Source organism: Eupeodes corollae, chromosome 2 (genome assembly GCF_945859685.1).
Source record: "Eupeodes corollae chromosome 2, idEupCoro1.1, whole genome shotgun sequence".
Lineage (NCBI taxonomy): Eukaryota > Metazoa > Arthropoda > Insecta > Diptera > Syrphidae > Eupeodes > Eupeodes corollae.
In genome coordinates, this window is record NC_079148.1 from 39694559 (window position 1) to 39765152 (window position 70594).

At 34.4% G+C, this 70594-nt stretch overlaps 8 protein-coding genes across 9 annotated transcripts; 4 read left to right on the forward strand and 4 right to left on the reverse strand.

Annotated features, from left to right (window-relative positions):
- Positions 1-3546: 3546 nt before the first annotated feature.
- On the reverse strand, positions 3547-4940 carry LOC129947682 (probable RNA 3'-terminal phosphate cyclase-like protein). Its single transcript, XM_056058343.1, has 3 exons — positions 4045-4940; positions 3829-3985; positions 3547-3757 (listed from the first exon to the last, which is right to left on the reverse strand). The coding sequence occupies exons 1-3, from the start codon at positions 4849-4851 to the stop codon at positions 3579-3581; spliced, it is 1143 nt and encodes a 380-aa protein (XP_055914318.1). The 5' UTR covers positions 4852-4940; the 3' UTR covers positions 3547-3578.
- Positions 4941-6306: 1366 nt separating this feature from the next.
- On the forward strand, positions 6307-7710 carry LOC129944871 (uncharacterized). Its single transcript, XM_056054533.1, has one exon. The coding sequence runs from the start codon at positions 6307-6309 to the stop codon at positions 7708-7710; it is 1404 nt and encodes a 467-aa protein (XP_055910508.1).
- A 1285-nt stretch (positions 7711-8995) lies between these two features.
- On the forward strand, positions 8996-9817 carry LOC129947685 (gametocyte-specific factor 1 homolog). Its single transcript, XM_056058346.1, has 2 exons — positions 8996-9340; positions 9393-9817. Exons 1-2 carry the CDS (start codon positions 9161-9163, stop codon positions 9666-9668), a joined length of 456 nt encoding a protein of 151 aa, XP_055914321.1. The 5' UTR covers positions 8996-9160; the 3' UTR covers positions 9669-9817.
- Positions 9818-13210: 3393 nt separating this feature from the next.
- On the reverse strand, positions 13211-14392 carry LOC129947683 (pre-mRNA-splicing factor 38B-like). The gene is made up of 2 exons (XM_056058344.1): positions 14114-14392; positions 13211-14053 (listed from the first exon to the last, which is right to left on the reverse strand). The coding sequence occupies exons 1-2, from the start codon at positions 14288-14290 to the stop codon at positions 13295-13297; spliced, it is 936 nt and encodes a 311-aa protein (XP_055914319.1). The 5' UTR covers positions 14291-14392; the 3' UTR covers positions 13211-13294.
- A 2613-nt stretch (positions 14393-17005) lies between these two features.
- Positions 17006-17996, reverse strand: LOC129947686 (60S ribosomal protein L30-like). Of its 2 annotated transcripts, none has more exons than XM_056058348.1 (4): positions 17935-17991; positions 17793-17846; positions 17580-17725; positions 17006-17223 (listed from the first exon to the last, which is right to left on the reverse strand). In XM_056058348.1, exons 2-4 carry the CDS (start codon positions 17811-17813, stop codon positions 17058-17060), a joined length of 333 nt encoding a protein of 110 aa, XP_055914323.1. In that variant the 5' UTR covers positions 17814-17846; positions 17935-17991; the 3' UTR covers positions 17006-17057. The 2 variants fall into 2 exon arrangements, with proteins under 2 accessions (XP_055914323.1, XP_055914322.1); XM_056058347.1 differs by having other exon boundaries at positions 17010-17223; positions 17793-17859; positions 17935-17996.
- Positions 17997-19268: 1272 nt separating this feature from the next.
- LOC129947684 (UPF0488 protein CG14286) lies at positions 19269-20316 on the forward strand. Its single transcript, XM_056058345.1, has 3 exons — positions 19269-19557; positions 19630-19764; positions 19921-20316. Exons 1-3 carry the CDS (start codon positions 19395-19397, stop codon positions 20223-20225), a joined length of 603 nt encoding a protein of 200 aa, XP_055914320.1. The 5' UTR covers positions 19269-19394; the 3' UTR covers positions 20226-20316.
- Positions 20317-24469: 4153 nt separating this feature from the next.
- Positions 24470-29259, forward strand: LOC129946260 (dual specificity mitogen-activated protein kinase kinase 3). Its single transcript, XM_056056385.1, has 6 exons — positions 24470-24619; positions 24711-24909; positions 24984-25175; positions 25248-25380; positions 28135-28337; positions 28404-29259. Exons 1-6 carry the CDS (start codon positions 24561-24563, stop codon positions 28605-28607), a joined length of 990 nt encoding a protein of 329 aa, XP_055912360.1. The 5' UTR covers positions 24470-24560; the 3' UTR covers positions 28608-29259.
- A 2399-nt stretch (positions 29260-31658) lies between these two features.
- Positions 31659-32716, reverse strand: LOC129946261 (soma ferritin). Its single transcript, XM_056056387.1, has 3 exons — positions 32450-32716; positions 32132-32353; positions 31659-32067 (listed from the first exon to the last, which is right to left on the reverse strand). Exons 1-3 carry the CDS (start codon positions 32585-32587, stop codon positions 31876-31878), a joined length of 552 nt encoding a protein of 183 aa, XP_055912362.1. The 5' UTR covers positions 32588-32716; the 3' UTR covers positions 31659-31875.
- Between the last annotated feature and the right edge of the window lie 37878 nt (positions 32717-70594).

Sequence of the window (70594 nt, forward strand, 5' to 3'; positions counted from 1 at the left end):
TACTTCGAATCAAATTATTCGAAATCTAGTTCAGATCCATTAAGAAAAGCCGAATTATCTAATCATAGTTATAAGGTGGAGATAGGACAATTAGAAATCAATATTTCGGAAATCGAAGAAGGTTTTTTGAATTTAAATAACCATTACAAGCAAGGACCTGATGAAATTCCACCAATTATTTTATTTCATTTTCAATGCCTCTCTTGGGAAATTTGAATTTCTTTCAGTGTGGAAAAAATCATTTCTTACTCCAATTCATAAAAATGGTCCTAAACAGGAAGAAAATAACTACCGTCCTATTTGTAAATTATCAAGTATAGCGAAACTCTTGGAGAAAATTATACGTGAAAAGTTGACATTTCTCCTTAAGGAGCATATTTCACCTTTTCAACATGGCTTTATTGCAGGAAGATCCACTTCCAATAATCTTTCTATCTTTTCCAATTTCGTTTTAAATAAACTCAAAGAAGGCTACCAAATTGATGTTATCTATACTGATTTTGCGAAGGCTTTTAATAGAGTTAGTCATACTATTTTGATTGAAAAACTGAAACAATTTGGTTTTCACTCAAATATGTTGAAATGGTTGGAGTCATATCTAAGGGGTGGTGTACAATTCGTTTGTATTGATCAAGTGCTGTCTAGTCCAATTATTGTTACCTCAGGTGTCCCGCAAGGAAGCCATCTTGGTCCCCTTCTTTTTTTTAATATTCATCAAAGACCTGGCTGCTATCTTCTTAAATTCTAGTACACTTTTATTTGCAGATGATTTAAAGTTTTTCAGATGCATACATTCTTTAAATGATTGTATTCTTTTGCAAAATGATCTCCAAAAGTTAACAGAATGGTGTACAACTAACCAATTATTCTTGAACGTTAAAAAATGTCAAATTTGTTCCTTTTGTCGCAAATTTTCGAAAATTTCTTTTTTGATTACAAAGTTAATAAATTTGTTCTTGAAAGAGTTTTGGAAAAAAAGGACCTTGGTGTAGTGTTTGATTCAAAACTAAACTTTAGCAAGCATATAGAATATATTGTAGCAAAATCCAATTCAATGCTAGGTTTTATTAAACGTAATTCAAAAGACTTCAAGGATCCTTTTGTTGTTAAATCTCTATTTAACTCCTATGTTAGATCAAACTTAGAATACTGTTGTGTGATTTGGAATCCTTTCCTTCAGGCTTCAAATAAGAGAAAAATAATATGCTTTTGTTCTTATCGAATTAATTAATCAAACCATGTTTATAAAATTGTTATTTTAAGCACTTAATATTATGTATTATTACGCCTATTTTTTTTTGTTATAAATGATTATTTATTTCTTGACGTTTTGTAATCTAATTGTAGATGTCATGATCTCTAATTGATGTGAACAAATAAATAAATAAATAAATAATGTTCTTACTTTACTATTCTCGAAAACATCACAATTTGGTGGAACATTATGAAAAATAATTCCAAAACAAAAGAAATAATGTATTCAAAAATTATGACCAAATGTTTCCTTTTCATCTTGTTAATTTATCCTACAATGTATTTATAATAATTAACAGATACGAAAATATAACTTTAAGTTTTAGAAATAAATGTGCAACATCAAATTGTAATGGCCATAGTCTTAAAGCTCTTGATATAAATAAATGAGAGCTTAACTAGTAACAAACATTTTGTCTGCTACAAATGATGAATTGTGTTAACACTACCGAAGAATTTTCTTAAATCAAGGCGCACAAAGTGCCTTTGGAAACATTGTTAACTTACTCCACCTACAAAAATCATCCAGGCCATTTTGGAAGAGCAGGCCTTGACACAAGAGATAGCAGCAAAAATAGAATTTCAGAATCTTAGACACATCAGGCGTTACTACTGAAATTTTTCACTCTTATAAGAAAATTCCAGAAGACAATAACTGATAGCTCTTTCAATGGAACACAAAGTATATCAGCACAATGACTCAAAACTATGATAATAAAGCCTAAAATATCAGGCTTACACTGGGTTCTAAGTAAATAGTTTATGTATATTAGCAGTTTTAGTATATCAGCAAAATCAGCTTAAAGCTTAAAATATCAGGCTTAGACTGAGCTCTAAGGAAATACTAGTAGTTTATGTATATTAGCAATTTTAGTAGTAGTAGTAGTAGTAAAAATGTAATTTTATTTATCATATTAATTATTTATTGTTTTTGTTTTAACTTCACAGTTATAGCATTGACTTTTGCCGTCAGCCAGAAGAAAGAGTAAAATCTAAACAAGTGCAATATAAATAGAATTGTTAATATTTTTAAGTTATATTAAGTTAATGGACTAAACAAATTTGTATTAAGATTCATAATGTTCGTTTTGTAGGGTGGATTTCAGGTGCGTTCAGAAAGCTTCGTTCAGGTTTTGGTATCGGTATTTTAGCGCTGTTTTGACGTATCTGCTCAACATGTTACACTCCTATCCATTTAGGATTCCTTTGGCTTCATCTAAAGTTAAGACGCTCTTTCCCCAGTGTCCTCTTCTGATTGCAGCAAGAATAGGGCACATAGATAGGAAGTGCAGTACGTTTTATCCACACACAAAATGGTCGTAATTGAGATGTAGTAACTCTCCTCTCATTTTAAAGATATAGTAGAGATTGTCTCCAACGTGTAGCGGTCCTCAAAATAGGTTTTGCTAGATCCTTACACAGACATTTTCTTCTTCAATCCTTGCGAGCAGTGTATAGAAGCTACAGATCCAAGTATCGGTCCCACTTTCTAGCAATTCAATATTATATGACTGCTCTAAGAGCATCCACTCTCTAAATAACTGCTATCTTCGGTTGTAGGATGTAGTTAGGGGTTTTTTCTGGAAGCCAGAATATTTTTTTGATGAAGTATCTCAAAAGCTTTTCTACTTGGACATATTGAAGAAATACCCACACCTGAGCAGCGTAGCACATTATCGATCTCATCACCGCTTCAAAGAGCTTATATTTGGGGCTCGGGGCTACAATTCAATTCGTTTGAACAATTTTAGATTCAAATTGTCAACATTCATTGTTGCCTTGGTGAAATTATACATTGATTCCTATGAAATATCTGAATAAAAGTATCAAATTGGCTGTGTTTGAATAACATTCTTACTTTTCTTGTTTTTTTCGAATGTCGTAAGCTTTTTCCTTCACAGGAATGTGTTATTTTTAACGAAAAAAGCGAACTAAGAAAATGTTCCAGTCGTTTGTGTAAGCGTCTAGTAGCTTTTTTCGGAATAACATATTTGTTTGAAAATGACTATCACATTTTTTTGTGAAAACTTTTTAGGGATCAATTTGAATTTTGATTGTCCTTTATCAACAATCACCTTAGCCGACTCCACCCCTGGATTTCATTTCTTTGTTTTATTATTTCTTAACACATTTTACCGATGCAAAAATTTACTAATGTAGACAGTGATGATCTGAGAAAATTTAAAAAGATCTGGGAAAAAACCAAGAAAATATGCATTCTATAAATAGTCAAGTCTCTTGAAAACATTTACCATCCGAAATACAAAAGAAGATTTAAAGAAAACAAGAAAGTAAGTTCTTAAAAAAATCTACAATTTATTTCTCTAATTAGCACGTTTGCTTATATTCGTGTAGCCAATGCCTACACATGTCATTAAAACTTGTTGAGCTCCTGCAGGTCTTTCATCTTCATCTTCCTCTTCTGGATTTTCCAACTTAAAAGTGATGGCAAAGAAGTCTCTCAAGTGTTGCAAAAAGTGCACTGTATATTGTGAAAGTGGTCCTGAAAATTAAAAAGAAAACAACATTAATTTAATTTTTGATTTTGTTTTCATAATCCTTCCCACAAATTACCTATCAAAAATTTGGAAACGTTTTTCTGTCCTAGAGCCATAAATAGTGCGGCCATCCACTGGAAAGAAGAATCAACACAACCTCCTCTATAGATTTCATCGAGAAGCTTGTGTGCGGCTTCTTTGCCTAAGTCTTCTGGTACTGATGGTTCGCCGCCCTAAAAACCAACGATAACTATAAACAAATGAGAAATTAAATGAAACTGAAATAAACTACCTGCTCTTTAACATTTGACACGCACTCCGCTGAGAAAATCACTCCCTCTGTTGTCTCTGCCACTAGATTTATCCCAAATCCAGGAGAATTTCCAGAAAGCTTGCCTTTATTTTGGTCAGTGTAGATGTAAACATCGGTAAGGAAGTTCAACATGACACCTTTCGCCGATTCTACAGTCCGATTCGCCATAGCTGGAGACACTTTACACGCGTATACAGTTCCTCGGATACGCTTCACCATTCCTTGCTTTACACATTGTATAGAACGGAAATTTTTCCTAAGCGGACATCGGAATATAACTTCACCACCTCCATCTGGCATGACACCTCTTTTGGTGACTTTTAATTCCAAACCCTCGTCGACAATAAGAAAACGTTTCAGTAATGATAAAGCCGAAGTCTTTATTTTATCCACCGAAGGTGATTCTTTACTATTTGTCACACCTCGAAGTGTAGCATGAATTGAATTTTTACAAAAAGGTCCCAGAGCAATGAGTGCATCCAAATAATAGCCAATACCACGTTGAAGACAACAATCATGATGAATCGTTCCACCGTGCAGCAAACCCGGACTAAAAACTACCGATGTTCCCGACGGATTTAATTCGATTTTTGTACCGTTTGTGATTTTGTCCAGCAAACGAATAAGGCCCACTTCGAATTCTCTTAATCCTGGCATATGGTCATTGCTTCGAATATCGATGATTTTCACAGGTTTGCCACTTAAAATTGAAAGTATGAGACGTTGTTTAAGGAAATTACTTCCTTTAAAAACAAAAAGATTATTTTCTTGGGCGAAAATAGGCATTATTATTTATTTTATTCCTTTTATTAATTTTAAAGGTTCGAAATTTCTTGTCGACTTACAACCAAAACAAAAAAAGCATGCGTTTGTTGACAGTATATTTGACATTTGTCAGGTTGCTTGAAGGGGAATAAGTTGCACTTTGCAGGTTATTGCAGAATGGAGGGAGAAAATCATTATGAAGTGATGCCAAGTATCTCCTTATATTATACGTTTTATTTTAAGTTATTGACATTTTTAGGTCTATAATACATTTATGAAAGTTAATATTTTTCGTTTAACATGGAAAATAATTAGATTTGTTTTGTTTTTTTTTTTGTCATTGTGTTAGTGTAACTTCGTGTGCGTGTTAACTATAAAGTTGTCAAATTTCTAGCTAAACATAGTTTAAAAATTGTATTATCACTAGTGTAAGGATTTGCACATCTGCTGAAAAATCCAGATCTTCGGTTTTGATCTTAAATCAAGAAAAAATCAATTTATTTTGCAACATGGAATGCAAAAACAGGTTAAATTTGTGTTTAGACAGATTTAGATAAAAAATAAATTGATCTATTTTATCCATGTAAGGACCCATAACTAATAACATGTTTATAGTTTATGGGATAGATAATATCCGGAACATTATTTTAAAATACTAATTTTGACAGCTTGCAAAATAAACACAACCAACTGTTTTCACCGAGTATTTAAAAATGAAAAAAAAATTAATTTTTCTGTGAAATACGAACATTTTGTATAGATGTCCCCTACCTTTATGTATGGGGTTTCGATTTGTTTTAACATTCAACTTCAAAAAAGTGCAAAAGTAAAAAAATCTTCTGACTTTTACCAGCACACTGGAAATTTCTATCTATTATCTCTATAAAATAAAAGTGAAAAGTAAAACGGCCTTAGCTTTTAGTTTTTCAAAGTTTGAAACAATTGAATGGAAGATTTCTCTCAGATTTATTATTTTAAGTGAAAACTCTTTTTTTGACAGGTAATGATATATAATTTAAAAGAACAGATGTCACTTTTTGTATATACTTTTTGAATGTAGTTAAGGTTTGAAATTAGTTTTACCTCTATTTGTAATACGTCAATTTAAAGTCAGAGAACTTACTTTTATGAGTTTCCACATTGAATTCGTGAGACAGGAGCCAGTAATACCTGTCATTGAAACAAATCAGGAAAAATGTTTGAATGGATATTTAACTCTATTTAATTTTGATTAGAAAATAATATTTTTGACTGTTTGATTTGAGATCAAACAAACAAACTTAAAAAAAATCGTTCCCCTGAAGTCCAAATGGCTATATAAAGCCTGCCAGCGGTCACAAATGAAACGCGAAGGTCAAAATCGCAATTGACACCATACACAAAGTATTCAACGTCAATGAATATAAGTTACGTGTTTCCAACCCAACAGTTCCGTTAATGTATGGTTTACCCAAAGTGCACAAAAATGGAGATAAAATGAGGAAAATTGTCTCAAATGTAAGCTCCCCTTTTACAAACATAACCAAATGGCTTGTTAATGAATTACAAAAATTCGGAAATTTTGACGGTTTTTCAGTCAAGAACACATTTGACTTCGTTGACAAAGTAAAAAACATAGAAATTGAAGATGATGAAATTATGATTTCATTCGATGTAACGGCCCTTTTTCCATCGATCCCTATTAATGAAGCAGTCGAAGCAATCAGAAATCATTTACTTAAATTTGATCTACCACCAGAAAAAACAAAAACTTACATTGATTGCATCAACATTTGCATGAAACACAATTGTTTTCAATTTCGGGACTCATTTTATTCAAACGACTTCGGATGTAGTATGGGAAACGGCCTCTCGCCATATGTCGCAGAAGCTTACATGTGTAAATTTGAATCTGATTTAAAAAAAGAAGGTAAACTACCAAGTATTTGGCACAGATATGTTGATGATACCTTTGCTGTAGTGAAGAAATCAGAAGCTGACAAAATACTCGCAACAATCAACAACAGATTCCATAGCATTAAATTCACTTTCGAGAAAGAGGATGACACCCTTCACACTTTGCCCTTTCTCGACCTTGAAATCAAGAGAAAAGGGAAAAACGTTGAGTTCAGTGTCTACAGAAAACCCACATCCACAGATCGATACATAACAAATGATTCATATTGCGCCTATAATCAAAAAATTGCAGCCTTCCATTCAATGGTTTACAGATTATGCCGTCTACCTTTATCAGTTGAAAGCTACATGAAAGAATACCAACAAATACTTCATATAGCTGATGTGAACGGCTACGATAAATTAATCATAGACCATTTGATCAAAAAACACTCGAAGAAGTTAAAGCTCAGCAACATCAGTACGTTATTTGACCAAAACACAAGTTCAAATAAACACCGCGTCACTTTACCCTTCACCCCGAATATCACCAACAAGCTAATACATGTCTTTGCTAAATCAGAAATGAGCATTGTACATACAAACAACAACAAATTAAAATCTATCCTAGGATCAACAAAAGACAACATACCAACTAATCGATGCAGCGGCATTTACCAAATCTCTTGCTCTAACTGCAACAAAAAATACATTGGACAAACAAGAAGAGCTGCAGAGGTTAGATTCAACGAACACCATCGATCCGTAAAAAAGAAAGAGATAGACAAAGCAATAGCAGCCCACATATTTGACCCAAACAACGATAGTCCACACAAAATAACTTCTTTTGACGACAATTTTAAGCTTTTGAAAAAAGTAAACAAACCTAATAAACTGGACGCATATGAATCTATACATATATATATCAACAACAACCTCATGAACTTAGAACCTGGACCAATTGACTCCAAACTATTCAGCGCTATTAAGAAAGAGAATAGATAAAAACAGTACTTATCACACTCTTTGTTTTGTTTTGTTCTGTTTTCTCTTAAAGTCAAGCTTTTGTAAATTGTAGTTTGTGTAATCTCTTTGTGTTTTTGTTTAATTGTCGTCCGCTGATGATGGTTCCGCAGTTGAGAACCGAAATGCATTCGTATTGAATAAAAAGTATTAAAATTTTAAAAACAACAACAAATTTTGTCTTTTTATAACGATTTTTGCGGTCAATAAGGAAAAATCTTTTTTAAATATTTAATTAATCTGACCACAAACCTGGCTAAATCATCACAAAATTAATTGTGAATTTAATTAATAATCAAAAGTCAAAACAGAAAAAACACAAAATTTGCTTAGATACGTGAGCTGAATTATATTTTGTCGCAGTTAATTAATTACAAAAGCAAAGAAAAAAAGAATGGCCTTGACTTTTAGAACTGGATCAATTGAACTGACCGTGTTTTGTCAGGGCTTAAGGCAGCATTCAAATGGGTGCGACCAACGAACGACAAATGAATTAAAAAATGTGAGTTTATATATGTACGTTTGAAGACATATTTTCACACAAATTCTTAACAAAACGATAGCAATATAGTTTCTGTTTGATTTATGATGCCTACTTTTACTTTTCAATATCATATATTAGTAAATTTAATACTACGTTTCCACCGGGCACTAAACCGAGATTTAGCTAGATTTGTCGCAAATCTCCTTGAAATCTCACAGATTTACAATAGACATTTTATACTACGTTTCCACCGGGCACTAAACCGAGATTTAGCTAGATTTGTCACAAATCTCATTGAAATCTCACAGATTTACAATAGAAATTTTAATCTCCTCAAATGAAGATTTCAAATAAAACTCATTGAAATCTACTTGGAAACATTAGTTTGTCAAATCAAACAAACTTTTGTTTCGGAGAATAATTGTTGAACCGACAATAAACAATAAACAACGAAAACGAAAGAAATCAAAAACGAAATAAAATGTAGATAAGTATACAAAAATAATAAATACATAGGTACGAGAATAAAATAAAACTAATTACGATTGGTTGTTATGACAACGTCAAATTAATCTCCTTTTCTTTGGTGGAAACACCTCATGATTTATTTTAAATCATTTGCCTTAAATCTCGGATTGTTTTTTGGTGGAAACGTACTAAGAAAACAAATTTATTCGTCACGAAAAAAATTGTAGTTGATACGAACTGTCAAACTTTATTCGCGTTCATTTTAATTGAGTATTGGCACCACTTTCTATCTGGCATTTGCTTTGCACTTTTCTTATCAATTCTTTGTACCACTTTACTTCTATTTTGTGATTTTTGTGTTCAGAGATTTGAGAGATTGCATTAAATAAAATTGCAAACTTGCAAAGACAAACAATAAAATAAGAAGAACAACAGTTAAAAATTGTAATACAAATTCTTGCTGATAAAAACAACCAAACAATGATTAAAGCTCTAGGAACGGAATATGAGAAACTTCAATGTCCTTATATGCCAAGTCATATAATAGATCGTTGTCGTTTTCAAGTACACTTGAACCGCTGTAGAAGAGCCTACAAAGACATACCGTTGGTTGTATGTCCGTTTAATGTAACGCATCGTCTAAATGAGCCCGAATTAAATGTAAGTTATATTCCAATTAAACACAGTTCACCACGAAATTCCTCTCTTTCAGTGGCATGTTCAAGTTTGCCCAGACAGAAAATCCTTTGAGAATTTCAAATACACTGTTGCACCACCAACACGCTCCGCACCGTCACCAGTCAATGTGATGCCAGAAATTGAAACCAGTGAAAACTGGGATGACGATCCAGATGTACCAGCATATGATCCAAAGTCCTACGCTGCCAATGCACCAGTTTTGCGTTTGTGCCAAAACGCTCCACCATTGGAACGAAAGGTGTTCCGTAAAGCTGAACATTTGCGTCTCAGGAATCTAGAAGATGCATAAGAATTCATATAATACGAATGCAAAGAGTTTGTTTACTTTTCTTTATTTTGAATTACTATTTTATTTTTATAGAATATCGACTATTTACTGAGTGTCTATTTTTGTATGGCCGTAATAAAGGTGTGTTGTATTTTCTAAAAACAAAGAAATCGTTTGAAGAATTATATTTCATTTATATTGTCGAAAAGCAGAATCAACATACATTGGTTTCAAATCAAGGGTGTTGTTGTAGTTCAATGTTGCATCCCAGGGACGATGAGATAATTCTAAAGAATTTTAAAATGTATAAGCCTTAGGATGGACATTTGGTATTTTATCATTCCAAATGCAAAACGCGTCATTCAATGTCGCTGTTTGTTTTCCCGTTGACAAGAATGGATTATGTTGTTTATCACAGACACTATATCCTGTCTTTATATGGATTGTCTTTGTTGTTTATGTTTATTGTTTACTATTATGAAGGGCCAAAAGATAAGAAAAGTGGAAGAACGTTCCAGAAAACAAAAAAAAAGAACATTTTTAAATGAAAGTGGATGAATATGATAGCAAAGTAAAGCTCACGTCTGGGTCGCATGAACTCACTCCTGTATCCAAATACTGTTTACAAATAGTACTTATATTTAAAAATATACAAAATAAGTTTATGTTCAAAAAATTATAAGCCATTTAATAATTTAAAATTTATTCCTTCTGTTTTTCGAAAATTGTTAGTTTGAAAATATTTTAATAGAAGCCTGTTAATATTCATTTGATGACCATTTTCGAGGTATCGAATTTTGAAAAAAAAACAATGTTTTCTTAAAAATCCAAAACAGGCAATGACATTTTTGTTTATCAAATATTTTATAGACAATAACATAGCGTGTACAAAAAAAAATATTGAAATCGGTTCATCAGTTCTTGAGAAAACTTAAAAACAAAGTTACTGTTTTACGAAAATCTATGGGTTCATTTTGTTAAAATTGGAATTTTCGATTTTTTACCAAAGAATTTGTTTGTTACTGTTAGTTTTAGTCTTAAAAAACGTTAACCTTGACGCGAATCTGCTTTCAATTTTAATTTCCCAACTTTGAGCCCAATCACCCTAATGGTTGATTGTTATGGCTGAAACATAAACACGCTTTAGCTTGGGCTTCGCCTGACGTTTACGAGTTCAACCATAGGAATTCAATGCATGCTATCACAATGAAGCTTCGACCTCACGTTTCGTTTGACAATCGTAAGGAAAAGAACGTAATATGACTCCAAACGGAAGCTCTAGTTCAATTATCTGAACATTTGCTTTGTCTGACAGCTCATCAGCTGTAAAAAAATGTCAACAAACAAAATATTTGCTCTTTGGAGGGATGAAATAATAGAAATGTCATTCAAAGCAACCTCGAAGCAGGCCTAACGTAACGCAGACGAAGCTGAAGCGTGTATGTGTTTCAGCCATTAAGCTGAATTGGCGCGGAAAGACAGACAGACGGACGGAATTTGGGGACCGACTTCTCTAACATCATAATTTTGTACGAATGCAATACTTGCCATATAGTTCCCATGAGTTGGAAGTAAAAAATGACAAGGAAATTCAAACATGACTGTTTGTGTTCAGATTGCAGTGCGTTAAGGTGCGTTCAAAAATACATAACTTAAAAGTCACAATAAATACATACATTGGTAGTAATTTGATTCACAATAGAAAATTGTTCTTTTATTGGAACTGGTGTTGGTATAGATGTCAAATTTTTAGTAAAACTTCTTTTCGCTTGAAGCATTGCAGAACAACTTAACTTAAAAATGTAGATTTATGTTTGGTAATGCAGGCTGTTTTGGTCAATTGATTTTAAATGCAAATAAAAAACTTTATTTCATCTTTAACACAACGTTTCGTCGCTACTCACGACTTCTTCAGAGGTTTTTATTATGATATATTGTTAATTTTTTGTTGTGTTTTGCATTGTTTTGTTGGTTTTGCTTGTTTTTTTAATTTATTAGTCTCTTGTTTTTAATGTTAATTTATTAAATAGTTTAAATATTTTTCTCTCATTTTACTATTTAAAACAAAATAAAAATAATAATTAAAAAACAAAACCAACAAAACGATGTAAAACACAACAACAAATACATTTTATCAAATTTGTGTTCGTACTAAGCTCCCAAACAATCAGAGTATCCTTTTATCTAATTTAAAACACCCTAATAAATAAGTTTGTAGTACTAACTTTTTTCACGGGTACTGCCTCTTGCGAGGAGTTGACAAATCCTCCAAGAGTAATTCTTGTCATGAAAAGTTCTTTTTCAAATTAGCCGTTCGAATTCGGCATATAAACTGTAGGTCCCTTTCATCTCTGACAACATTACTAGCATACAGCAATGGTTGAGAGTTGTAAGTCACTAGGTTCTGGTTCTTCATGGACTCTTGCGCAACCTAATTTATTTTTAATAAGTAACTTTAGATCTTGTCCCTTTTCATGTGACACAAAAAACAGGTACTTTTTATAACCTTCTTTGGAAAAACCGTCAACTTAATGCAAAAATGTTTGCTTGCAATATAAACTTTATACATACCACATTTGGATTTTTCCAAAACAAACATAAAGGCTTACCATATATCGTTAAAAAAAAAGGAAAAACTTACCCCTATTCATGTGACACGTCAAACCGTATCAGTCAAACCGACTGAATATATTGATTCAAGGAGTAAATCTCTTTAAAAAAATAAATCTTAAGCTAATGGGAACGCAAAACATAGAAAACAGTTGAAGATGAAATGTTTGACAGTCGAATTTTTTTTCCTGAACACCGTTTAATTTAATAAATATGATTTTAAAATCATGAAAAATAAACCAGCATGGTGTTCATATATGCGTTTCGCCCCGATGTAATGGTTGGGCTCATCAGAAGATGACCATTAGACCTTGTCTTGACGCATATTTTCCCGAATAAATCGAGAATCCATATAATATGAGCTACATAAATATGCGTCAAGACAAAGTTTAATGGTCATCATCTGATGAGCCCAACCATTACATCGGGGCGAAACGCATATATGAACACCATGCTGGTTTATTTTTATATTCATTTTTCATGATTTTAATCATATTTATTAAATAGAAAACAGTCTTTGACAAATTTAAATAAACATCCCATAATTTATTTTGCCGGTGGAAATTTTATAAATTAATATTAAGGAAATTTTGGTTTGGTTTTTAAAATCTAATAATGTACCTAATAATTTTGGGTAGTTTCGAAATTTATTTGTGATTTTTTTAAAGAGGGTCTTATTTCAATGATCCTTTAAGGAACTATGGAAATCAGAATTAAATTATAATTGCGAAAACCATGCTTATGATGATGATTTTTTTATTTTGAGTGACAGCTGATATTAACAATTGGAGCCCATCTGCAAAGTCGTTTTCAAACCTCCTAAAGATTTTTTTACTGCTAAATATCGTTTATAAATGTCTGCATTGGTGTTTAAGAGCACTGATAGCAAAATAATATAGTTGGCAGAATAATTCCAAGGAGTCCAAATTCAACACAAGCAAATAAAAAACTAATTAAAACAAATTGGTTACGGATTTAGTTTGACACTGTTCGATTCCTTACATCTAAAAAAGAACTATCTAGAAAAAAAATAAATGCTAGTAACGTCCTCTTCTTGCTCTATTTGACATGCCCAGGAAACCGTGTCTGCCGTGAAATTTGGTGTTAGATTCACCATCAATATAACGCCTTTTTGATAAGTTATCATCTCCTCGCCTTCTTTCATAAGAGTAATCATCTTTTGATCTTCTGTCACAACTTTCCTTGTAAGATTCATCATCGACAGAACGTCTTTTTGACGATTTATCTTCTTTATGTCTTCTTTCTTCAGAAGAACTATCTGGACTTTCTTCTTTGATTTCTTTTTTAATGAATTTTTTGCGATGGTCATCATCTTCATCATCATCGTGACTCCTACCCTTTGAAAAGTTCTTTAATGATTCTTTGTAACTATCCTTACGTTGTGAACGGCTTGCAAAACTCGATGATGGTCCGCGATCCTCAAACCAGTTATTTTCTCTAATCTCCTCCTTTTTTTTGCAATCCAAATCCTTATAGATTCTCTTGCCGAAGGTTTTCTGTGCCTCGTCTTCGGATGAGTCTTCGTCACCCAAGCGTTTACGTTCATTTTTCCGGAATTCCTTTCGAACAGATGGTAGATTCCCGATGTGGGTGCGAATTACATTAGCTTGGCTGACATATTTTTTTGGATCATAGTCAGCAGCTTCGGTGTCATCCCAGTTTTCATCACAATCGATTTCTACTTGCTGACGGTCATCTTCGTCGATTTTTACCGGGAGTGTATTGTACTTGTATTGATGGATAATTGCTTTATCTTTGCAGTTGGCAACATGATGCTAATTAGGGAATATCGATTGTAAAACAAAAGAAACACAAAATAAGGAATGCATTGTTACCGTAAATTCGGGTTCAGGAATCAAATGACTAGCATTGAAGGGACATTTGATGAGTTCAGCATCGGGATAACTGAGACGACACTTAATTAGATGCGGGATGAGGCGTTTTCGAGTCATTTGATGATATTTGTTGTATGGACATTCAACCATATCATCGTCTTTAGCAGTTGAAAACATTTTTGTGGATATGAGAAAATAATTATACGGAAATAAATAAACTTCGAATTGTTTTTCTTTTTAAGTTATGCTTATGAGTACTTTTGTAAACAAAATAACAGAAAAAGGTGTCATTTATTTTGACAAATCAGTGAAGGTCTGTTTGATTTCCGTATAAGGTACGTTTGGATACTTTAATAAAACAAGTAGAAATTGTCTCCCTTACTAGAAACCTAAGGGACTATTTACATGAGCACGATAAACGAACGACAAGACAAATAAATTTGGTGGCGTTGAGAACTAAATTTATGAAAATAAAGTAGTCATGAATTTTGTATACGTTGCTACCAACACTGTTTGGGTTATAAACCACATTTCAGGGATAACAATATTTTGGGTGTTTAGCCTCAACAATCTTTCTTATTTGTTTTTTTTTTTATGAAAAAAACATGGACAAAATAACCAAATACTAGTTCAACAGTTGGTAATGTCAATAGTATTTAAATTTTTATCTCACGGGTATCGTCTAATTTAGTTGAAATTGAGGATAGATAGAAAATAATTCTACGTGCGAGAATTGCCAACGACATGTTAGCAACTGATAATACGGTCGATTAACTATTAAAAAAAAATAGCATGAAGATATATTACCTACTGTTAAAATAGAATAGAGAAAAGTATTTGAAATTTGTTTTTAAGTCTGGAAACACGATCTTGTGATGAGCACGACAAAAATGCTTTGTTTTGGCAAGGACGCTAAATGAAGGTTCGGCACTAGCTACGGTTAAAGGTATAGTGGAACACACACGGAGAGCAACCTAAATGTTGGGGAAAATCGTCTTCAAGTTCTGGTAAAAAATATAATTGAGCAAACTCAATGGCGGAAGTTCTGCTTTAAAATTTTCTTCGTAAATGTGTTTTAGATGAATTATTTCTTCTTAAAACACTTTTGGATAAAACTTTTAGAGGAGTTTTTAATCTCAATTTTGTCCATTGTTGAAAACTGCCATAAAAATGAATATGTAGCATTCAAATTTTCCATCGTATCGAACCTACGAAAAATTCGAGACATAATTGAATCAACAATGACGTAAATAATAATAATATTCAAATTGGAGATCAAGTTGTCGAGATTTCTAGCTTCAAGAATGATACTTCTTTCATTTATAGTGCTAAGAACCTTTCACCAATTCGAAGACATCAGGACGCATGCAAATTTGTGCATATCTTTTAAAACGCGATTTACATCTCTTCAAGCTTCAGCATTTAAATTAATATCACTTCTAAGGTTCGGAAAGTTTGTAAAGGGATCCGGCCCATTTTTCTTAAAAAAATCCCAATGTGATTGTGGCAGTACATTTCGCTATATACACACTTAGTTTTGATATCCTTCAAATCTTCAGTAAAAACTTATTCAAAATATTAATTAATATTAGGGAAACCACAATTGAAAAACGTTTGCGTGGGATTTTCCGGTCTCCCGAAACCGAATCAAAAATTTCGTTCCCAGCAGAAACAAAAATTGAAGAAAAGAAACTTTATAAAAACATAAACCGAAATAAATATTTCTGTTTTGTTTTAATTTGTCGAGCCCCTTATTTTGACTTTAAAAACTTTCAAAATAAAATAAATTTTAAATTTACGTTACTAATAAGAAAAGCGAAACAATTTATTATAATTTTCTTTCCATAGTTCAGAGTTGCCCAATTGTTCATTACATATTAACAAAAATGTACGCCAATAATAATCAGGGGCTACCGTAACCGGACCTCACCTCTACATAAAACCATAAATTATGCCGGTTAAATTCAGTAATATAGAAATTTGAAAAGCTTCATTTTATTTTAATCACACAGCAGTTTACAGAAATAAATCAGGAGCTTAGATTCTCGGATATTTTAGGAAACTAGGCATTGTATAGTAATACTTAACGTTTTGCCCTTCATTTTCCTTGTTAAAATTTGAAAACTTAACTAGTTTCATATGTTTATGATCTACTTCAGTTTAATTTCATACATTAGTATGATTTTGAGTAAAACCGTCTGCAACAACCCAATTATGCATCTAAACAAAATAAAGTAGGTGGCGTACCGCGTAACAGGCTTTGATAACTAGGGCCTAGTGACTTACTCTCAACCATTCTTGTATGCGAGTAATGGTGTCAGGGATAGAAGGAACCTACAGTACAGTTTAGAACACAAGGCCTGTGGCTCATGCCATGTCCAACGCGCTAACGCTAACCATCACCCCACGGATACTACTATTGGAGAAGAGAGCAATAAAATTAGGAAATGTGCGAAATTCCAAATTAAAGAGCTGTAATTAAATGATTTCCGAAAGGGAAGTAAATATGTCTTAGAAAATCTTTACAATATTTTTGACTTATTTCATCAATCCCAGGTTAGGTAATAAATAAGTTGAATCTAATCACATTACATTGCTAAATCGTTTGCTGCAACTAAATGTAATTCTAATGGTGAGTGTCAACTCTTTGAGCCCATAAAGCCGGTAACGTAATCACCGCGTGCTTATTTGCCCTGTAACTTGTTTTTCAGCGAGGCCCCATACCCTCGTTGCACATTTTCATTCAAATTAAAATCTTCTAGATCTTTGGAGAAAATATCCAACATTTCGAACTCCCAGCTGAGTCAAGATAAGAACCTAACGGCAAACACATAAAAGTGAATAATCTCAAGACTTAAAACATCGCAACACGTTTTTTTTTTCAAACTTTTGTATTCAATTTTTTTTTTATAAAATTAATTACAAACGATAGTCAACTCAAAATTTAGTTGTTGTCTGAGCGGATGATATCGGAATCACCAGGATCTGTGATGGAGAGTGTGCACACGCGGAAGTATTTACCGCAAGCTGTGCCCAATTCAATGTTGGTCCCGCTGTAGTGCTGGACTTCAGTCTTTGCCAACATGGCGTAGTATTCAATCTCGGATTTCCTGGAAAAGATTAAATAAAGAAAAAAGGTTAGAAAACCATCAAAATAAATGGCAAATTTGATTATATCTTTCTGGAGAAAACATCTTCAGAAAGAGTCTCTAGAAATATCGTCATTTGCTTCAGAGGAAATAGATCATCACATAGTTTTCTTTTTTCTTAACCACTAATTTAAGAAAATCACCAAGTCTTACCATTGAATTAGCTGGAACCATTAATCAGGCGTCTTTTCAAACTACTCCATAGTTTTCCATAATTAATAATATTTATGAAATCATACTTCTTAGTCAAAAGAGACTCCATATGGTTCCAACTATTCAAGCAAATGGAAAACTACTTCTCAATAGTTAATTCTCACCTCAGAGCAGGGGTGTTACTGGCAATAAGGACCAATTTAGCTTTGCCTTGACGAAGGGTCTTCAAAGTTTGTTTGTAACCCAAACAGTATTTGCCTGATTTCATAACCAAGGCCAAACGAGAGTTGGTGGAATCCAATGCCTTTTTCTGTAGATTGGAAAATAAGGTTAGGATTTCCATACACGTGGATGTGGGTAATTTTGTAAAAACTTACTTGTTTCTTGATTGCAACCATTTTGAAAAAAGTTGTTTAGCTTTTAGTGAAAAACTGTAAAACAAATCTAAAATTGAAAATTAAAGAAGAATTATATATTTTTTTAATTTAATTTGAAGAATGAATTTTAGATGACACCTACCTCCAGCGACGGATACTTGAAAAAGAAAGAAAAAGAATCATGGCGGTTAAGTTTCCGAATTTTCGAAGTTTTATTTCGAACTACGAAAAATTGACACTGTACGAAGTTGGCTGCAGTTTTATTGAAAGAAAGTTCGAAACTTAAGGGTTACATATGCATCGACTTTTACCTTAGGCACCTGGCAAACAAATTGAATTAATCACGGTTGATTATTTTAGTTATTTGATTTTTCCCTATGCATAAAGGACCTTTAGCTTGATTTTTTAAAATATGAATGCCAAAAGAACTAACTCAATTTAATTGCTATAATCACTTAGTGTTGTGTTAGTTTTTTAATAATATCAGTTCCTATTGTCATATTATAATATATTTGTTTATAAAATATGAGGTTTTCTTACCCACTTTTCCTTTCCTTTCTTAGCCTACTTTAAAGGTGGCTTTCGTATATGCAGCAGAAATGTTTCGATTTTTTTTAACAATACTATGTCATTATTACTTAAATTGAGCGAGACTATTCAATTGTTCATTTAAATAGTTAAAATTGATTTCACATTTTAAAGCCACCACTTCACAGTTTTACAAGAAAAATTTATGTTACACGTTTGATTTAGAATTTTTGTCAAAGGTTTGAGCTTCTTCACGAGAAAGATAAGCTCGATGCGAATGCTTTACAATTGATTTTAGGCCTTAAAGATGGAATAAGTGATATAATTATGCTGTAGGTGTGTTGTCACCTTTTTCGTTGTTAAAAACACAGTCTTCTTATTACAATGAAATAATAATGTTTAAAAACTACTTGTTTTTAAATCTCAAGTTAAACGTTTCATTTTAAGACTGCACTGAAAAAGTGTTATCATTGCAAAATACAACTAAAGCCTAAACAACATAGAATAAGTACTTACCAGATACAGTGTTCTTTCATAAGAAATTATAAATTAGGTTACGATCTTGGTTATGCAATTCTTAAGGCAACTTTAAGTTACTTAACCCAGGAGCCAATGGAGATATCACCTTGATCTGAATATATTTCAATTGTGAATTATCTTCAGGTAATAAAGAAGAAATCGATGAAATGTAACTCAAATTATGTAAAACGTTTAAATTATCATTTCAAAGTTTTATAGCCGTCGATTACTTGTTGTTTCAATTGAGAGCAATTTCAATTTTTTGACAACTAAGTTGTTCAGTGGGCACAAAGCCTTATTCCAAACCGATATTATTCGTCGCCAACCGCTTAATTCTGTTTACACCATAAGCACTTTTCGAAAACACATGTGATTCAAAAGAAAACGTCAACATTTTTGAAATGTGACAACAAAACGTCAAAACACCGAAAGACCACATGAAAGCAGAAACAAAACACAACCGGAGAAAAGGACAAGTTAGATTTTTAATAAATTAGGAGTATCAACATCAACAATATAAAGTCTGATCTAAAAAATAAAATCCTCACAATAAAAATGCTTAAAATGAAAACAGCAAAAACACTTAAGAAAACTCCACCAATTATTACAGCACCGCCTGCTCGGGATCTGGACGCAGAATCCCAATTCCAACTTGAATTGTATTGGTGTGTCCAACAGCTGGAGTTGGCAATTGCAAATTCAAAAGTTATCAAACAACGTATGTACTATATTTTGATTTCTTTATTTAAAAACCAACTGAATTAACAACTCAAAAAAATAACTTTCTTAGGAGATGAAATGATGAAAAATATTAAAACACTTAAAAGTAGCACTGCCCCAGCGGTAAAGAAGCGACAAATAATGAAGGCATCGTTTGGAGATTACAGGTCTAAGATGAAGGAAGAAGAAAAGAAATTGGCTCTGGGTAAATATTTAAATGGAAATAGTTCAGTTTACATCTTACACCATGTTTGAAGTAGGTGTTAATCTGGTAGAAACTCACGTAGCACTTATAATAATCATTCTTTTAATTTTCACATATTGTTAATACCTATATTGTTTTTTTTTTTTAAATAAACAGCAAGCCGTCAAATTAAGTTCACTGCTAGTTCCGATGCATCACAAAAATCGAGCTTTGTTAAAAAAGCTGCAATTCTAACTTCAGGGAAAGATTTCAAGTTTAATTTTACTCCTGAGACACCTTCAACTGCCGATACTCAAGAGACTGAAAGTAACATTGAAAAGAAAGAATCATCTAGCACAACAGGTACTACGGCAGCAACGAACAACTTAGACTTCTCATCTGGAAGTGGTTTCAAATTTAACTTCGATATCGAAAGTACAAACGAACAAATTGATTTTGAAAAATTGTCCATTAAAAATTAAAAGAAAAGATTTTTCAAATCATCAAATTTGTAACTTCGCATTAAATTTCTCAATAATTGTACTATAATTAAATTTTGTAAAAACCGTTAAATTTTTGAGTTTTTTAAATTTATTTATGTAAAAAATGGGTTTCTGGATGGCGATGGAATGTATATTGCCGTTCTTTATTCTTCTGGGTTCCATTACGTAGATTCAGAATTTGGGAATTAATGCTAGAATTTTCTACTCACCTCTTTTATTTACTTACATGTATAAAGCCTTATATCAGGTGATTAAGGTAGCTATTTTTTAGTTTGTTAACATTATTTGTCCTCTTCATGTTTGAGATATTCATGACAAAGATTTTGTATGTATTTTGGACAATTGATTTGCTAAAATACGAATCCTTCAACCATTAATATTAATCAAAAGGTTAGCTTAAAGAGAAACATCACCAGACTATTACAGGACCACCTCCATATTTAAAAGTAAGAAATGAACTATACGGAAGTATATTCGAGTCATTATTTAATTTGAATTCGTCGTCATGAAATAGAAATCTTTCGTACAGTATCTGCCTTTTTGGTCAGTTCTAAATTTTTTAAATTGTATTTGAGGTTTATTTTGAGATTGAAGGAGGGGATATAGAAAATCAACTTAATCAAGTGATCATTTTGGGAATGTGATCGCAACGTTGCTGCATATCGTTCGAATTGATCCAACGTTCCACCTCCATTTAAATAATGCTAACGGCAGTGTCACATTCATTAATTGATATAATTCAGCAAATTTTGTTCACTTATAATAGTTTTGAAAATTGACAAAAAACTTCTATTTTTGAAAACTACCACAGTTTTTGCCCACAAACCAGTTTTAATAAAATTAGCTGTGTAGTTATTTCAAATTCTTTGAATTTTCGAAATTTTCTGATCCAAAAAATTAGGGCGATCTCGATCATGAAAAGGTCCATGTTTCCATTTCTAAAAAATTATACACCTGATAAGCAATTTAAGCCTGGACTGGCTTGGGGCCAAGTGGTTTATTCGTGTGGTTCCTATATATTTTAAACAACGTTTTCGCTTTTATTTAACTTCAGATTTAATGTGATGAAAGTTCGAAGACAGTTTTCAGTAGTGAAAATTTTATTAATTTTATAAATATTGTAAGATTGGAAATACTAACTTACTTAAGGTGGCGCTACAGTCCGGGGCGGACCTGGGCCTCAACCAACAAGCGTCTCCAGCCAGCTCGGTCCCTAGCTAGCTGTCTTCAGTTTCCCACGCCAAGTTGGTTGAAGTCCTCTCCCACCTGGGTGCGCCACCTGAGTCGCGGTCTTCCTCTACTGCGCCGTCCCTCGTAATTGGATTCGAAGATCTTCCCGGCTGGAGCGTTGATGTCCATCCGATCTACATGACCTAGCCATCTAAGCCGTTGGACTTTAATTTTGCTAACTAGGTCAGTGTCGCTGTACAGCCCGTACAGTTAGTCATTGATCACTAAACCCATCTTCTTCGCTTCCGTCGCAATGCTCAAAAACGCTCCACCGACATTACGCTTTGATCTTCCAATTATGTCAATATCATCTGCATATCCGCGTAATTGGATGGACCTTTGGAAGATTGTGCCTCTAGTGTTGACGGTTGAGTTTTGCACAATTTTTTCCAGAACGATGTTGAAGAAGACGCATGACAGTGCATCGCCTTGTCTAAAACCTTTTTTGACATCAAATGCATCGGTAAGATCTTTTCCAACCTTGATAGAGCAGCGTGCATTCTCCATTGTCATTCCACTCATCGGGCATGCTTTCTTCCGACCATATTTTGCAGATGAGTTGGTGCATGCTCTGTACCAAGTCATCGCCTGCTGCTTTGAATAGTTCAGCAGCGATGCCGTCAGCTCCAGCAGCTTTGTTTGACTTAAGTTTAGATATAGCTATCTTCACTTCGTCAAGGTCGGGTAGGCGGAATTGTTGATCTGCGTCGCCGAGGTTGATTTGGAGAAGTGATCTTTCCATATTCTCAGCATCGACTGCGGTTCTACTACGATGTTCCCCTGATCGTCTTTACAGGCTTCGGTTAGTGGATGGTACCTTTGGGAGGTTTTTTTTACCTTTTGGTAAAATTTACGAACCTCATTCCTGTTGTGACATCCCTCTATCTCCTCGATTCCGGTGTTCCTCTCTCCTCTTCTGCTCGTAGAGCTCGCGAGCAGCTCTAGTGCTTTTGTGCAGCGCCGTTTTGTATGCCTCTTGTTTCGCTGAGTGCGCTTGCAGGCATTCGTCGTCAAACCAAGGATTTCGCTGTGGTGGCCGTGTGACACCTAGCACTTCAGAGGCGGCATCTCTGATGGCTGCAAGGCAATGTTGCCACTGTTTTTCAATGGCTAATGCAGGAAGCATAGGACTCCTTAAGAGGTTATTAGAGACTCGATCGGAAAAGGACATGGCAGTCTCTTGCGATTGTAAGTTGGTTGATCAGGAGATTTCCATGTCCCCTTGTGGATATTAAGATGCGTGAACTGCGTACTAGCTACAAGAACGTCTCGCCCGCAGCGAAATCGACCAGCCTGAATCCGTTGTCGGGGGTAGTGTCGTGCAGGCTGTATCTCCCGATTATGCCACTAAAAATGTCTTCTCTTCCTAGCTTGGCATTAATTAGTCTCTGCCAGCCAAAATCAACGCCGATCATTTTTACCCTGAGGCTCCACAAGAGTAAAATCCAATCCAACTTCTCTTCCGCAATCTTATCTGCAATCCAGTGATTTTTGACTGGGCATATTATATCTTGCCATGAGCAACCCCAAATGTCACATTTTACACAACGGTTAATCTGTTGTCAATTTTTTGTTGATTTACTTTTTGTGTCGGTAGTTGTTTTTTTTTAACAAAATTAAATTTCAAACAAATTATATGAAAAAATGCTTTTTAGTAAACAAAAATTAAAAAGTGAATGCTGGTTAAGAAGCTGGAGGAACTAAACCACCTAACTATTCAAGAGGATAAAAGAAAACACAGGTTTTGGGTGAATCCATTTCTCGAAGTAAGGGAACTTCATGAGTTGTAGGCGCACCTACTCAAGGACTTACTATGGGAGGACGGTGCAGACTATAAGAATTTTTAAAGGATGTCGGTCGACAGCTTTGAAGATGTTCTGTGCTTAGTAAAGATAACCTTAAATTGATTAAGGTATTCATGATTAAGGTCCATAAATATTTTTATATCAAGTTGAACCTAATATAAAAAAAATTTCACTTACTTAATTTAAAAAAATATGTAGGCATGACCGCACTCGACAACAATTGAAACGAAATGAAATTTTCATGTCAAAAAGACTGCGGAAAATTTAGGGTCACCACTACATACAACACAAACGTCAAATTTGATGACATGATTTTGATCCGCTCGAAAATCCAAACTGCGATGACCGGATCATGGACTGTAGGTTGGATTGTTGGTCTCTATTTGATAATCTGGTGACAGGCCGATAGTCCTGTCATCGAATATGTTCAGTGGAGAACCAAGTTAGTAATGTCGTACATTTACTTGCCAAATGTCAAAAGATAACAACTTCAAATACCTTAATCTTAGATAACTTTTAAATTGTTCAGGGTGCTGACAAAATTGCTTGCACAAATATACTATCTTATCATAACACGTGGTATAAATAAAACCTTCATATCCATTTTATCCATCATATTCGCTTTTGTACTTTATTTAAATTGTACGAATGTAGAATGTACTGAAACATTTTTGTTTTAATGACAATGTAAACTAGGCCTTATATATTTTTTTCAATTTTGTTCGTTGCTGAATACGAACTTATCTTTAAAATTCAACTGTCAAAAATTTACATTTATTCAATTCTCCCATTCGCAAATATCCCATCTCTTCCCACGCAAATTCCGCAAGGAAAAAAATCGAAACCATCGAAAAAATTTACAATTTTAATCGAAAATTCGAAACTATCGAACGAAACAAAACGCGAAAAAATCTCTTGCGGTCAAGCGATTATTATTTTTAATTTAATTTTATTGAAAAAATGCAAACAAAATATTAAATATTTCGCAATAATTAAAACAAGAAAATAACAACTAAAAGAATAAACAAACTAAGGGATAAAATAACAAAAACAAAATTACCTTACCAACAAATTGCCAAAAGAAGTAAAGTGCTTTAAACAATCGATTGATAGATACGAGATTTTTATTATTTTATTTTTATTTTTAATTAAAATTATATGTAAATAAAAGTTCAATAAATCGTGATAAAAGTTGTAATTTATAATATAATTCAATCACCCACACTCATTGAATTAGTTTATTTTTGGGACTAGAAGAGCCAAATTTTAAGTAAAAATAATGTCACGTCGTAATCCTAACCTTAAAATGAAACTGACTGCCGAGCCAGAGGTTCCAGTGTAAGTTTTATTTGTGTTCTTTTGCAAATCAAAGCGAAAAAGTCAACTCTTCAAGCACCAAATCAATTGATTTTTATCTCTGATTATGTAGTACACCGCCGAGAAATCTCGATCAGCGGACAACAATCACAATTGGCGAGAAGACTTTTGAAGTTGACGCTGATGGACTGGAGAAAATCTGTGATCTTGGCAGAGGAGCCTATGGAATTGTGGAGAAGATGAGGCATACACAAACGGGTACCGTAATGGCTGTGAAACGTATAACTGCCACAGTAAATATGCAGGAACAAGTAAGTTCTCTAAAAGTTATAATTTTTTGTTATAATATTCATAACGATTTTTGTTGTTTTTTTATTTTGTTAAGAAACGTCTCCTCATGGATCTGGACATATCTATGCGATCGAGTGATTGTATGTACACTGTGCATTTCTACGGTGCGCTTTTTAGGGAAGGAGATGTCTGGATATGCATGGAAGTCATGGATGCCAGTTTAGATAAGTTCTATCCAAAAGTATTCAAAAATCAACTCAAAATGGAAGAAGATGTTTTGGGAAAAGTAATTTAACAAAAATATTTAATTAAATTAACTTGGTCTGAATGTTTTTTTTAAAAATGTCTTTCTTTATAGATTGCCATGTCTGTTGTAAATGCTCTTCATTATTTGCATGCTAAGTTAAAGGTTATACATCGGGACATAAAACCATCTAACATTTTAGTCAATCGTCTCGGGGAAGTCAAGATGTGCGACTTTGGAATTTCGGGTATGTAAACAATCTAATACTTACGGAAGGTTATTTCTCTGAATTCTTAAAAATGAATGTAAAGAATTACCTGACTTGTGTCACGTCCTTTCGCTTGTGGAGCGATAAAATGCTCGATGTTACCAACAATGTCGCCAGATTGTACAGTTTCTTTCTTTAAGACTTATTTACTTTTAAAAATTAAGTATCTGTCGCACTTCTGGATATGCTCCTTTATCTTACTTAAATTTTCTCGAAAGTATAAAGCGTTCAAAATGATTGGTGACGAAAATAAGGTTGATTCTTTTGTATCTTCATTTAAAGTAATCAGTATACCTCGAGCTTAACTTAGATCGTACTGCCAAGTACATAAATTGTTCTTTTGCCGTACTTCGTTAATGTGGAATGCTTTAACGTACTGTTTTTTTCTGCAATTGCTAACGCGTACACTGTGTTATTGAAAACTTAATAAATATTAGCTCAAAAATAAAGAATGGGATGGTCAAGACACTGCACCGAAGAAATTCGAAAATTTATAAGAAAACTGCGTTTGGAGGGAAAAACCTACTAAAATATTCAAGACAGCCAAGGCTGCTCACCAAAAATGGTCAGTAACGCATTAAAATGGCAAAATAAACCGAAAACGCTAGCCCAAAAAGGATGACTATTGAAAGAACTGACGAACAATTCAACTGTCTGTCAACCCTCTCACAATACGAAGACGTCTTTTATAAGCGAAGTTACCAGCCCAAAGTCAACACAAGGTACCATTCTTGACGAAAAGACATGTGGCCAAGAGAATGGAGTTTGTTAAAGCGCACAGAGATTAGGCAAAAGAGAAATGAAGGAATGAGCGGTGTGGAGCGATGAAAGCAAAGTCGTCCTTTTTGGGTCGCCGGGAATATGTGACAAGACCCTTAAATGCAGAAATCGATCCACGGTACACTATAAAAACAGTGAAGCATGGTGGAGTAAAAATTATGATATGGGCTTGCTTTTAGTATTACGGGGTCGGGTCTACTTATCTTATCGGGGGTATAAGTGATGCAACCGACTATGTGAAAATTCTCGAGGAGGTTATGTTACCCTATGCTGAAGACGAAATGCCGTTGGTTTGGGTATACCAACAAGACTATGACCCAAAGCATACGTCAAAAAATGCGAAATCATGGTTTGCGCAGAAGAAGTTATCCACTCAATCCCCCGACCTTAACCCCATCGAAAATTTGTAGGGGGATGTTAAGAACGTAATTCATAAAAGAATTGTGGAAAGCAGTGCGTGATTCGTGGAACGCAATACCAGTCGAGAGGTGTCAGGTTTTAGTGGACTCGATACCACGTAGATGCGAAGCAGTCATAAAAAGCAACGGTAATGCAACAAAGTACTAATTGTAAGCCAACATTATTTCCATACTTTTATACAACTTATTGCAGTTTTTCTTACTTCTTACGTAATAGATTCAGTACTTTGTCATGCACTGCTATTTTTATGAACAGCCATATATTTAAAAAAACGGTTTTTACTGTGACAAAGCTAACGGTAAAAAATCAAAAATACTTATTTTCTGGTTTTATTAATAAAATAGGAAGGTAGGGTTTTTGAGCAAAAGCATGGCATATACAGCTGAGGTGAAGAACTGTTTTCCCCTCTTGCTCATCTATACAGCTTCAATAAAAGCCATTTTAGAGTACGTGCACGGTTATGACACCAATTATTGACCTTACATGCGATCTGCTTAGAAAAAGCGAGCACCTTGAGTGCATTTATAAACTGTTATAGAGTTCCTGAGATTTAATAGCGGTCTGACTATCTGAGAAAATACGGATATCAGATGTTGATATCATTTTTTTTTTAAAGACAGGACGAGGCTTCTTTTTCTATCGGTCCTCGTTTAGAGTACAAGCCTCTACCATTGTTTTCGATCCATCGGGATAAAAGTGAATTGACTCGTCTTCTAGGAATGCTCTATCTTCCCAGAAAGATTTGGAAGGTATAGAAATCTAGCAATGTCTGCCTAATTGTAGTTGGGGAATAGTGTAGTCTGTGTGCTTTGGAACTGATTCCAAATACTTTAGAATTACCTAGTGGCAAATGTTGCTATTAACCCACTGTAATGAAACTTTGAGGCGATTTGCTTGATAAGTACCTATATCAAGAGGTAACCGCACATCGAGAATGTGGTATGCTTTACCCAACTCTGTTTTTCCCTATCATCGGTATCTCCTCTTTAATCCTTCCCTATCTTACTGTGTTTTAACTTTAAACATGTTAAGGGTATTTAACCCCTTGAGTGCCCGTTTATTATAAAAACAAAACAAATATTCAGAGTAAAGTGTCCATTTCCACAGATGAGTACGTGCGAAGAGATCAGATTATCCATAGGCATGCATTATTTTTTTTTAGTTTCTCCTTTGAGTGGGCGCTCTTACAAACAAAATTGTAGGACTATGTTCTCTAGATCACTAACAATGAATTCAGCCGCCCAAGTCCAAAAATTTTGTCATTCGTAGAATATTGGCTACAACGGTGACTTATTCCCTTACACTAGTGATTTAATTCAGACGAAAAATTGTCACAACTATTCTAGTTTAAACTCTTTCACGAACTGGTGTTTTAACAAGTCTATTGTGACAGTCAGAATGTTGCTTATGAAACCTCCATCGATAAGTTTTGCGAACTCATCAACTTTAAAATTATCCAAAATTTCTAACTTTCCTAATTTGTTTTATCAAATAACTTCAATTCATAATATTTTTTTTTTAAATTAATTTCAGGTTATCTTGTCGACTCGGTTGCAAAAACTGTAGATGCGGGATGCAAACCGTACATGGCACCCGAACGAATCGATCCTACCGGAAATCCCCAGCAGTATGATATAAGATCTGATGTATGGTCATTAGGAATAAGTATGATTGAAATGGCTACCGGCAAGTTCCCTTACAACACATGGACTACACCCTTCGAACAACTTAAACAGGTAAAAACTATCATTGTTTCTTTGTATGCTTTAAACTCTGATTAACCAAAAAATTATTGATTCAAGGTTGTAACCGATCATCCACCACGACTTGAACCCGGTTCATTTTCCCCCGAATTCGAACAATTCATCACGAGTTGTTTGCAGAAGAAATTCGAAGAGCGTCCTAACTACGATACATTGCTTAAAAGTCCCTTCATATCTGATCACATTAGTAGAAACACCGACATATCGGCTTTTGTTGGAAAAATCTTAGATCTTCCTGAATAATCCATAATCAATGGATGTTTTCTTTGTTAAATTATCCTTAAAACAGAAAATTATGTTTTCCTCTTTGCATGCAGCAATGCTGCGTTAAAAAAAAGAAGAGAAAAAAAAAATCAGCCCAGTATGTTTAAAACAATTGTTGTTGATGCACTTTATATAACTTTATTATACATTTATTTATTAATTCAAGTTAACATTAACTCTCTCAAAAAGAAAACATAAAATGCCTACACAACAAACACATACATAATTATATTATATAAATCTACATAACTCCAGAAATGATAAAAAAAAGAAAAGAGTAGAAGAAACAATCGAGCAGGATAACTTCAAGTATTCCTTAAAAAACAGAAAATAAAACTAATTTTAAGTCAATTAATAATATAACGAAAACAAAGCAATTTTTTTTGTAACAAAACAAGTAAAAAGTTAATGAGCGAAAAACTAATAATCTAAACAAAAGAAAATTTGATGTAATCATTTCATTTGTATTATTAAATGGAAAACCAAAGGCCTTCGAGTTTTTTCTTTCTTTTTTTGCTACGAAATAAACATTATGAGCCTTAAATATGTAATAAATTGCATACAAAAACAAAAAATATATATTTTTAATAAACAACACTTAGTGAGGTGTTTTTTGATTATTTAAGCCGAATTTAGTGTTTCTTTTGGTTGTGCATTAATTTCAAAAACTATTTTTAGATGTTTCATAAAGAAAGGACAGGTAAGTTTATTTTATATTTTCGAGGGTGCGGTCGAAGATGTTGAAAGGTTTAAAAGCAGAAATTGTGTTCGAAAGAGTGTCTACTGTCAATGAATTGTTGATACATTGTGAATTTGTATCAATAACCTGAAAGACAAAAATTGTGAATGGACAAAATTGGTATTGCGAAAAAAAAATTCATCGACTTTCTTGTCAACTGGCAATTTTTTTTCAATAGTAAATTTGAGTTGATGAGTTCGTGTTTGCTGAAAAAATAACAAAAAAATGTGAGTTTAGAATTATAAAAATTTATAAATCGTTAATTTTGTATTTTAAAGGTCTCAAAAAGTTATTAGTAACAAAAAACAGATATGCAGATTAGTCCAGTTGATGGAACAAAATATTGAACTCGCTATTCATATTCAAAATGGGAAAAAATTCTGTAGAGCTGAATAGCTTAGGGCCCCCAGAACGTACTTCAGAGAAGTGGCAAAGAGTATGGGTCGACCTAAAAACAAAGAAGAAGAAAACTGAAAACAAAATCGAAATATCAGCCACTGGTGGTGGTCCAAATAGACTTCACTACATTAGCGATATGAAAGAAGCTGTTGTAAGTTTATTTGGTCTAAATACATGTGTTAATCCACCCGGAAGAGAATTTGGAATTTGAAACTATTAACACCTCAGATGAAAATGATTTATTGACTGAAGAAGCCGCATATGAACGATCAACCCATCAGATTGACCCAGTTGAAGTTGTTGACCAACAGCAGAAAAAAACCTCTTCAAAGAAAAAGAATGAAGTCGTTTCCCAAACTCAACTGGTAGTTCCCATGTGCACATAATCTTAGCACTGTTGCTAGTTTTAAAGTATTCGGGACGGCTCGAATACTTTTGCAGGGCTTCAACTTGTCCTCTATTTCTTGGAAAAGATCATGAAATGCATCCTTTGATAGCCGAAAGTTTTTTAAAAAGCTGAAAACGGAGGAGAGCAGGTACAGATTAAGTTATTTGTGTCTGAAAGTCATAACCTTTATACTCACATTTGGCTTTCCAGTTCCAAAGGATTGGATGCATCTCTCAAACTCCTTCGCATTCTCGCCATTTCAATGAGTTCAGAATCATTCATCAAAAATAATTCAGTCGAAGTAATTTTTTATTTTGTTTTAAATTTTTTTATTTGCTTTCAAAACTTCTGTCAGTTGTAAGAATAATAAAATAATTTTGAAGGCATTCACAATAGCACAATATTTTGTCAATTGATTTTCACAATACCGTTTTTGATTTGAATTGATATAGTCTATCAACCGTCAATCGGTTGATAGTTGATCTTCGCAATAAGGCTGATGGTCTTATCAGTGTGGCCTTAGACTAGAAAAGTCCACAATCGATTAAATATATATTACGGCAAATCCTGTTAAATACTCAAGAACATCCAATCGACACACACTTTCTTTTCATCGACTTCAAGGCTGCATATGACAGCATCTACAGGGACGACCTGTATAGAGCCATGTTTAGTTTTGGATGCTCTGACAAACTCGTCCGTTTGTGCACGATGGCCATCCACCATTTGAGAATTCACGCTGCTCCATAAAGGTTGGAAACAACTTAACATATCCTGTCGATGTCAAAAAAGGCTTTAGACTGTCATGGTATTTCCTTAACATCATCCTTGAAAGAATAGTGCGTTTTTTAACACTAGAGTTACTATATTTTAATAATCTGTCCAATAACTAGCATATGCTGATGACATTTACATAATCGAAGGAACTTAGCGTGATGTCAACGGTTTTTTTTGTGTGTATTGAGGCAGAGTCGGCTAAACAAATGGGGTTTTCGCTTAATGACGGCAAAACAAATAAATGCTGTCGTCAAAAAGAAGTCTCGGTCAAAAACGCCATCATCGAAAGACGTAACTTTCAGGTAGTTAAGTACTTTGTCTGAATACAACACCAGCGCTAAGATCAAACAAAGAATTACTCTAGCTAAAGGCCTTCACTTTGCGCTCACTTTGTCGCTATACAAGACCCTCATCATCCCCGTCCGGTTATACGGTGCAGAAGCATGTCCTTTGACATGAGAACACCTTGGGTCGTTTGGATAGAAAAGTTCTTCGCGTGATCTACGGTCGCATATGCATAGAAGGTGAGTGGAGGAGAAAATGAAACGACGAATTGTACGGGCTGTACACCAAACGTAGACTTAGCCTGAAAGATAAAAGTCCAACGACTGAGATGGCTTCCGCCCAGAAAGTTTTCGAATCCACACCCACCGGCGAGCGCAGATATTGTTGATAGTTAGAGCTAGAAAAACCATCGAACCGGCCGACAAAAATAAATAAACCAGAATTTGTGCTACAAAAATTTCAATTTCTTCCGTTGATAATCGTCAAAAGCAAAAAATAAATATAAATATGCGATTCTTTTATATAAAGGTACATTCAACAACACGCCACCCCGCCCCGTCCAGTCCCGTCTATCATCCGGAAGTTTCTTATCCACTAATTGATTAATTGACATAGTTCAATCAATAGCAGCAGTAGCAACATCACATCAGTATACAAATTTACTTTTTGTCATTAAAATTTATATCGAAGACGTAAACACCAAGTTCCTCTTCACTACGTTCGATTTGTCGAATATAATCAGATATCTCCTTGATGGCATGTACTTGTTCATGAAGGTATTCGGATTCAAGGAAGTCACACAGATTTGGATCATTCTTATCCGTAGCTACCGCATGCAACTTCAGGAGACTCTATTGAGAGATAATGTAATTATTGATTTATTTCAGAAACCTAAACCCTAAATGATCAACAAACCTTATTCACAGATTTTTCCATGTCTAATACGTATTGCATTGATTTCCTAACCGATTCATAGACAAATTTTGGTTTTTCAATATTGCTCAGGACAATAGTTCCGCCACGTTTGTTAAGATAGGTCATTAACTTTTCAGCATGGACTTTCTCTTCGTCGCAACATTTTTTAAACCATTTGCTTAGTCCGGGAAGTGCAACATCTGTTCGGTCAAAGTAAAAGGCCTGAAATTAAACACACAAGTTGTACATATTTTCCATACCATTTCATATGCTTTCAAAACAATAGTTTTATAATTAGATATGTAAATATTTTCTAACCAAAGCCATATACTCATAGCTGGCATAAAGTTCCATATTAATTTGCCGATTAATTTCTTTTTCACATTCTGCATGGAAATTTTGTCTAACCAAAAGACTCATACGACGAAGGATCTGAAGATTAGGAATTAGTCTCATTTTGTTTTATTGACAAGAAATAAAATATTTGATAAACTTTTCAAATGATGGATGAACAAAGTAGTTTTTATTTTTAATCGAAAAGGGCGAACAACTAAGAAGTGATTAATAAAGTTTATATTTTGACAGGAGTGTTTCCAGGTAAAGAGCGCATGATTTGCCAGAATTGATATCCTTGTATAATAAGGATAACAAAACAGACATTTGCGATTGAAATAAGGAATTTGAAAGAAAACGTTGGCGTTGGTTAGTTAAAACAGTTTTAAGTTCAAAATTCACGTATGTGTAACTTGTGTCGGTTAATGGTGTGTTTGCTAATTGTAAGACATAAATATGAAGTATTCACAACAATTATTTTGTAATTTTTCTTATAAAGCTTCTTATTGTAAGTTGGAGAGGGGAGCAAAAAAAAGATCAAATAAGGAAAATGCGCTTGAAGTAACGTTAAACTGATTTCTTTGATTTTTGTTTGTTACTGGAAAACTAAAGAAATATAAAAAAAATGCTGGGATGCGACCCACACTGATAACTTCCCATCCTGTCTGTCGATTTGTCTTGCTTAAAAATGTGTCTATATGTACTCGTATCAATTTTTACCAAATTTGCGTACTGTTTTTTGGAGATTTTATTTTTTATGAAAAAACGGACTGTTGGATTTTTATATAAAAATTACTGAATATCGAAAACAATATTTTCCGTGAAAGAAAATAAGTTTGAAGCCAATATTTTTAATTTTTGAAAAGCTATTTGAGTCGAAAGTAAATTTTTACCAAGTTTTAGAATTGTTTTTTTTTTTAGAATTTTATTTTTCGTAAAAAACTGTCAATTAGATTTTTTTTCAAAATTTTACGAATGTTGAAAACAATATTTCTTAAAGGGTGATTTTTTTGAGGTTAGGATTTTCATGCATTAGTATTTGACAGATCACGCGGGATTTCAGACATGGTGTCAAAGAGAAAGATGCTCAGTATGCTTTGACATTTCATCATGAATAGACTTACTCACGAGCAACGCTTGCAAATCATTGAATTTTATTACCAAAATCAGTGTTCGGTTCGAAATGTGTTTCGCGCTTTACGTCCGATTTATGGTCTACATAATCGACCAAGTGAGCAAACAATTAATGCGATTGTGACCAAGTTTCGCACTCAGTTTACTTTATTGGACATTAAACCAACCACACGAATGCGTACCATTAGAGAATATTGCGTACCATTAGAGAATATTGCGTCTGTTTCTGAGAGTGTTGCTGAAGACCGTGAAATGTCGATTCGTCGCCGTTCGCAGCAATTGGGTTTGTGTTATTCGACCACATGGAAGATTTTACGCAAAGATCTTGGTGTAAAACCGTATAAAATACAGCTCGTGCAAGAACTGAAGCCGAACGATCTGACACAACGTCGAATTTTCAGTGAATGGGCCCTAGAAAAGTTGGCAGAAAATCCGCTTTTTTATCGACAAATTTTGTTCAGCGATGAGGCTCATTTCTGGTTGAATGGCTACGTATATAAGCAAAATTGACGCATTTGGAGTGAAGAGCAACCAGAAGCCGTTCAAGAACTGCCCATGCATCCCGAAAAATGCACTGTTTGGTGTGGTTTGTACGCTGGTGGAATCATTGGTCCGTATTTTTTCAAAGATGCTGTTGGACGCAACGTTACGGTGAATCGCTATCGTTCAATGCTAACAAACTTTTTGTTGCCAAAAATGGAAGAACTGAACTTGGTTGACAGGTGGTTTCAACAAGATGGCGCTACATGCCACACATTTCGCAATTCTATGGCCATTTTGAGGGAAAACTTCGGAAAACAATTCATCTCAAGGAATGGACCGGTAAGTTGGCCACCAAGATCATGCGATTTGACGCCTTTAGACTATTTTTTGTGGGGCTACGTGAAGTCTAAAGTCTACACAAATAAGCCAGCAACTTTTCCAGCTTTGGAAGACAACATTTCCGAAGAAATTCGGGCTATTCCGGCCGAAATGCTCGAAAAAGTTACCCAAAATTGGACTTTCCGAATGGACCACCTAAGACGCAGCCGCGGTCAACATTTAAATGAAGTTATCTTCCAAAAGTCAAAATGTCATGGACCAATCTGTATGCGTTTTTTTTTTTTTTTAAGTTCTCAAGCTCTTAAAAAATCACCGTTTATAAGATAAAAAAAGTTTAAAGCCAATATCTACAATTTTTGGAAAAATATTTGAGTCGAAAATCAATTTTTACCAACTTTAATACTTTTTTTTTTGGTTTTTATTTTTTGTAAAAAAACTGTCAGTTCGATTTTTCTCAAAATTTGTCCTAATGTTGAAAACAATATTTCTTATAAGTAAAAATTTGTTAGAAGCTATTATCTCAATTTTTTTAAAAGATACTCGTATTTGAGTCGAAAATCATTTTCTACCAACTTTTGTTAATTTTTTTTCGGTTTTAAATTGTTTTTAAAAAAACTGTAAATTCGATTTTTTTCAAAAAGTTACTGAATGTTGACAACAATATTTTTTGAAAGATAAAAGTAAATTAAAGCCAATATCTCAAAGTTTTGAAAAGATATTTGAGTCAAAAATCACTTTTTACCAACTTTTATTAATTTTTTTTTAGGTTTTTTATTTTTTATAAAAAAACTGTCAATTCGATTTTTCTCAAAATTTTACCAGATGTCAAAAACATTATTTTTCGTTGCACAAACTTGTTTTGGAGATGAAATCATATTTTAGTCGTAAAATTTTTCAGGTGACAAATTTGTTTTTGTCAGTTTTTTTGATTTATAAAAAAAATCGTTTAATGGATTTTTTTCAAAAAATATACTTCTTTGATATCACGTTACAATATATTATATAAATTTAATTCAAGTCTCTAACGTTTTTGGTTCGTAAGATTTTTAGGGTTAACCAAAATTTTCAAACTGCTATGGTAAAAAAAAATCGCCGACGCAATTTTCTTGAGAGCCCTTTCTGCATCTTTCTGCCTTATTATCTTTGTAACAAAATTTATTTGAAATCGAAATCTCTTCTGGTTTATGTATTTCCAAGGGCATTCGGATTCAATCATTTTTTGTTTTTCTGGACTAATAAATTTCAGCAAGAAAATGCTTAAACAAAAAATTTCACTTTCGAATAATGTTATTATAATGGGTCCGATTTGTCAAATTGAAAATTTTGACATTTCTCGACGTTTCAAGGTCCCTAGAGTCGAAATAAAAGATTTTTAGAAAGATGTCTGTGCGTGCTTGTGTACGTACGTTCGTACGTCCGTACGTCCGTACGAACGTACGTCCGTATGCCCGTATGTCCGTACGTCCATACGTCCATACGTTCGCGACGGTTTTTTCGTCGTCCATAGCTCGTCGCGAACGTATGGACGTATGGACGTACGGACATACGGGCATACGGACGTACGTTCGTACGGACGTACGAACGTACGAAGGTACGTACACAAGCACGCACAGACATCTTTCTAAAAATCTTTTATTTCGACTCTAGGGACCTTGAAACGTCGAGAAATGTCAAAATTTTCAATTTGACAAATCGGACCCATTATAATAACATTATTCGAAAGTGAAATTTTTTGTTTAAGCATTTTCTTGCTGAAATTTATTAGTCCAGAAAAACAAAAAATGATTGAATCCGAATGCCCTTGGAAATACATAAACCAGAAGAGATTTCGATAATCTTCCAATTAAGACAACTTTAATGGAAAGTTGACTGGGAAGTTTGTAAAGAAAAATCTTCCTAACTATCAAGTCAAGTATACTTACGACAAAATGGTAGTTAACCATGTTTTTTATGCAACTGAATTCTCAAATATATTACTCTATAATTTAATTTTTCAATGAAGTTGTGTAGAAAACACAACTTCATTGAACGCTGTACTGACTTATAGCAAACAAGCTGTATTAAAACTCTTTTTTCTGACGCTATTAGTACTCTTGTTCCAGAATCTAGATCAGGAATTACTAATATTGACAAATATCAACCCCCTTTGGACATTTTTTTTGACTTAAGTAATCACCTTACTAATCACAGTAATTCTTTTGATTGCTTATATAATTTTGATTTCAGAAGAGCCAATTTCCAGCAGTTGTCTGAAGATTTAACCATTTCTGGAATTGCTTATACACTATAGCATTTTCTAACATTGACGAAGCAGTTTCAACTTTTTATAGCATCCTTAATTATTGTTTTGAAAAAAATGTACCTATAAAGAAATCAAGAAATACAAACTTTAGGCATCCTTGGTACAAGGCATGGAAAACGTATCTCAAAACTCTGTCTCCAGTCAACTTCTCTTTTTATGTTGAACTCTTTAACCAATTTAAATCTCTTTCTAATTTTTTATATGCTTGTTATGTTACTGATATGGGCACCTCTTTGAAAGAGAATCCTAAAAAATTTTGGAATCTTGTAAAGAAAAAATCAGATGGCTTTCCAGTTAACTTCACTTAAAAGAACCTTTCGTTAAATAAAACTTTTGATATCTGTAACGCTTTCGCAACGAATTTCCGTGAGTCATTTGTTAATAGCCCTCAAGAAGTTAATGAAGTATATTTTCATAATCTTCACACTTTTTCGCAAACTAGCTGTAGTCACATACATACCTCTGCTACAGAGTACGGTCCTTGATCTTTTATCTGCGTTGAATGATGACTGCTCAGCCGGTCCTGATGGTATTCCCCCGATAGTACTAAAAAAGTGTAGTAATGCTTTAGTTGAACCTCTTACGTTTTTATTCAAACTTTTTCTAAAAACAGGCAAATTTCCCAGTATATGGAAGAAGTCATTTCTAACACCATTTTTCAAGAAAGGTAACAAGTCGGATAAAAGCAACTACAGGTCCATTGCAAAGCTTTCTTGCATTCCTAAAGTATTTGAACAAGTTGTTTGTGAAAGCGTAGCATATTTTAGTAAAAATATCATTTGCGAACAGCAACATGGTTTTGTGAAAAAAGATCAACCTTAACTAATCTCCTTACATTCTCCAACATATGGTCAAACGCTTTAGAACAAGGTTATGAAGTTGACTGTGTATACACTGACTTTTCTAAAGCTTTTGACCAACTTAGCCACGGAATTATTAATTTTCCATAGGAAGTTATTGTAATGGGTCCGTTTTGTCAAATTGAAAACTTTACCATTTCTCGACGTTTTAAGGTCCCTAGAGTCGAAATAAAAGATTTTTAGAAAGATGCGTGCGTGTGTACGTACGTTCGTACGTCCGTACGTTCGCGACGTTTGGTTAACCCTAAATATCTTACGAACCAAAAACGCTAGAGACTTGAATTAAATTTTATATAATAAACTGTAACGTGATACCAAACAAGTATATTTTTTGGAAAAATTCCATTTAACGGTTTTTTCTTTATAAATCAAAAAAACTGAAAAAAAATTTGTCACCTCCAAAATTTTAAGACTAAAATATCATTTCATCTCCAAAACAATTTTAAGCAACGAAGAATAATGTTTTTGACATCTGATAAAATTTTGAGAAAAATCAAAAAAAAAACATTACTCAAAATTGGTAAAAATTGAATATCGATTCAAATATCTTTTCAAAAACTTGAAATTTGGGCTTCAATCTTATTTTATCTTATAAACAATATTGTTTTAAACATTCAGTAAAATTTTGAGAAAAATCGAATTGGCAGTTTTTTTACAAAAAAATAAAAACCTAAAAAAAAATAATAAAAGTTGGTAAAAATTGATTTACGACTTAAATATCTTTTCAAAAATTTGAGATATTGGCTTTAATTTACTTTAATCTTTCAAAAAATATTGTTGTCAACATTCAGTAACATTTTGAAAAAAATCGAGTTTACAGTTTTTGTACAAAAAATTAAAAACCGGACAAAAATTAACAAAAGTTGGTAAAAAATGATTTTCGACTCAAATATCTTTTCAAAAATTTAAGATAATAGCTTCTTATTAATTTTTACTTATAAGAAATATTGTTTTCAACATTTGATAAAATTTTTAAAAAAAATCGAATTGACAGTTTTTTACTTTAATAGGTACTCTATTACATTACTTTCGACTCAAATAGCTTTTTAAAAACTAAAAAAATTGGCTTCAAACTTATTTTATTTCACAGGAAATATCGTTTTCGATATTCAGTAATTTTCATATAAAAATCCAACAATCCGTTTTTTCAAAAAAAAAAATAAAATCTACAAAAAATAGTACGGAAATTTGGTAAAAATTGATACGAGTACATATAGACAAACTTTTAAGCAAGACAAATCGACAGACGGGATGGAAAGTTATATGTGTGGGTCGCATTCCAGCCTCTTTTTTTACTTTGAAAATTGGACTTTTTTTTAAAGGGAAATAAAGCCAAACATATTTGTTACCCTTCTTTGACTTTCCGAGTTTTTGGGAGTTCTGACATTTGTTTGCGTTTGTCAGAATGCCCATTACATATTTTGAGCAATATTTCATGTTGGTTGTTATGATATTTGAAAAATGATTTGGGTAATATGACATTGGTTTTGGGATTTGTGGCATTTTTTCTGGGCGATTGAGTGAAAAGATCAAACGCTATCACTTATAATCTTTTTTTTGTGGATAAAAATAAGTTTTCTTAAAATATTATAGTCTTAAGTTTATACTTTAAGTTATGTTGAAAACACAAAAACAAGGTGTATTATTATTATTTTGATTTTAAGCCTACTTGTATTTGGAATGAAATTTTAGTACCTTGATTGCCATGGCACCTTGGTTTTTATTTTATAATATTTTATTGAATAAAAGCATTTTTAAATTTCGGATATTTATTTTTATTAATATTTAAATAGAACAAATCAAACATTTAATTAAATTGTCTATTTAACACATTTTGCACACATTTTAATTTGATGGTCTTAACAAATATTATTAATCAAACAAAGCACAGGGTGATACAGCACCTGGGTAGTCTCCGAGAGTTAATAACTTAAATGACATTTCGTATATATGGTATTTATATTATTACCAATAGGTACGTACAGGTACATAGTTAATGATGCTTAAAATCTTGATTTTTTGTGTATAGGTTTATGTATATAATCCCAAACTGATTTGCCCATTGTTATAATAAGTCATTATTAATAATAAAGGCTATTATCGAAATCAATCAAACCCAAAGCCATACAAAATTAATGTTAAACACATATTAAAATAAAAATAATGAATTCATGTGAATCGAAATATTTATTTTGATATGACACCTTTAGTGTTATGTATTGTACTAATAACTATAATATCTCATTCCGAAGATATTAACCGAAAATATTTATACTGATTAGGCACAAAGGTACCTTGTACATGGATTCGTTTATTTGAAGGTTATTAATCAAGATACCTATTAGTGTATCAGTAATTACGAAATCAGAAATACTGATGAAATGAGTAATTTTATTGCAGGTATATTTTTCCAGGATATACATACATATGTTCATGCATAAGTATATATGAGCTTATTTATAAACACTCAACTTAAGGGAGAAGCATAGCATAAAATTGCACAAAAGACCCAACTCTAAGATATAACAATTCATAACCAGATTTTTATATTGACCCTAACTTGTTAACTTCCCACAGAAAGTTATTGTTTATTTATCGACATTTTAAGGTCCGAAATTTGCCAGAAATATTAAATGGTTCCACATTGGAAGTTTCCACCCCTCTACAACCACCGATGGGATAGTCAATTTCATAGCCAAAAACCTCGGAATCGACTCTAATGATATTCCTTGCTATAAACTAGTAAAACTACAAGATACGGATCAAAATCTGGAATTTATTAATTTCAAGATCGGCGCTCCCTTCGAATGGTCTAAGAAAATCTATGTTGATACTTTTTGGCCAAATGGAGTCAAAATTCGCCCCTTCTTGTTCAAGCCAAAAAACTCACAAGAACTTAGGGCTCTCTGAGGCTCTCAAGATGTACTCCAAAGCCACTTTGTCAAGATTACTTACTTACTTAAGGTGGCGCTACAGTCCGGGGCGGACCTGGGCCTCAACCAACGTCTCCGGTTTCGCACGCCAAGTTGGTTGAGGTCCTCTCCCACCTGGGTGCGCCACCTGAGTCGCGGTCTTCCTCTACTGCGCAGTCCCTCGGGATTGGATTCGAAGACCTTCCGGGCTGGAGCGTTGATGTCCATCCGCTCTACATCTAAGCCGTTGGACTTTAATTCTACTAACTAGGTCAGTGTCGCTGTGTAGCCCGTACAGTTCGTCGTTATATCTTCTCCTTCATTCTCCATCTATGCATACGGGACCAAAAATCACCCGACGAATTTTTCTCTCGAAGCATCCTAAGACGCTCTCATCTTTCTTTGACAGGGTCCAGGCCTCAGCGCCATAAATGAGAACCGGGATGATGAGTGTCTTACAGATGGTGATTTTAGATGCTCGAGAGAGGACTTTACTTCTCAATTGCCAATTGTCAATTGTCCAAAGAAGCAGCGATTTGCAAGAGTTAATTTTCATTTTATTTCAGCGCTGGTGTCGTTGTCTGTGTTAATAGCGGTGCCTAGGTAGACAAAGTCCTTAACTAACTCAAAGTTATAGCTGTCCATGGTGACGTTTTGTCCCAGACGTCGTTGTTCAGTGTCCTTTTTTGATGACAGCATGTACTTGGTCTTGCTCTCATTGACCACTAAACCCATCTTCTTCGCTTCCGTCGCAATGCTCAAAAACGCTCCACTGACATCACGCTTTGATCTTCCAATTATGTCAATATCATCTATGTATCCGAGTAATTGGATGGACCTTTGGAAGATTGTACCTCTAGTTTTGACGGTTGAGTTGTGCACAATTCTTTCCAGAACGATGTTGAAGAAGTCGCATGACAGTGCATCGCCTTGTCTAAAACCTTTTTTGACATCAAATGCATCGGTTAGATATTTTCCGACCTTGATAGAGCAGCGTGCATTCTCCATCGTCATTCTGCACAAACGGATAAGGTTGACAGGGATGCCAAAACTAGACATTGCTCGGTAGAGCTCTTCCCTATAGATGCTGTCATACGTGGCTTTAAAATCGATAAAGAGATGGTGGGTATCGATTCTCGAAGCTCCTGGGTTTTTTCCAAGATCTGCCGTAGTGTGAATATTTGGTCGATAGTGGACTTTCCTGGTCTGAAGCCACACTGATAAGGACCTATCAGGTTGTTGACGAATGGCTTCAGACGTTTACATAATACGGCAGAGAGGATCTTATACGCAATGTTAAGGAGACTGATGCCTCTGTAGTTGGCGCAGTTTAAAGGGTCTCCTTTCTTATGTATCGGGCACACAATGCTGAGATTCCACTCATCGGGCATGCTTTGTTACGACCACGTTTTGAAGATGAGTTGGTGCATGCTCCGTACCAAGTCATCGCCTGCTAATTTGAATAGTTCGGCAGCGATCCGTCGGCTCCAGCAGCTTTGTTTGGCTTAAGTTTAGATATAGCTATCTTCACTTTGTCAAGGTCGGGTAGGCGGAATTGTTGATCTGCGTCGCCGAAGTTGAGTGGTTCTATCTCCCTTACAGCGGAATTCGGTTCGTCATCGCCAATATACAATTTGGAGAAGTGATCTTTCCATATTCTCAGCATCGACTGCGGTTCTACTACGATGTTCCCTTATCGTCTTTACAGGCTTCGGTTCGTGGCTGGTACCCTTGGGAGGTTTTTTTTACCTTTTGGTAAAATTTACGAACCTCATTCCTGTTGTGGCATCCCTCTATTTCCTCGATCGCGAGCTTCTCATACTCTATTTTTTCCATCTAAGAAGCCGGTGTTCCTGCCTCCTCTTCTGCTCGTAGAACTCGCGAGCAGCTCTGGTCCTCTTGATGTGCAGCGCCGTTTTGTATGCCTGTTGTTTCGCTGCGTGCGCTTGCCAGCATTCATCATCAAACCAGGGATGTCACTTTGGTGGCCGTATGAAACCTAGCACTTCAGAGGCGGCATCTCTGATGGCAGCAAGGCAATGCTGCCACTGGTTTTCAATGCTTAATGCAGGCAGCATAGGACTCCTTAAGAGGTTATTAGAGACTCGATCGGAAAAGGACATGGCAGTCTCTTGCGATTGTAGCCGTCTAACGTCGAATCTTCTCACAGTACTTCCTTGTTTTTGCTTGGATCGGGATATCCGTAGCTTGGCTACAACGAGGTAGTGGTCCGAGTCAATGTTGGCCTCTCGGAATGTTCGGATATCCTGGATACTGGAGAAGTGTCGTGCGTCGATCGCAATGTGGTCAATCTGGTTGACGGTTGATTGATCAGGAGATTTCCATGTCCCCTTGTGGATATTAAGATGCGTGAACTGCATACTAGCTACCAGAACGTCTCGCCCCGCAGCGAAATCGACCAGCCTGAATCCGTTGTTGGAGGTGGTGTCGTGCAAGCTGTATCTCCCTATTATGCCACCAAAGATGTCTTCTCTTCCTAGCTTGGCATTAAAATCTCCTAAGACAATTTTAATGTCATAGCCAGGGCACTGCTCATATGTCTTGTCCAAGAGCTCGAAGAATATGTCTTTGGTGTCTTCATCTTTCTCCTCTGTTGGGGCATGCGCGCATATTAGGCTTATGTTGTCGAATTTAGCCTTGATGCGGATTGTCGTGATGCGCTCGCTCACACTGTTGAAACTCAAGACTTTTTGCCTGAGCCTAGTTCCAACAACAAATCCACACCCAAATCAAATCACAGCCAAAAGGCCCAAAAGGTATTATAACTACAGAATGTTGATCACTCAGACTTTTCATACAAAATATAGAAAACATTAATAAATCTGCAGTTTAGTTGGTATTTTGTTCACTTTTTCTCTGATGTTGAAAATTATAACCCAGAGATGCATTTTCTTTAATTAAATTTCATAATCAATAGTAAATGAAGTGCAATTTTGTGCTACTCCATATACCAATAGATTAAACCACACAACATCTAAAAAACTGCATCTTAAATTGCTTTTCCTTCAATTTCTCTCCGCTGCATGGGCATGAGCAATAATAAAAATAAAAACAAAAAAGTTCCATCCAATCGAACACATAACAAAGAGTCATGAAAAAAAAAATAAAAATTCAAAACGAAGTACTTGAACAACAAGAGAGGAGAAAACTTTCGCAATTATCCGGCAAAAGCGAAACAATTTCTCACAAGTCCTTTGTGCAAGGAAAACAAAGCAGATTCCTTTCAGAAGGCTTTTGCTAAACGGTCCATCTCCATCTCGATCTCGATCCTGAGTCAGAGTCCCAAGTTCCCAAGACCCGACCCATCAACCCATCAACCCATCAACCCGACCCGACCCAGACCGAACTTATATCTTTTTTGTAACTATAAGAAATGTGTAACCCCAGATATGTACGGTACGGTATGGTAGTACGTGGAGTGTCGCGTCCTAGGCCAATGTTTTGTTGCGTCCCTTTTCTAGGTAGGTTATAGGAATATAGGTTCATAGGTATACCTAGATGAGCAAGGAAGACACACTTTGCTAAGACCGACTACTGTTGTGATGATACAGAAGTTAAATGGGTTGCACTTAAGAGATTATTGCTTTGTGTTGAATTTGAAGAGCATTTTAAGTGCCGTTTGTAGTTCAATTGTTTCATTGACTTTTTGTGTGGAAAGGTGTGTATCACTTTCGATGATGATGCTGATGATGATGAAGATGATGGCTCATATGCAGTTAGATTTTTGAGATAGTAAACAATATATTTCCATAAAGGATATAACCGACCTACACTTCTACATTTAAGTCTATAAAGTGGTAATTGACATTTATACCAAAACTGCAGATATTCTATTTGCATATACCTACTTTAAGTCTTGACATAAACTTAAATTTTATTTGAATTATAGTTATGAGAACCTTTGTAACCTTGGGAATTCAATAAATCACTGTTTGACATTTTCATATAATTTGTTGGAATCTGAGCTCAGGTGTAGTGACCTTGATTTCGGGAAAACAAATTACTTGAAATCAAATTGAGGCACGTTTCTACATCCTTTCCCATGCAAACTTATCAGAGAAGCTTACTTACTTACGTAAGGTGGGGCTACAGTCCTCTATTGCCTAACACAACAAAGTTCTCCATCTAGCTCGGTCGCTAGCTTAATATCTCCAGTCGATCACTTCAAGTTGCGTGTGGTTACTTTTCATTTGTGCGTGCCACTTGATCCGTGATCTTTCTTTACTGCCCTGTAATGTGGTTGTGGGTTCGCCGACAGTAGTTGGGCTTTTATCTTTCTGGCTAAGTCTACGTCGCTGTACAGCTCGTCTTTCACTCATCCTCTTCTTCACTCATTTTCCATGCATAAGGGACCACACGAAGAACTTTTTTCTCGAAACGACCCGGTGCTTCTGCACTGTATATCAGGATAGGAATGATAAGGGTCTTATATACAGACGCTTTGTTTGCTCGAGAGGGCTTTACTAATCAATTGCTTTCTTAGCCCAAAGAAACAGTGGTTAACAAGAGCAATTCTTTGTTTGATCTCAGCGTGTCGTTTTCTGCGTTTATAACGGAGCCTATAGGAAGAAAAAGTCCTTAAGGTACGTCTGTCAATTGTGACGTTTTACACGAGACGCTGCTGGAGTATCAAGTTGATGACTGCTTGTGCTTTGTTTTGCCCGCAATAACCCCCAAACCCATTCGACATCACGTCTGACTTCTTCCGATTATGTCAATGGTAACGACTATTGAAAGAAAGTGCCTCAAGTGTTTGACGTGGGGGCTCTGCACTACTCTTGCAAGGACGATGTTAAAGAATTCCCATGACAGAGCATCACCTTGTCTTAAGCCTTTTCTGACATCGAAAGGTTCGGTAAAGTTATTTCCAACCTTTATGGGGCAGCGCGAATTCTCCATAGTCATCCTGCACAAACGGACGAGTTTGGCAGGGATGCCATAACTAGACATGGCTTCAAACAGCTCGTCCCTGTACATGCTGTCATATGCGGTCTTGAAATAGATAAAGAGATGGTGGGGGTCGATTTGATGTTCTTGGGTTTTTTCCAGGATCTCCCGCAATGTGAACATTTAATAGATTGTGGACTTTCCTGATCTAAAGCCACACTCATAAGGACCTGTCCGTTTTTTGACAATGAGCTTTAGAGGTACTCATATTACGGCAGGGAAGATTTTGTAAAATGTTAATGAGACTGATTGCTGTATAGTTGCTGCAGTTTAGAGGGTTCCTTTTTCAGAACCGGGCAAACAATACTGAGGTTCCATTCATCGACTATCAGGATTGCGTCTTTAACAGAATTAAATTCACTCTGGGAAAGATTACCAACATTAACGTGATTGTTAAAATCTTGGACATAGCAACGTTTTAGAGCAGAAAAGTTATGGTACGCTAAGCCATTTATGGAAATTAAAGTTCATTCACTTTCATAGAGGCGATCTCAACAAAGAAGCTTTGGCTACATCGTTCTTATCATATGGCAACGTAATTAATGCGACATTTATGATATCCCCAAATATAATGCCGCATTGTTGTTGTTCCACGAAATGCTGGTTTCCTTTGTATGCAAAAACTTTATAACAACATTGTAAATGTTGCAAAACTATAAGAGGATTTTGGCAAAGGATACACTAAAACTTGATACCCAAAAACGGGAGAATTATCCAAGATATTAGTTCACTCGCATGCTATAGTATATACTCCCCCAGAGGGCTTTTGGTCTTTCATTCTCAAAATGCAGAGATGCATTGCACACCAGGCACACATACCTATACATACGTCCGGAACCGATTATATGTACAAATATTTTCCATCCAGCAAAAGAAAATGATATTCTAATTTAAATCCTTATATGAGCCTGAGTCTCTGAGTCCACCCGCCAAACTATTCCTTGCCGTCGTCGTCGTCAACGCCGCCGCTGAAGTTACAGTCGCCGTCGATGCCTTTCGGTGCCGCACCATCACCATCGAATCGCATCGTTTGGTCGTCGTCGTCGGCACTCGGCAGTTAAAGGAATAAACATGAATTCCAGGGAGTTCTATAGAACAAAGATGAAACCCGGAAACTTGGTTTATGTAGATTATGATAGCATATCCCGGAATTAGAGAAATGATAAAACAGTTTAACTTTTATTTTGGCCTTTTATAGAGCTTAGATTTTCTGCTATGTTTATTTATTTTAGTAGGATTGTTTTTGTCTAGACTTTGTAGGGATGCCAAAAAAAGGAGACTAACCAAACACAAGACTAACTAACTTTTTGTTCCTTAACATAAAAACGAAAAGGGAGTAAATGGTATGAAAGGTATTAACCTAAAGGGGGATAGGTTATTTTTATAAAGAAACGGAAATATTAAGCAAAAATTAAAAATTAAATGCAAAATATTTTCATGGTGTGAATAGTTTTGAAATTATAGGAATCAGAAGTTATAGTTTTCAGTATCATTAATGATGTCGTCAATAATTTGTTTCACCTAACTTTGTCACTATCGTCTCGTCAATCGTTTTCAGGATAAGACCGTTAAGTTTATTTCAGATACTCTTATACTATTATTACCCGTTCAGGATTTTACACGAATAACAAAAACAATATGAATAACACCGATCAAAGTTAGAGTAGAATATTACTATGGATGGGTTTTTGACATTTATACGAGTCTCGAATGGATCTTATGTGATTTCGTTCTTAAATGTTGGTACGATTGATATTGCATTTGTATCTCAATGGCTGTGTTCGTTGTCCATTGTCATTGGGGAAAAAAATCAATCTGACTAAAATGGACTAACTGGGCTTATTTTGCAAGAGAAAACAATACATGTTGATAACCGTAGTTGGAAAATGGAATAAAATATTTTATTGAACAATATAACGAAGTTAAACAAACGAAGAATAAATTTAGTGTAAAAAATATCTATGGCAATATTAATTAGAAATCAAACAAGCTTATATGTAGATGAAAATAAGTTGTGAAAGTGAAAAGTAGTTTAAGTTAAAGTATTTTTACATATAACTAACACCCGTCCTCAATTTCACAATTATAAGTTTTTTTTTTTAAATTTAATCGAAAGACATTCCTAAACGCTTAAAGCATTTTTTGTGAGCTGTTAAAGCTAAAGGTTTTGTTAGAGCGTCTGCTGGCATGTCTTCGGTACCAATACATTCAAAATTGATTTTGTTATCAGCAATTGCTTCTTTGACAAAATGATATCGGATATCTAAGTGATTGGTTCGCCCTTGGATACCCAAATTTGTTGAAAGAGCCTGTGCACTTTTGTTGTCGGTAAAAATTGTCACTGGTCCTTGATGAAGTCCAAGTTCTTGAAATAGATTTCGTACGAATGATGTTTCTTTTGCAACAGAACTAAGGTTAACATATTCGGCATCCGTGCTTGAAGTAGTAACAATTCTCTGTTTCTTTGAAGGATGTCCAAGGTCCTTAATGCCAAAACATTCAGATAGGTTCTGCTTCATCAATTCAAACTCTTTGGAACCATTTGTTGCAACAATTAGATCATCTGCTGACGAAACATCTACATGATAAAGATCCAAACTATTTTCAACAGCTATTGCCATAGTCAAATGGATTGAACTTATATTTGCCACTGGTGAGTAGGTATCTTCATAATCAACTCCTTGAATCTGGTCAAAACCTCTCGCAACAAGTCGTGCTTTCGCTTCTCTATATTTCAGTCCAGCCTGTATTTTGTTTTAAATACCCATTTAGATTTTATGACTTTCCGGTCAATTGGTCTGTTAACCAAAGTCCAGGTGTTATTGCTAAGCAAAGAATTAAATTCAGTTTGCATTGTATTTTTCCATTCAATGGCATCTATCATACTTATTTCACATTTTTGGGATCAGTGCGCATCTTATTTGATGTTGCTTGTTGAACGATGTCTTCTTCGAATTCGTTTGCATCTTGCCATTCGTCTGAATCTTTTCTTTCGATTTCATTTTCAAGTTCATTCACTTCATTATTTAAGGTCGTATTTTCTTCATTGCTTTCCGAATTATTGGAGTTATCTGTGAACCAGAAGTTATAAAAATTACAGCTTTTTAGATCGTTGTTTTGGGATTTGACGGTTTTCCCAGTGTTGATAAACCTGATGTCTCTGCTTCGGATTACGCTTCACTTGTTTTTCATCAAAATTCTGTAAGCCTTAGACTCTTCCACGTAACCTACTAAAATTACTTCTTCGGATCTGTTTTCGAATTTACCAAGTTTGGAATCTTTTCTAAAAGTGTAAACTTTCGAACCAATTTCCTTTAAAAAGGATATATTCGGTTTCTTTCCTTTCCACATCTCTTCTGGTGTCCCATCTCCGTTGGGTTTCGTTGGACATCTGTTTCGTAAGAACGCTGAAGTGGTCACTAATTCAGCTCACATAAATTCGGGAAGTTTGCCTTCATTCATTAAACATCTTGCCATCTCGGATGAAGTCCGGTTAGCCCTCTCGGCTAAACCATTTTGTTGCGGTGTGTATGGCATAGTTTTCTGGTGAAATATTCCAGAAAACTACGAATTTTTGGAAGTCCTTGTCGCAGTATTCTAATCCATTGTCCATTCGGAGTGTTTGAACTTTCTCACCAGATTGAGTTTCAGAAAAAACCTTAAATTTGTTGTTATAAAATATTTTGCTTTTCCCAACGATTCTGCACCCATCGGACCGCATATGTCTGAGTGGACAAGTTCTAAGCGACGGGATGTCTTTTTTTCATTGTTGCTTGTAGGAAATGCTGTTAAAGTTTGCTTAGCTCGAATGCAAACAGTACAGTGTCATCTTTAAATTTATCGGGCAGTCCATGAACCATCTTCTTTGCCAAAGGCTGTTTTAAAGAAATTAAATTTACGTGTCCCAGCCTTTTATGACAAGACATTAAAGATCCATTTTTGTTTTATTTGTGACTAATTGTGTTTTTTTCATTTGTGTGTATATAGTACAAACCATTCTGTTTTAATGCTACTGTGACCAAATTTCCTTTATAATCTTAGATTTTAGCTTCAGATCCTTCAAAAATTACCTTGTATCCATGATCTGTGGCCTTGCTGATTGAGATGAGATTGTAAGTCAATTTTGGAACGAGAAGTGTATTGTACAGATATAGTGGCTCTTTTGAGCTTTTAACATTGCTGTTTGACTTAACTGTTCCTGTTCCTTCAACACTTACAACATGGCTATCTGCAAGTTTGACATGGTTCGCATCTTTGTTTGGATTAAAGGTGATAAAACTAGATTCATCAGAACACATATGTGAGATTGTCCAACTGTCAAAATCGCTGATACGGTTATTCATATGGTAGTTTAGAAAACGCTGTACATTCCTGTACGGTGAAACCTTGTTCTTGCTTTTCACCATTTTGTGATTAAAAGGAAAATTATTGTTTTCGGTTATAATCTTATATTCTTGTAATGCTTTTGCGTATGGTAATGCTTGGCACTGAGTACGTTATTGTTCAAAAATGCCTTCTTTCTATCCCCAACTTCAAGTAATCTGGTGCAAACAGTAGAAACATCTGGATAAATGCTTTGAACATCGAACGCAGATCTTATGTCCTGGTAGTCATCTGATAATCCATCGAGAAGAACTACAACTATAGTAGATCATCGTCTAATTTTACCCCCAACCCCTTTAATCGATTGGTTATTGTTTTGAATTCGCAAACGTATTCGGCAACTGATTGTCCTGCAGACATTTGCAGATTTGTGAATTTACGAAATTCTTCAGTCTTCTGTCGTGGTCCTTTCTTATCGTAGCTTTCCAGCAAAATATCCCAGATTTCCTTCGATGTTCTCAAATTCGCTGCAAATTGCAAATATTTGGTTCCATTGCAATAAGAAGCTCTGCCCGAGCATCTAAACCTTTTTCATCTCATTGTTGTTGTTTCACTTCTATTAATGATCTTGCCGTTTCGCCTTTTACGTATTGGAGAAATCTTCCTCGGTGAAGTATGGCTTCCATCTGTGCCTTCCATGTTGTATAATTTTCTCCATTCAGAAGGTGAATTCGGTCAAGGACATTTGAGCTGGTCATATTTATGCAAACAAAATTATTAATTATCCAATCAATATTTTTCAAAGTTTAATTGCATTCAATGTAAAGGACTGAGCCCATAACCTGTTGATAACCGTGGTTGGTAAAAGAAATGTTTCGGGGATAAAATATTTTATTGAACAATATAACAAATAACAAACGAAGAATAAATTTAGAGTCAAAAATATCTATGACAATATTAATTAGAAATCAAAAAAGCTTATATGTAGATGAAAATAAGTTGTGAAAGTAAAAAGTAGTTTAAGTTAAAGTATTTTTACATATAATTCTACCAAAAGTTTATCTCAGTTTAGATTAAATAAATCTTTTGGGTGTTTCCATCGCGCAAGAAGATTTATTGTTTGTTTTAAATGATTAAGTATGGCTATACTTTCTAAAATGTAAATGGTGTTTCGATGTTTTCGGTGGGTGAAGTGCAAGTGAGATAGTGTGATTCGTGTTAAACAATGAAGAAGAATATGTTACCAATCCATGTCCAATTTTGTTTGTAATTTGATTAAAACAAAACTATATTTTTTATACACAAACAAATAAAGAGACCATAATGCATTATCTGTTAAACCAACTTCTTCACACTTATATAAAGAATTGAGGCGATCTTCAAGCTCGCTTAAACACCACATGTTAAAGTACTAGTCTACGAACAAACCCTCTCCTTGAAGCAAATGTTAAATGAACTTTTTTTTTATAGAAGCTCAATTTCCAGATATTTTTTTACCATTTCTTCTTTAAAATTCTCCACTTTATTAGTTTTAGTTAATTTTTTTGCAAAGTTAATTTTAACATTTGATTTTTACAAAACTATTCTTCTTTTTGTGTGTTTTTTTTTTAATTATTATTCTGACGGATCTTGTTTCAGTTGTAATAATTTTTAAATACAAAAATCTGGCTACTGCGAATCGTTTTGTTGGCAATTTCTCACTGTACTATATGTGGAATACCAAAAAAACGCACTTATTGAAATATATTGCCAAATGAACTCAACAAAAGATAATGCTTGTTTGACTACTTGAAAATTTTATTAAACTTAGTTTTTGTCTATGGGAATTTGCAACAAATATCTTTTTACCACACATAGCAAATATTTTTTTGGTGTTTATTGTTAAGTTTATTGTTTTTACGTGTTGCCACCGACCGACGATGTGACTATAATCTTAAAATTTAAGCTTTTTATGTCTGGTATTATTGTAAATTAGTAAATCTAATTATAATTTTGTAAATACGTAGGTCAGTAAAAAAATTGGTACACAACTTATGGATGAGCATCCTTCTTTGGCCAGTGAAAAACAACCCAACTTTGCCAATGAAGGGAAGAAAAGTCTAAATTCAATCCACAGGGGACATAATTTGGCTGCCAAAATATTTGTGGGGTCCGAAACTATTTTGGATAGTGTGATTATCAAAGACTGGTATCCTCCGCCACTCAAAGTCTCAATAGCTTAATATTAATATTAACACAAATGAAATGGACCTGCATTAAATTAAATGCCAATTGAAAGATAAAAAGAGGCTGGAATGTGACCCACACTGATAACTTCCCATCCCGTCTGTCGATTTGTCTTGCTTAAAAGATTGTATAGATTTTATTTGTTATGAAAAAAACGGACTGTTGGATTTTTATACATATAAAAATTACTGAATATCGAAAACAATATTGAAAAGCTATTTGAGTTGAAAGTAAATTTTTAGCAAGTTTAAGTATTGTTTTTTTTAGAGTTTTATTTTTTATAAAAAAAATGTCAATTCGATTATTTTAAAAATTTTCTGTGAAATAAAATAAGTTTAAAGCCAATATTTCAAAGTTTTGAAAAGATATTTGAGTCGAAAATCAATTTTGACCATCTTTTTTTCCTTTTTTTTTAGGTTTTTATTTTTTGTAAAAAAAACTGTAAATTCAATTTTTTTCAAAATTTCACTGAATGTTAACAACAATATTTTTTGAAAGATTAAAGTACATTAAAGCCAATATCTCTAAGTTTTGAAGAGATATTTAAATCGAAAATCATTTTTTACCAACTTTTGTTAATTTTGTTTCGGATTTTAATTTTTTGTAAAAAAACTGTCAAGTCGATTTTTCTCAAAATTTTATCAGATGTCCAAAACATTATTCTCCGTTGCACAAAATTGTTTTGGAGATAAAATCACATTCTAGTAGTTAAATTTTGGAGGTGACAAATTTTTTTTAGTTTTTTTGGTTTGTAAAAAAACCGTTAGATGGATTTTTTTCAAAAAATATCACGTTACAATATATTATATAAAATTAAATTCAAGTCTCTAGCGTTTTTGGTTCGTAAGATATTTAGGGTTAACCAAAATTTTCACCTTTTTTTCAAACTGCTATGGAAAAAACCACCCACGCAATTTTCTTGAGAGACCTTTCTGCATCTTTCTGCCTTATTATCTGTATAACAAAATTTATTTGAAATCGATATCTCCTTTGGTTCTTGAGCTGTGGACAACGAAAAAAAACGTCGCGAACGTACGAACGTACGTACACACGCACGCACAGACATCTTTCTAAAAATCTTTTATTTCGACTTTAGGGACCTTGAAACGTCGAGAAATGTCAAAATTTTCAATTTGACAAATCGGACCCAGCAAACATGCCAGTGAACATTTACACTTTCAAAAGACCTTTGGCAGTAAAACTAATCACAAAAATGTGCTCCCTCTTAGGCTCTCCTAATATTCAACACTTTCATATTTAATTTTTCTAATGCATTCGAATTTAACAAAGTATCTGATATCTCCGGATAATACGTAACAAAAATCTTAAGTTAAATTTTACCAGGACTAATGTATGAACTGAACTTTTAAGCTTAAATTGGTTTAGACTCAGAATCCTAAAAGTCAAATGAAATTACCAACTCTAAATGGTAGGTTTAAAGAACAGAATTCAATTTTCTTCCCAACAAATTTTGGGTTGTGTGAAGTTCTAGCCAACACTTGTGATCTTCATCCAATTTTAGTGTTATGATCCTCAAAACATGGTTTAGGCGTACTCTATTGACATCAAAAACACTCTAGTAAAGATATAAATCCTTCGTACGTATCACCCTCCAAAACCCATTTGTTTACATTGTTGTATTTGTAATGTGGACGAATTCAACCAGAAAAATTGACGTGTTTTCACGCAAACATAGACACACTTACTGATTTTTTTGGGGAAATTTAATAAATTAGAGGAGAAATTACACGCACACTATGAAAAAGTTTATGAGGCTGATTTCCGGTTTAGCTTGTAGGCAAACCAAGATGTCTACCGAGGATTTATATCTTTATATAGAGTGTTTTTGTTTAGTAGCCTCATTTTGACGTTTCTTTTTTCTCATATTCGTTTTATGCTGTTCCTTTTTATTCGATTTTCTTGTTGCTGGGATAAACAACATCCAATTTGTTTGAAAACCAGAAAAGTGTGTTACTTCAACAGCTTCAACAAATTTTCGGAATCCATTTCCAAAATCCTATATATTTTGTTTTATAAATTTTACTCAACTTCAAAAACTATCGAAAAATTAAAGCCAACGAGAGATAATTGTCAAATTTGAGGCATGGGGCACGAGTCAACATGTAATAGCGCTTGCTGCAACGAATACAAGTTTAAAAGAAAAGTCAAAAGTGAGTCGTGAGTCATGAGTCAACGTGTAATAGGGGACTTAGCTACTCACATTTTGAATGTATTTTAATAGCAGCGTTCAATATTTATATTAAGTAAAATATTTAAGTTAAGTGCAAGAAAGTTTTGTTTGTTTTTCGACACAGATGGTTACATCTTCACTTTAAAAAAAATCTACAAGGCTTCTAATAACATATTTCATTTTAATATTGAAAAAAAACTGTTTTTTTTTTATTAGAAATCATCGCTCAAACACTTCTCCAGAAGAAAATGCCACAAGTCCCATAATCAATGTCATATTGTCAAAATCAATTTCAAAATATCACAACGCCGTAATTCATGTGCTTAACGAAACAAATGTCAAATTGCATAAAAACTCGGAACGTCAAGAAAGCGTACAAAATATGTTTGGCATTATTTCGCTTTCAAAAACTGAAATAAGGCCAATTTTCACAGTGATCGCACTCAGCATTATGGCGTATAAACAGTAAGAGGATATGTGTATGCAAAGTTTCTTTGAATACATACACACCGCTCTGTTTGTACGTACATATTTCAAAGCCCAACCACGCAAAATATTTGAAAAATACAAAATTTACGATATTCAGGAACAAAATTTTTATCAAAATGAAAAATTGTATTCATTGAAAAATTACCGGGCGTTATCCAATTTCTTAATTTGGGCGTTACGACATTGAAAGTTGGTTTGGATGCTATGACACTTCTTTTAATATAATATATTTACTTTAGGGCTTCATGTCACTTTATGATTTGGGTTATATGTCACGAAGACTTACCCCTTTGTCATAAATCCACATTTAAAATTGAACATGTTTTCGGACAAGATGATAACTAACAATTTGAACGTTATTTGACTTTGATTTTTTTAGCGATTTTTTAACTTAATTTTTTTGGGATTTGTGACCAAATTTGGCCTTTGTGACATTTTATTATTTTGGGCCAAAGCACCTAACGCCCAACAGCTACCCAAAAAAAAGGGCTTTAAAAAAAATTCAACAGGCGAAAAAAGTTTCACTTAAAGTAAAAAATACGTTAATCTAATTTTTGACCTCTCAAAAATAATCCACAATAAATCTAAATTATAATTTGTTATCATACTTAATTTAAAACTTAACAAAAACTATTAAACTATCGTAAATCAAAATGCTCAACCAAATGCAATGGCGGGCAGACATAATACCACACCCTGATGATGCTAACCGTGACTTAAGCCAAATAATATGATTCATGAACCTATCAAAAGCCACAATGACCTGACCAGTATACTGATTAAATCCTCTAGCTAGTGGCGATGGCTATATGCATGGTGTTGAGGCATCTGCAACAGACTAATCATCAAATATGAATGCATTTTCACAGGACAACAGGACGGCAAGAGTTGCGAGCTATAACAAGCTCAAAAACAATACAAAAATCAGACACGGGACACAGTGGATGAAAAGGAACCCAACACTAAATCAGGAATAAAATTGAGATACATCTACTCGTACATAAATATCTTTATGCAACCAAAAACACATCCGCGAACAATTTATTTTCCAGGGTGAAAGGATAATTGGATCAATCAATAGTTCCAAAAGTTTCATCTCTACTTCTATGAAAAAAAAAAAATAAAATAAAATAAAATTAAACAACGAAAACAAAAAAAACAATGTGATGTCTGTGTCAGTCCTGTTCCGTCCTAAATTGTTTAAGACCGGACTTCAGCTCTGGAAGTGGAAGTATAAAAATATCTACTATATGGGTTGAAAACGTCTATATTTGTATCTATATTGTTTGGATACATTTGGTCCCTATATACTTTTTTTTTGGGGGAGTTTCGTCTTCATAAGCCAGCACACAACACAAAGGCTACTCAGACCAGAGCAGCGAGAAGAACAACGAAAAATAATGACAAAAACAAAAAATACGTGATTCGGAAAATAAAAAGGAAATCAAATCGAACACAAAACTTTGCCTTTCGCAAAACCACACAAAAATTGGCACACACCCAAAATCGAGTTGATCAAAATTTTATTTATTGATGCAGCATTTCTTTATTAAACATTTTCGAAAATTGCACAGACAATAAAGAAACAGCATTACCAAACCAACTGTTATCGACATATCGTTCAATTTTACTTTGGATAAGATTGATTTTAATTTTTAGATTCAAGATAGTTTTTTTTTTTTAAATAGAATTTGAAGACCAAAAACTTATTGTTAAACTTAACAATATATCTTAACGAAACTCCAAATGACAAATCATAGAACACAAATGGAGAAAAAGTGAGAAACTAAGTCATATTTTTAAAATATTACGAAAAGAACTAGACGCACAACTTAACGAAACGAATGGAACAATTTATGAATTTATAAGTTAATATTTTTTAATAAAAAGCATAGACACAAAAACCAGACACCAATTTAACTACTTAAAGAATTTTATAAAAGATGTAAGGTTGTACCTGAATAAAACATACATTTGACAGATAACTTAACGAAAGCCAATATTAATGAAAAAAGCTTGTGTCAAACAATAACTAAACGGTAATATACATAAGTGAAAGTACGAAAATTAAATTACAAGCAAATAAAAAACAATGAAGGATGGAATGTCATACTTGAATAATACATTATTTTGAAAGTTAACTTAACGAAACTTCATAATATACATAAATAACAGAAATATCTGTTCCTTTTCGCACTTATGTAAATAAACAAAAAAAATGAAGAAGTTGGCAGTGCTGTTTATTATTATTGTCTATGAATAAAGTGTGTCCGATAAAATACTCATATGAATCTACACAAAGAATAAAACACTCAGACATATCGTTTGTAATGTCCCAAAGACCCAATTCAAAAACCTCAAAGCTCATGGTGATGATGATGATGCTAACTCCCGCCATCCAGAAGTGAGTTAAGGGGCGCTTGGTCTTTGGTTATTTCTAAAATGCACCCACTCACATTTATTTTGAAAACATCACCATGAATAGGTAATGTGAGAGTTGAGTCATTTGATGCACACCACTCATCTTCTTGTCTTCAATATTCAAATATAATTTATTTATAAGTTCACATCGCATCGTCCTTTTTTTGACTGACGTAAATTGTAACAACGATATGTCTGCAAAATCCACAACCAGACCTAGACGAAACTCTCAGCAACAGAATGAGAGTTATATTATAGCGTTTTCGACTATGATCTATATAGTAGTACACATAAAGACAAGAAGAGGGCGCAGCGCATGCATCAAGCACATCTGCAAATAGGGAGTGATTTCAGTGGGATTTGTTGATAATAAAATTAGGGGGACAAAATCATGTCACGTAATGGCAGATGATTTGTTTTCCAGTTAAATGTGGTAAATTTACTGCGCTATAAGAATACATATGTATTTAGATACAGCATACGGATGTTGTTTTAACCGTGAAGGGAGAGTGAAAGTGACAGTTTTCGTCATTTATTGGGCTAGGATGTTAGATCATGTGTATGTGGAAGTTTTATTGGGTATAATAGTAGGTACTTTACGTCGTCATAGGGAGAAATCGTTTTACTACTTGTTGGGTTATGTATGAGTTTTTTGAGTTAAGTTTTCATTTATAACCAATTTATAATTTTTATGGGATAGGGAATGAAATGATTGCATGATTTGGAGAAATAAAATTTAAATTAAGGTCATTTTGTGTGTTCCCAGGTTGTGAATACCAAAAAGTGATAAATTTACAGTAAATGGAAATAAATGCATCCTTTGGCTTTCATAAATTCCTAAAAGAGACTTTCGAAGGCTTATAACTTCCCATCCCGTATGTTGATTTACATACATTGCTTAAAACTTTAATAAAATATTCATTCAAGATTTTGTGTGGATAGATAATTTGAAGGCAATAAATGTCTATGTTCCCCTAATTCCTGAGTATAAATCCATTTCTTATCAGTTTTTTGTTGTGTAACTAAACATTCACAACAAAATTTCTCATATGATTTCAGAATCTATTTTTGTAAACGTGATTTTTAGTCAAAGAACAACTTTTACCAATTTTAGTAGCATTTCTTAAAAGTTTTAAATTCTTTTAAAACAAACACAGATTGAAAAGATTTCTGAAAAAAATTGATACAGAATGCAATCCTTTAGAAGTCAATACTCTTTTATCACGAGATATCGAGATTTTTAAATTCCCATAGGAAGTTATTGTAATGGGTCCGATTTGTCAAATTGAAAATTTTGACATTTCTCGACGTTTCAAGGTCCCTAGAGTCAAAATAAAAGATTTTTAGAAAGATGTATGTGCGTGCGAGTGTACGTACGTTCGTACGTCCGTACGTTCGCGATGTTTTTTTCGTCGTCCATAGCTCAAGAACTAGAAGAGATATCGATTTCAAATAAATTTTGTTATACAGATAAAAAGGCAGAAAGATGCAAAAAGGGCTCTCAAGAAAATTGCGTAGGTGGTTTTTTTAAGATAGCAGTTTGAAAAAAGGTGAACATTTTTGTTAACCCTAAATATCTTACGATATAATATATCGTAGTACCCGTGGCATGATGGTTTGTGCGTTGGACTGTCATGCAAGGGGTCTTGGGTTCAATCCCTGCCTGTGCCACCTTAATTTACAAAAAAAAAAAAAAATAATAATTTTCGCGGGTACTGCCTCTTGCGAGGAATTGACAAATCCTGTGCTTTCTCAAACTAGCCGTTCGGATTCGGCATAAAATTGTAGGTCCTCTCCATTCCTGACAACATTACTCGCACACAGGAATGGTTGAGAGTTGTAAGTCACTAGGCCCTGGTTCACAACGGACTGTTGCGCCACCCCATTTTGAAATATCTTATGAACCAAAAACGCTAGAGACTTGAATTAAATTTTATATAATATATTGTAACGTGATATCAAAGAAGTATATTTTTTGAAAAAAAAATCCATTTAACGGTTTTTTTTATAAATCAAAAAAAACTGAAAAAAAATTGTCACCTCCAAAATTTTACGACTAAAATATGATTTCAACTCCAAAACAATTTTGTGAAACGATGAATAATGTTTTTGACATCTGATAAAATTTTGAGAAAAATCAAAATGACAGTCTTTTTCCAAAAAAATAAGAACCTAAAAAAAATTAATAAAAGTTGGTAAAAATTGATTTCGACTCAAATATCTTTTCAAAACTTCGAGATAGTGGCTTTAATTTACTTTTATCTTTCAAAAAATATTGTTGTCAACATTCAGTAAAATTTTGAAAAAAATCGAATTGACAGTTTTTTTACAAAAAATTAAAAACCGAAAAAAAATAACAAAAGTTGGTAAACAATGATTTTCAACTACAATATCTTTTCAAAAATTTGAAATTTGGCTTCAAACTAATTTTTACTTATAAGAAATATTGTTGTCAACATTAGGACAAATTTTGAGAAAATCGAATTGACAGTTTTTGTACAAAAAATAAAAACCTAAAAAAAAATGTATAAAAGTTGGTAAAAATTGATTTTCGAATCAAATATCTTTTCAAAAATTGTATTGTATTGGCTTTAACTTCTTTTATCTTTCAAAAAATATTGTTGTTAACATTCAGTAAAATTTTGAAAAAAATCGAATTTACAGTTTTTGTACAAAAAATTAAAAACTTAAACAAAATTTAACAAAAGTTGGTAAAAATTGATTTTCGACTACAATATCTTTTCAAAAATTTGAAATTTGGCTTCAAACTTATTTTATTTCACAGAAAATATTGTTTTCGATATTCAGTAATTTTTATATAAAAATCCAACAGTCCGTTTTTTTCATAAAAAATAAAATCTACAAAAATAGTACCTACGAAAATTTGGTAAAAATTGATACGAGTACATATAGACAAAATCGACAGACTAGATGGGAAGTTATCAGTGGTGGTCGCATTCCAGCCTCTTTTTATTTTGGACTATATTTGAGTTTTCGACCATCGCACCACGCGTGCTACCAGCTGGTAAAATTTCCAAAAATTCGTCTTATAGCACATGGACATTGACGGGGTGGCAGTATGGTGAACTGCACTGAAGAAAGTCACATACTACGACAAACTCAGCAGAGTCCAACGCACTGCAAGTCTCTGCATAGGCGGGGCATTGAGAACCAGCCCTCAGCAGCGTTAGACACTCTCCTCCATCTGACACCCCTTGACATCTTCAGTAAACAAGTGGCAGCTAGTACAGCTATAAGACTCAATGCCTCATCTTAATGGACCAACAAAAATGTGGGGCACTCCATCATTTTGAACCTCTTTGGTTGTATACCAAAGTACATAGGCTACACTATTCCTAAACCCCTATTTGGAAAAACTTCCAGGTATCCATTCCATCCAGAGATGAATCCATCTATACAGATGGATCCAAGACAAATGAGGGGGTACTCAGAAAAGCTTAATCTAAGTATCTCATTCCGTCTTCCTAATCATTGCAGCGTCTTCCAAGTGGAAATTTTAGCGATCAAAGAGGTTCTCTCCTGGCTAAGAGAAAACGTGATATCAACTTCTGATATCCGCATCTTCTCTGACAGTCAGGCTGGTATTAAATCTCTTTCCGGTGTCTCAACCAAATTTCAAACGGCCCTCGATTGTCGATCGTCTCTTATGGAGATGGCGCAGCAATTTAACATCCACCTATGTTGGGTGCCGGGCAACAGAGACATCACGAGAAATTGTAGAGTCGATGAACTCGCTAAAAATGGAACCGTCATGCCTATTTCACCTGAAAGGGAGGAGATCGGTGTACCGATAGCTGCATGTAAACTCATGCTAAAAGAAACAGCTTTTGCGATAGCAAAATTCTAGGTGGCACAATTTACCAACATGCGCAGCCACAAAACTCATATAGCCTTCACTGGACCTAAAGCGCTCTAAAGACTTGTTATCTCAAAGCAGACTTCATATTAGCTCCCTAATAGATGTCCTTACGGGACACTGTTTTATAGGCAGACACGCAATACGACTTGGTGTAGCCTCAAATGACTTCTGAAGGAGCTGTATGGACGAAGAAGAAGAGGAAACAATCTCTCACCTTCTCTGCACTTGCCCTGCTCTTTCACTAAGACGCAAACTTCCCAGATGACCACTCTTTTGATAATTCCAGTGAACTAGCTCAAAAGGATATCAAATATCTTCTTCGTTTTATAAAAAGCTCAAAATGGTTCGACTAGTAAGAAGTAATTCTCTAGATTCATGTGGTATCACAATGGGGCTTTTCTTTTGGCCTAAGTGTGTGGATTCTAAATCCGCAGACACGTTAACCTAACATTGACAAAGTAACACAAGGCACTTTGACAAAAATGAAATTAGTCTCAAAAAAATCATGAATTTGATCCTCAAAAATTGGCAGTTCTTCCATATGAATACAATATTTTGGGGTTTTATTTCTCGGGGAATTATTTCACGAACTCAGTTTCCAACTCTGACAATTTATTGTTGGAGCTGTTAAATTAGCTAATATTTATTCAATCAGTTCTGCCAATGACATATTTTTGCACTGTAATCATTATCAGTTCAAAATGTTTAGAGAACGACGCATGGTAACGCGACATTTGCTCTGTCCTTAAATCTGACGGAAAAAGGTCAATAATTAACGAATTCTTTTCCACAATCTGGACTTGTAGTTTTAATAGAACCCCTGTTCTGTGCAACGTTTTACAAAAGAAATCCTGCAGGGACAATTGGAAAGGATGATAACTGGCCATTACTAAATTAGACGCCAGAAAAATGAATGAAGTTAGTTTTTTTTTTAAATAAATAATGTTATTTTTCTTAAATTAGGCTTTAAAAAGCATAAAATGAAAGATAGTTTATATGTTACTATATACATTATGGAACAAATTCAAATGTTGAACGTTTTCCTTTATCGTAGTACAAGGGCGGATCCAGATTATTCATCAGGGGGGGTTCACACACTTAAATGAGTTTTCACTCTTTGCTTAAAAATGTCCTTTAATGTTTTGTAAACCTAACGTTTACACATTTCAGTTGCTAAAATGATAACTTTAGTTATCAAATTATTATATAACCCTGTTGTCCAGCAAAGTATGGTTGAACTATTTAATTTGTATGACTCCCTTCATACGAAAGCATTCCCAGATTGCAAAAGTTTTCTAAATATGCCATATTTAAGAGCTAAACACAATAGTTTAGAGGGTTTTGCTGCATTTCTCGCAGAAATGTAAGAAATTGTTTTGAAACATAGCTTTTTTTCCAAAAATAAAACATAAGTTTGCTTGTATCCATTTCTATTTATTCTAAGAACGCTAAAAAATTAAAAAATCCAGAAAATGAGATAGTATTTGATATGATGAAATGTCGGGCTTTTTTGAAGTAGTTTTTTCGAACTCAAATTTCGGAAATCGATTATTACTACCGCTATCAGTCTGCTGACTCGTATTTTGATCTTAAAGGAGTCAACTTAAACATTTAGAGAACAAATGTTTGGTTCATGAATTTGAGTAAATAAGTGCTTTTGAGTACATAATTAAAAAAATTAAGGTGTGACACTCACAAATTACACGTTCCAGAATCTCTTTTCACTTGAAATTTCAAGAGATTCAAAGTTTGAATATCAATAGATATGACCCGTTTATTATGTTTTTCAATTAGCCCTTAGTTTACCAAAAGTGTCACTTTTGCTGTTTTTGTTACATTTATATTATTGAAATTCTTGTTTAAATATTAGTTCTAGAGTATCCAAAGCAAATTCACTTTAAAAGTAAATTTATTTAATTTTTTAAAATCTTTTAAGATCTTTTGTGTTCAACAGAAAACCAATTGTGAAATAAATAAAATGCACGCCTGGGTCGCTAGAACTTACTAATTTCTTACAAAAAGTCTGTCTAAAAATATTTACTATATCATTTTAAATTTTGTCTTAAAAATATTTTTGGTAAGCACTAAATAAAGAGCTTATAAATACATCTACATTTTACATTTGAATTTCGTCAAACAAAAAAATAAAAAAAATACGTTTTTGATTATAAAAAATCATGAACAATTTAAATATTTGATCATCAAAAAGAGCTTGTACAGAAAGAGAAGATTATTGAAATCGGTCTATTAGTTCTTGGAAAAATTTAAAAACATAACAAAGGTTCTTGGGGGGTACCCTTCTGGGGCAATACCAAAATATGTTTTTCTTGTAGAAACAAGCCAAATTAAGACCACAAAATTTAGAGAAAGTTTTAACCAACAAAATTGTATGGGGACTGCGGTTATTTTTCGTATTAATAAAATGAGAAAAAACGCCTCACGCTTATCGGCTAAAAAAAACCTTAATTTCAATTAACACAATTGTTTGGACTGTAGGAGCCAGGAAAGACAGACAGACGGACGGAATCGGGGTATCCACTTTTTTCGACTTCTCTACCGTCGTAATGTCATATTTGATTAAAAGCTCTAGTTCAAATTTTTTACTAATGCATAACATACCATATAAACGGTGATTTTTTAAGAGCTTGAGAACTTTAAAAAAAAAACGCATAAAATTTGCAAAATCTCATCGATTCTTTATTTAAAACGTTAGATTGGTCCATGACATTTACTTTTTGAAGATAATTTCATTTAAATGTTGACCGCGGCTGCGTCTTAGGTGGTCCATTCGGAAAGTCCAATTTTGGGTAACTTTTTCGAGCATTTCGGCCGGAATAGCCCGAATTTCTCCGGAAATGTTGTCTTCCAAAGCTGGAATAGTTGCTGGCTTATTTGTGTAGACTTTAGACTTGACGTAGCCCCACAAAAAATAGTCTAAATGCGTCAAATCGCATGATCTTGGTGGCCAACTTACCGGTCCATTCCTTGAGATGAATTGTTCTCCGAAGTTTTCCCTCAAAATGGCCATAGAATCGCGAGCTGTGTGGCATGTAGCGCCATTTTGTTGAAACCACATGTCAACCAAATTCAGTTCTTCCATTTTTGGCAACAAAAAGTTTGTTAGCATTGAACGATAGCGATCGCTATTCACCGTAACGTTGCGTCCAACAGCATCTTTGAAAAAATACGGTCCAATGATTCCACCAGCGTACAAACCACACCAAACAGTGCATTTTTCGGGATGCATGGGCAGTTCTTGAACGGCTTCTGGTTGCTTTTCACTCCAAATGCGGCAATTTTGTTTATTTACGTAGCCATTCAACCAGAAATGAGCCTCATCGCTGAACAAAATTTGTCGATAAAAAAGCGGATTTTCTGCCAACTTTTCTAAGGCCCATTCACTGAAAATTCGACGTTGTGGCAGATCATTCGGCTTCAGTTCTTGCACGAGCTGTATTTTATACGGTTTTACACCAAATAAAAAATGGTCGAATAACACAAACCCAATTGCTGCGAACGGCGACGAATCGACATTTCACGGTCGTCAGCAACACTCTCAGAAACAGACGCAATATTCTCTTCTGTACGCACTGTACGCATTCGTGTGGTTGGTTTAATGTCCAATAAAGTAAACTGAGTGCGAAACTTGGTCACAATCGCATTAATTGTTTGCTCACTTGGTCGATTATGTAGACCATAAATCGGACGTAAAGCGCGAAACACATTTCGAACGGAACACTGATTTTGGTAATAAAATTCAATGATTTGCAAGCGTTGCTCGTTAGTAAGTCTATTCATGATGAAATGTCAAAGCATACTGAGCATCTTTCTCTTTGACACCATGTCTGAAATCCCGAGTGATCTGTCAAATACTAATGCATGAAAATCCTAACCTCAAAAAATCACCCTTTAGTTTCTATGTGTCGCAATTAAAAATCACTTCAATGTTCACTATTTATGTGTGTCAAACAAATTTAATAATAAAATTGAAGACTAGTTTAAGGAATTTAAAGTCAACTTAATATAAAATTGATGATCTCTTATTCAAGGTTTCTTCTTAAGAACTTAAATATTTGCTCTTTTTCTTAGAAACAATTTTCATGAAAATTAGCATTACTAAAGTTTTTTTCAAATTCTAAATTGAGTGAAAACAAAAATTTTAGTTAGGCTAACCACTTTTTGGTGAATTTCGTTAAATTATTAATAAATCTATAGATGAAATCTTTACTTATGAAACGATTAGTTTTGAATTGAAGGGAATTCCTACGAAAGAAGGCAAACAAATTATCTCCCAGGGGGGGTCATGACCCCTACGACCCCTCCCTTGGATCCGCCATTGAGTAGGAGAGAAGCTTATTTAAAATAACATAGCCATCTAACACTGAACTTTCGAAGTTAAAGAATCCAAATTCTCTTGATCTCAAAATCATACTCGAGAATATAGTGTGTTTTCCAAGAAACCTAAGGTATGGGTAAGTAAGTATAGTTCAATGTCAGACTAATGCACAACATACTTGCACGGCAAGTACTGAAATTTGTTGATATAAAAACACACAAAATATACACAAAGATGACCAAGGAAATGACACTCAAACTGTCCATCATTGCCAAAGAAACACTACAGGAGTGAGTTCTTATTATAATCGCCAACCACCACCTGGTATACGAGTACGAGTAGATACTTGGTATTGTCTCTAAACCTATACTGCTTCTACTATAATAGCAGCTATTTCTGGAATGTCTAACGTCAAAGCTATATCCAAAGTGATTTATCCTGTTAATGTCAGAACTGTAGATAACGAAAAACAAGCGTTGCATCCGGCTCATGGACAAATTCAAAGAGGTTTTTTGAAAAGTCCAAAATTAGAATTGACTGCAGTTTAGATTGTCAAATTGTGTGCTAACCTTGCCTTTGCCTTGCTCATACTTTCCTCTATCTGTATACACTTTGCAATTGCTATTGCACTGGACTACTCCATGACAACATTGAATCATCAAAATCGGATGACTTGCACCTGGTGTGTCTACGTTTGTCAGCTTTATATCAGGGAACTTCACAGCGAGACCTTTTCATTTGAAATATTTTTTTGTTTGTTTTACACTTCCCGTACTTCTATGTGTGGGGAGGGCTAGAAGTTGGGAGGGTTTCCTTGTGTTTTCAACTTAACCAAACGTCTCTTTGTAGGGTAGGTTGAATTTGTTGAACATTTGAAAAACATAGAGAATTGAAGGGTATTCAATTAATAATTGAATAAATTCTAATTAAGTTTTTTTTAGTGACTTTTGTCAAGTCAAGTCTTTTTTGTAGTAAACTTAAAAATCACCATACAAATTCTTGCTTTCATATCATATTCATTCATTTATATGACAGTTGAAAAATAGGGTAGGTGTCAAAAAATCACACCAAAATATAGCTTTTCATATGAATTTCGACACTTTGTATTTTATCCGTTCATGTGCTTATGTCCGGGATGGATTGTTTTTATGACGAATGTAATATTTTCCAACTGTTACCACAAAACGAGGGAATGATATTCGCTAAAGATGATTGATGGATCACCGAACCGAACAGAACCGAACAAACACACAGGAGAGCTTTATGGAAGTGAGCGCACCTGACTTAACGCTCTGATTCATGAAAAATATCGCTGCATTATGAAATTGACGTGAAACAGGTGTTCTTATTAAGGTGAGAGATGTTTGAGGTAAGGTACAGGTTACTTTATGTAAATTCCCATGCTTCTGGCTGGCATCAGGTTGTATAGGGAAATGCCAACAAAAAACCAATAAAATTTGTATTTAAATCGAAATAAGAATTAAAGAACGAGTTTTCTTTTTAAATGTATAATTTTGCTATTTTCAAGACCGGCCGGTTGTCCATATGATGAAATTATATGTTTTAAGCCATATTCTTATTGAATAATTAATCAAGAACTTGATTTAATTAGCTTATTTTCTGGAGTAAGGAATAAAGTTATTTTGGTTCAGAAACATACAAAGCGTTAACCAAAATTCTTTTACATGCATGTGAAGATACTTACTTACTTAATTAAGGTGGCGCTACAGTCCGGGGCGGACCTGGGCCTCAACCAACATGCGTCTCCAGCCAGCTCGGTCCCTAGCTAGCTGTCTCAAGTTTCGCACGCCAAGTTGGTTGAGGTCCTCTCCCACCTGGGTGCGCCACCTGATTCGCGGTCTTCCTTTAGTGCACCGACCCTCGGGATTGGATTCGAAGACCTTCCGGGCTGGAGCGTTGATGTCCATCCGCTCTACATGACCTAGCCATCTAAGCCGTTGGACTTTAATTCTGCTAACTACATCAGTGTCGCTGTACAGCCCGTACAGTTCGTTGTTATATCTTCTACTCCATTCTCCATCTATGCGTACGGGACCAAAAATCACCTGAAGAATTTTTTCTCTCGAAGCATCCTAAGACGCTCTCATCTTTCTTTGACAGGGTCCAGGCCTCTGCGCCATAAATGAGAACCGGGATGATGAGTGTCTTATAGATTGTGATTTTACATGCTCGAGAGAGGACTTTACTTCTCAATTGCCTTCTAAGTCCAAAGAAGCAGCGATTTGCAAGAGTTATTCTTCGTTTGATCTCAGCGCTGGTATCGTTGTCTGTGTTTATAGCGGTGCCTAGGTAGACAAAGTCCGTAACTACCTCAAAGTTATAGCTGTCTATGGTGACGTTTTGTCCAAGACGTCGTTCTTCAATGTCCTTTTTTAATGACAGCATATACTTAGTCTTGCCCTCATTGACCACTAAACCCATCTTCTTCGCTTCCGTTGCAATGCTCAAAAACGCTAAACTGACATCACGCTTTGATCTTCCAATTATGTCAATATCATCTGTGTATCCGAGTAATTGGATGGACCTTTGGAAGATTGTGCCTCTAGTGTTGACGGTTGAGTTTTGCACAATTCTTTCCAGACCGATGTTAAAGAATTCGCATGACAGTGCATCGCCTTGTCTAAAACCTTCGGTATCATCGGTAAGATCTTTTCCGACCTTGATAGAGCAGCGTGTATTCTCCATCGTCATTCTGCACAAACGGATAAGTTTTACAGGGATTCCAAAACTAGACATTGCTCGGTAGAGCTCTTCCCTATAGATACTGTCATACGCGGCTTTGAAATCGATAAAGAGATGGTGGGTATCGATTCTCGAAGTTCCTGGGTTTTTTCCAAGATCTGACGTAGTGTGAATATTTGGTCGATAGTGGACTTTCCTGGTCTGAAGCCACACTGATAAGGATCAATCAGGTTGTTGACGAATGGCTTCAGACGTTCACATAATACGGCAGAGAGGATCTTTTACGCAATGTAAAGGAGACTGATGCCTCTGTAGTTGGCGCAGTTTAGAGGGTCTCCTTTCTTATCTATCGGGCACACTATGCTGAGATTCCACTCATCGGGCATGCTTTCTTCCGACAATATTTTGCAGATGAGTTGGTGCATGCTCCGTACCAAGTCATCGCCTGCTGCTTTTAATAGTTCGGCAGCGATGCCGTCAGCTCCATCAGCTTTGTTTGACTTAAGTTTAGATATAGCTATCTTCACTTCTTCAAGGTCGGGTGGGCGGAATTGTTGATCTGCGTCGCCGAGGTTGAGTGGTTCTATCTCCCTTACAGCGGAATTCGGTTCGTCATCGCCGTTATATAATTTGGAGAAGTGATCTTTCCATATTCTCAGCATCGACTGCGGTTCTACTACGATGTTCCCCTGGTCGTCTTTACAGGCTTCGGTTCGTGTTACGAACCTCGTTCCTGTTGTGACATCCCTCTATCTCCTCGATCGCACGGTTCTCATGCTCTCTTTTTTTCCATCTAAGAAGCCGGTGTTCCTCTCTCCTCTTCTGCTCGTAGAGCTCGCTAGCAGCTCTAGTCGTTTTGTGCAGCGTCGTTTTGTATGCCTCTTGTTTCGCTGCGTGATCTTGCCGGCATCTCAGAGGCGTCATATCTGATGGCTGCAAGGCAATGTTGCCACTGGTTTTCAATGCTTAACGCAGGAAGCATAGGACTCCGTAAGAGGTAATTAGAGACTCGATCGGAAAAGGACATGGCAGTTTCTTGCGATTGTAGCCGTCTAACGTCGAATCTTCTCACAGTACTTCCTTGTTTTTTGGCTTGGATCGGGATATCCGTAGCCGTACCTTGGCTACAACGAGGTAGTAGTAGTGTCGTGCGTCGATCGCAATGTGGTCAATCTGGTTGACGGTTGATTGATCAGGAGATTTCCATGTCCCCTTGTGGATATTAAGATGCGTGAACTGCGTACTAGCTACCGGAACGTCTCGCCCGAAGCGAAATCGACCAGCCTGAATCCGTTGTGGGAGGTGGTGTCGTGTAGGCTGTATCTCCCGATTATGCCACTAAAGATGTCTTCTCTTCCTAGCTTGGCATTAAAATCTCCTAAGACAATTTTAATGTCATATCCAGGGCACTGCTCATATGTCTTGTCCAAGAGCTCGAAGAATATGTCTTTGGTGTCTACATCTTTCTCCTCTGTTGGGGCATGCGCGCATATTAGGCTTATGTTGGCGAATTTAGCCTTGATGCGGATTGTCGTGATGCGCTCGCTCACACTGTTGAAACTCAAGACTTTTTGCCTGAGTCTAGTTCCAACAACAAATCCATTATATCAAATTCAAGCCCATGGCAAGTTTTTATTCAGCTGTAGTTCGGAGCAAACGTTGCAAAATTCTAGTTTTCCCAAATTTGAGGGCGAAATGATAACCACACAAGTGCTTAGTCAAAAAATCCGAAAAAATCCCATGATAACAAAAATGTGTGTCCAAAACGCTTTGCTTTCAGCCATCTGCTTGCCAGACACATGTAAAGCTTTTTCAAAGTCAAGTTGACCTTGAAAAAGGCAAAAGACATTTCCAAGTAGGCCGTAAATACAATTGCGAATTCTATTCCTCTTACTGGGCTTCCGATAATTGACTTTTTCGTAGCTAAAGGAATCAAACGAAATCACATTAGTGTGAAAGGTAATTATGACCTGTCATCAGATCATACTCCAGTGATTCTATCACTAAGTGAATCGGAGGTACTGGAAATAAGCTTGTAAATAAGAAAACAAACTTTAATGATTTTATAGAAAGGCTTTTAAGTTTTATAAATTTAAGATCTCCCATGGATACAATCGAGCAAATTGACCATGAAGTGGAACAATTTATTGCTGATGTGCAACAGGCCGCTGAAGAAAGTACTCCAACATTTTCTAATAGAAGACAAAATGAAATAAAATATCCTTTAGAGATAAAAGAGTTGATAATAGAGAAAAGAAGAGCTCGAAGAAAATGGCAAAATATTAGATTTCCAGATGATAAAACAATGTTTAACCGTATAAGCAACAATCTTAAAAAACAAATTTACAAATTCAAAAATGATTCACTCAGTACATTCCTAAGGAATTTAACGACTGATGCTTCAACCGATTTTTCGCTATGGAAAGCAGCTAAACGCCTGAAAAGACCGCCGTTATAAAACTCGCCCTTGAAACCTCAAGATGGGAAATGGATCGGTAACCCGAAAGAAAAAGCTAACCTTTTCGCTAAATATCTTGCGAATGTTTTTAAGCCATACTCATCA

Excerpts from the sequence above, each read along its gene's own strand:
- LOC129946261 (XM_056056387.1), bottom strand. The coding sequence starts at position 32,587 with ATGAGACTAATTCCTAATCTTCAGATCCTTCGTCGTATGAGTCTTTTG. Across the intron at positions 32,354-32,449 it reads GCTATGAGTATATGGCTTTG|GCCTTTTACTTTGACCGAAC; the intron begins GTTAGAAAATAT and ends GTTTAATTTCAG. Across the intron at positions 32,068-32,131 it reads TGGAAAAATCTGTGAATAAG|AGTCTCCTGAAGTTGCATGC; the intron begins GTTTGTTGATCA and ends ATCTCTCAATAG.
- LOC129947682 (XM_056058343.1), bottom strand. The coding sequence starts at position 4,851 with ATGCCTATTTTCGCCCAAGAAAATAATCTTTTTGTTTTTAAAGGAAGT. Across the intron at positions 3,986-4,044 it reads TGTCAAATGTTAAAGAGCAG|GGCGGCGAACCATCAGTACC; the intron begins GTAGTTTATTTC and ends GTTGGTTTTTAG. Across the intron at positions 3,758-3,828 it reads CGTTTCCAAATTTTTGATAG|GACCACTTTCACAATATACA; the intron begins GTAATTTGTGGG and ends TTTAATTTTCAG.
- LOC129947683 (XM_056058344.1), bottom strand. The coding sequence starts at position 14,290 with ATGTTTTCAACTGCTAAAGACGATGATATGGTTGAATGTCCATACAAC. Across the intron at positions 14,054-14,113 it reads TTCCTGAACCCGAATTTACG|CATCATGTTGCCAACTGCAA; the intron begins GTAACAATGCAT and ends TTCCCTAATTAG.
- LOC129947684 (XM_056058345.1), top strand. The coding sequence starts at position 19,395 with ATGCTTAAAATGAAAACAGCAAAAACACTTAAGAAAACTCCACCAATT. Across the intron at positions 19,558-19,629 it reads TTCAAAAGTTATCAAACAAC|GAGATGAAATGATGAAAAAT; the intron begins GTATGTACTATA and ends TAACTTTCTTAG. Across the intron at positions 19,765-19,920 it reads AGAAAAGAAATTGGCTCTGG|CAAGCCGTCAAATTAAGTTC; the intron begins GTAAATATTTAA and ends TTAAATAAACAG.
- LOC129944871 (XM_056054533.1), top strand. The coding sequence starts at position 6,307 with ATGAGGAAAATTGTCTCAAATGTAAGCTCCCCTTTTACAAACATAACC.
- LOC129947686 (XM_056058348.1), bottom strand. The coding sequence starts at position 17,813 with ATGGTTGCAATCAAGAAACAA. Across the intron at positions 17,726-17,792 it reads TGGTTGCAATCAAGAAACAA|AAAAAGGCATTGGATTCCAC; the intron begins GTAAGTTTTTAC and ends TCCAATCTACAG. Across the intron at positions 17,224-17,579 it reads AGTAACACCCCTGCTCTGAG|GAAATCCGAGATTGAATACT; the intron begins GTGAGAATTAAC and ends AATCTTTTCCAG.
- LOC129946260 (XM_056056385.1), top strand. The coding sequence starts at position 24,561 with ATGTCACGTCGTAATCCTAACCTTAAAATGAAACTGACTGCCGAGCCA. Across the intron at positions 24,910-24,983 it reads CAGTAAATATGCAGGAACAA|AAACGTCTCCTCATGGATCT; the intron begins GTAAGTTCTCTA and ends TATTTTGTTAAG. Across the intron at positions 25,176-25,247 it reads AAGAAGATGTTTTGGGAAAA|ATTGCCATGTCTGTTGTAAA; the intron begins GTAATTTAACAA and ends CTTTCTTTATAG.
- LOC129947685 (XM_056058346.1), top strand. The coding sequence starts at position 9,161 with ATGATTAAAGCTCTAGGAACGGAATATGAGAAACTTCAATGTCCTTAT. Across the intron at positions 9,341-9,392 it reads TAAATGAGCCCGAATTAAAT|TGGCATGTTCAAGTTTGCCC; the intron begins GTAAGTTATATT and ends CCTCTCTTTCAG.